Here is a 72,089-nt window from a genome sequence, read left to right as displayed (position 1 = left end):
AGGAGCATGAAGTGATGCAAACCGATCTTGAGCTAAGCTGGATAGATCCCATATTATGTTATTTATAAGATGGAACATTGCCTACTGATCGAGATGGAGCTAAGAAGTTGAAATATCTTGCCCAATATCTCATCTATGATGGAAAGTTGTATAAGAAGTCATATACCCTACCTTTGCTTCGGTGTCTTTGTCCCTCAAAAGTTGAGTACGCTCTATGAAAAGTTCATGAGGGGATCTGCATAATCACTTGGGAGGTAAGGCCTTTGCTCATAAAATACAGCGACAGGGGTACTTTTGGCCGACCATCCAGCAAGATGCTGCCGACCTAGTGAACAGGTGTCACCAATGCCAAAAAACTTCAAACATTCAGCACCGACCTTCTACCCCTTTGGCTCCAATTACAACTCCTTGGCCTTTTGCTCAATGGGGATGGGACATCCTTGGACCCTTTCCAATGGCGACAGCACAGAGAAAATTTCTACTCGTCGTAATTGATTACTTCATCAAGTGGGTAGATACGGAAGCTCTAGTGACTATCACTTCGATAAAGATTTGTGACTTCATATAAAAATTAATCATCTATCAATTCAGCTTGCTACGAGCGATTATCACCAATAATGGATGATAGTTTGATAATCCGAAGTTCAAAAAATTCTATAATTGATTGGACATCAACCACAGGCTGACTTTTGTAGCTCGTCCTCAGAGTAATGGCAAAGCTAAGGTGACGAATAGGATCTTGCTACAGGGATTGAAAGCTCGACTCGGTCAGATAAAGGGATTGTGGGTTGAAGAGCTATATTATGTGCTATGGGAGTATCGAACGACTCAACGTCTTTCAATAAAAAAAACCTCTTTCAAGCTGGCCTTCGACATTGAAACTGTAATACCACTTGAGATCGGCTTGCCAATGCTGTGGATGGAAGAATTTGATGCAGACGATAACTCCTTGGGACTGAGGGTGAATCTAGACTTACTAGAAGAAACATGTGAGCGAACGTGAATCTGGATAGCTAACTATCAATAGAGGTAGCTCGATATTACAACTCTCAGATTAAAAAAAAAATCTTTCTTGGTAGGACAGTTAGTTCTTCATCGAGCTAAGGTTTCTCGTCCAACGAAGCAGTTGAAGCTTACACCAAATTGGGAAGGTTCTTACCGTATTGCTGAAATAGTCTGATTAGGAGTTTACCGACTCAGACAGCTAGATAGAACTCCGATTCCTAAAACTTGAAAAACAGATAATTTACATATCTACCACCCTTGAACTATAATGATTTGCTATTTTTGAATCGAATAATAAATTATTTTTTTATTTTATTGAACTATGTGTTCTTTTGAAAAATACATGCTCTTCGCCCACAGACGAAATGTGGAATGTTTGCCATGCAGATGTCCGAAACATGCAGTCCTCGACTACGGTCGAAGAACGAAATGTATTCTCCATCAACACAAACACATCGTCCTCGGCTATGATCGAAGAACACAACGTGTTCTCCATCAACACAAACACGAAGAATGCAATGTGTTCTCTATCAACACAAATATGCGGTCCTCAGCTGTGATTGAGGAATGGAATGTGTTCTCCATCAATACAAACATACAGTCCTCGACTATGGTCGAGGAATGAAATGTGTTCTCCATCAACACAAACATGTGGTCCTTAACTATGATAGAAGAATGGAACATGTTCACCATCAACACAAATATGCGGTCCTCGACTATGGCCGAGGAATGGAACGTGTTCTCGATCAACACAAATATACAATCCTCGGCTATAGTTGAGGAACAGAACGTGTTCTCTATCAACACAAACATGTGGTCCTCGGCTATGATCGAAGAATGTAACGTGTTCTCTATCAACACAACATGCAGTCCTTGGCTATAATCGAAGAATGCAACATGTTCACCATTAACTTAAATGGAAGGTCCTTGGCTACGATTAAGGAACGGAATGCATTTTTCAACTTAAATCGGGAGAATCACCTACAACTAACAAGTGCTATCCCAAAGAACTTAATGAAGATCGATAATTAATCTCAATAATTAGCCAGGTAAAGAAAATATTTTCATTGAAAAAAAAATTTACAAGTAAAGATTGGTTCATTACAAAATACCTTGATGATAATCGAGGTTACAAAATGGGATCGATCAAAGAAACTTGGATATGCCCGAGCTGGGATATAAAAAAATCAAAGCAAAAACAAAAAACTTAAGACCTGGAGGCAAGTGGATCTTCAACTTCAGCTCGATCAGAAAGAACGATAACAGCTAGAAGTGGGACTGAAACCACCTCCTCGACTCTCCAATCCTCTTGCTTCAGGCTGAAGAGATCTTCAACCTGCAGACCTTCATCTCCGCCCTCACCGGCCTCCTCCTCCTCATCCGACTCCAATAGGTTGAGGTCGAAATCCAAAGCCATCTTCTTGACCTTCTCTTTAAGGTCGACGATGCCTTGTGCATATGAAGCCACTCCGAAGTCTACTTTGACATCGCAGAACTCAGCCGAAGATTTGAAGGCCTCAACCACGATGACCTTAGTGGCCTTCAGCTCATCTTTGTACTTTTTCTTCTCGATCGATAATCAAGCTTCAGATTTGACTCGAGCTTTAGAAAGCTTGAATTCTTGTCGCTTTATTTTCTCCTCCAGTGACTTAGCCTTCTCTTCGGCCTTAAGCTTTGCCAGTTGGGCATCATCTGCCCTTCTGCTAGCTAGATCGATCTTTTCCTCAGCCTCCCTTGAGATGCGTTAAGCTTCACACATCACCTCAGTATAGTAGTCTATATGATGGGCGAGCTAAAAAAATAATTAGGGACAAATATCGAGATCGATAATGATCAAGCAACATGGAGAAGATCGTCGCTTACAGGACTGGGCAACTCGAAAGTTGTTTATGCCCGTCCTGGTGTCTTGAGCCTCGATGCCCGAGGAAGCCCCCACTGGAGCAGAAAATCCGACCTGTAGATCGACCGATCGTGAAGACGTCTTCACAAAAATTTGGGGTCTGCGTGAACTCCTCTGCGATGAAGATGCAAAAGGTCAGGAGGTAGGCTCCCCTGGAGCATTTAATTATAGCGGCACCATTGCCCTTGTTGGTGCTGACGACTCCCTCCTCGGAGTACTGCTCGGCCTCGAGGAGCCCTCAGCCACGGGCTAAGCAAGAATGGCCTTGGTATGGCCGCGCTTTGGAGCTGGGGCCATGCTTGTTTTTTTTTCTCTTCATTGCCCGATGAAGAGCCTCGATGTCCTTGGGGTCTGTTTCTACATGACATACGAAGTTAGTAAAAAATGCAAAAAATGATGAGCTAAAAAAGATAATAAAAAGCAACTCACTCTTTGGGTCGGCTAGACGTAACCTGGCCCTAAACAAAGTATCCTCGGTAAGAAACTCAGTTAGTGAAGGAGAAGTCTGACTGAAGGTCCGCTTTAACACCTCCTCCTCGACGTCAGACAAAATTGGAGCCCTAACTACGGACCTATAGGGGTCAACCCCATGATGTGCAGAAGTCCCAGGGTTGCTCAGTTGAGATGAAGAAAAAATGCGCCTTCTAGTTGTGAACTTAGGAAGGAGCACTTTGGAAGAGATGATGTCCCCATCGAGGAGAAACATACCACCACCCCTTCTCTGTGGGATGCTCCTTTAATGTGAAGGAGGCCCGAAGAAGATAGGAGGTTGGCTCGACCCCGAGGAGAAAGCAATGAGTGAAAAAGCCTATGATTTGGCACCATGAGTTCGTCATGATACTACAGAAACTTATTTTATATAATTTAAGAAATTTCACTATGAGGTAGTGGAAGGGCAACCAAACTTTAACCTTCAGAGCTTCCTTATATAGACCAACCCGGCCTGGATGAGGAAGAGCTATTCTTTCATCCGAAATAGCAACCTCCAGTTTATACTCAGAAGAAATGTGGTGTTTTAATTTGAGGATTTCTAATTCCTCGGAGGTAAGAACAGAATCTATCCTGTATGAATCGAAGTCCGAAATCTCAGGTCTTCCTGAAGGACTAGCTATGTCAGATTCAGGGCCTATATTTCTAGTGTTATCCCCCGAGCTTAATGTCTTAGGGGTAACGCTCCTAACGTTGTCGCCCGAGCTTGATGCCTCAGGCCCGCACTTCTAAAACCATCACCTATGCTTTAGGTATTGGTACAAAAATTAGACTCACTCATGACTAAAAGAAAGAGGGACTGACCTAAAAGTGAAGTGGCCAAGCTAAAAAGGGATGAAGAACAGAGGAAGACCAACTAGCTCGGCTTTATCCGAGCAAGTTTGCAGAATCACCATAGTGCTAGAGTTCTCCTTTGAACAGTAGAAGCAGTGAAAAAAGAAGTTATTGTGGCCCTATTTATAGACCCTCAGAATGGCTCCGATCTATTGATAATTTACCTATCCTGATCGATGTTCGACAAGTGTTGCCTGATGATTGATCGAAGCAAGGCTCCCGTGGATCCGAAGAATCGACGCTCCAGATTCAAAGATGGTTCACCTCAGTCATTCGATTCTTGACGCGTGTCCTCGATGAACAATAATCCTCTCAGCCTTAACCTCGGATTAAGTACTCTCTTTGGTCGACCAATTTGCAGCTTGACCTTGAGAGTGGGGGGCATCTGTTGTAGATCTGCATCTCGACCTCGGCCTAAATAATCTCGTCACCACTGAGCAAGTTATAGCTAAGATACAGGAGATGGCATTTGTTGGATTGAACAGACATGATGATCGCCTAGTGTAATTTATTGGATTAGCAGTAGATCTTGTTCCTCGACCTTATCTCTTTTTTCCTTGATGAACGATGTACTTCAAGCTGATCAACTTTAGATAGCAAGATTTTACATTCTTCGACTTTGGCGACCTACTAGGTCGGCTGTAGCCGAAAAAGACCTACTAGGTCGGTCCTTGCTGAACTATTATATCTGTCTAACAGACTCTTCCAAATCTAGAAAGTCCAGATAAGGTAGAACTCCTTTGTGATCTAATTTCTCATAAAAAAAAAAACTTCTCCTCCGAATCTATCCATCTGATAAATCTGAAAATCATCAGGACTCCGAGTCGAATACATCTCAAACTCTTCTCTTATAAATTAAAGGCTTTAGGACCCTCCAAAGGTATGTAATCAATCGACTTCTAATTCTCTCTTCTTATGATTCTCTATCTCTTGACTTGAGCGTCAGAGCATCTACACTGGAGCCAACCCCCTGGTGTGGACTTGTTTTGCAGGTGGTCGATTGAAGCTTCAGCAACGGATCTACATCGGCCACAGCTACTTCGGTGCCCGACCTTAGGTGGGGAGGTCGGCAGCAATAGAAATAATTCAAGGTATTAGTTGATGAAATATCAAATGTAACAAGATTTTTCTACCTTTTAATTAAAATATTAAATATATTACTAATGAATAAATTTTATAGTTATATTTTGACATTCCTATTTCAGAGCCGAGTTTTTAATATTTTGGTTCTTTCATATTCATTATTTTTGAATTCTTCTCACTTTCCAACTTAGGCCAATATAAAATCAGATCTTTACTCATCTTGGTCTGGAACACTGAGGGGGTATTTGGTTGAGGTAATTAAGGCTTGGAATGAGAATCAGAATGAATGACTCTCATTCTAACTATTTGGTTGGAGAGAGTCCCATTCTAATTCTCATTTTAGAGAGGAATGAGAATGATCCATTTCTTTCGTGATCGAATCCGGACTCATCCCAACAAAGTCAAAATCTCATTCTAGTGGAATGAGATGAAAAAAAATATCTGTCGGCGAAGAAGAGAGGCCCCACAGCACAGGCGAGGCTCCCTTGGAGGTCTCGGATCTCTGCAAGCTCCGACGTGGATGGGGCTGCCTGGGCGGCGGCGGCAATATGGGTGGGAAGGGACAGGACGAGCTTAGAGACAGAGAGGGCAATGGCGAGCAGGGAGGAGAGGGTGTGGGTGGAGTCGGAGAGGAGGGTGGGGGACGGCGACATGGGAGGGGCGAGGGAGGATGAGACGACAAGGGATTTGGAGGGCGGGGAGAGGTGGAGATGGAGGGAGTTGGGAGGGGGAAGGCAATGGGGGAGGCCTAGTAGAGATGGGGCAGAGGTGAGAGGTATGGGTGGGAGGAAGGCAGTGGGATTAGGGTTGGGGTTTCGGAGCGAGACAATGATGGAGGAGACGATGATTGCCATGGCTAGGGTTTGAAGGTCGAGGACGCCTACGGCCAAGAAAGTGAGAGAGAAACAGGGAGCTTCTCCGAGATGGGGTGGGGGATAGTGGATCGATCGAGATTTTATTTAGAATGGAATTGCTTCTAGGGCAAGGGATTAACGAATAAATAAAAATTATATTTAATTTTTATTTAATATCAATTTTTAAAAATTTTAGTTAAGAATAAAAATAAAATTTGAGTTGGCTTCGATTTCTATCTTTGTATGAACCAAACAACAGCAATGGGAATCATCCATTCCGATTTCGATTCCAATCACCAACCAAACACTTCGGATGATTTGGTCATTCTGATTTTGATTCCAATTCATTCCCATTCTGATTTTGATTTTGATTTCAATTGCGAACCAAACACCCCCTGAGATTAGTAAATGACAAAATATCATCTTTTTTAAAACTTTGCATCATTTTTTTAGTAATATATAATTGAACATGATGAGCTCCCATGGTAGTTAGGGGTAAGCAAAAAAATTCAAAAAACTGATTAACCGATCCGAAACTGAAAAATCTGTCCAAAAAATATGGTTAACTGAACCGTCGGTTTCGGTTTGGATTGTTTAAGAAAATTTCAGTTTCGATTCGGGTTCGCTTTTTTCTTTAAAAAAATAATAGTTAACCAAACCGATCATTATATATATATATATATATATAAAACATATGAAAAATATGATTCATATATAATATGTAGTTGAGTTGGTTATTTTTGTTAAGGATAACTGATAGACCCAGGATTCGAATTATAAATTTATATTTTTATTTCTTTATATTTTTTGATTTAAAAACCTAAAAAATCCTTAGCCGCACTTTTTTATTTTTTTTCATTCTTAACCCTAACTTTTTATTCTTCTTTTTTTTGTTCTTCCCCCACCATCGTGCTCTTCTTCTTTTTCTCCGTCCCTCAATGCCAAACTTCTCCATCCTTTACAGCTGAGCTTTTGTTTTTCCCCTACCGCCACCATTCTTCTTCTTCTCCGCTATCACTTTAATTATTTTTTAGTTTTATTTTTTAATATTTTTTTTGATTATGTTATTTTTCAAAATAATATCTATCAAGAAGATTGCTCTTTTCTTTGTTTTATTAAAATTTGACAAACCCATATTTTGTTTTTCAGACGCTCTTCTTCTCCGTTCCTTACTGCCAAAATCTTGATCGAGCTGATCTGTTTTTATATATAGATGAAAAAAATTGATTAACTGATTAATCGATCTGTTTAATACGATTAATCGATCATCGATTAATCGTATTAAATAGATCGGTGACAGTTTATGATTTGAAAAAATCGATGAGTTCGGTTCGGATTAAAAATTTGAAGAATGATTCGGTTAACCGAATCATGCTCACCCTTGACAGTAGTCACATGCATGATAAGGGAAGCTTTCGAGATAACTTAACCGTCATGAGTCAGCAAGGTTCGATTCAAGCTAAACAATCGGATTAGCTCAAGCAATCATTTTGTGGTAGAATCAAATTCCAGGTTAGATAGCAGCCGTGTCTGACCCAGTTTGGCCAGCTGAGGTTCAAATCTTGCAGGTCCCGATCCACACGCACAACCCACCGTGGACAAAATATTATTTTGGTGTTTGCATCAGCTTGACATTGACCGATTTTTTTATGACTTTGACACCATTAGCATCCGTGCAACCGGCTACGTACGGTCAGCTTTGGGCTTATCGGAGCCGTCTTCCCTGCGGAAGTGCTGACCACTACCATGGACCAGACTAAGATCTCACGAGTCATCTGGACCCGGACCGGGTCCTTGACTCGTTCTCTTCCACCGTACCTGGCCTTCGCACGCCTTCGCAACTCCACTTCACATTAGATTTCGGTAGGCTTAATATTGGACGCAACGGGTAGGTTCAAATGGATTAGACACAAACATCTACCAAGTTAAGTGAAATTTTAGTTCATAGCCATTATAATAGAATTGAAGACCTTCTGTTATTTAAATGTAGTTTTGAGTATATATATAGATCATGGATATTTAAATCTTATCTGTTATTCAGCCTTCATCTTATAAGAGGCTAAGAGACATTATATAATGGTAATAGCAGTCATTAATTACTTGATGTTCTACCAGTTTGCTATTTTTTTAAACAATTATGAACTCTAAAATAACAGAAAAATATTGATTTTCCCCACTGTAGATAGTGGTTGTGTAAACAGTACTCTTAGTATTCAGTTATCAGCCATTGTTTCCTGTTAAAATATTAGTTATTACATTATTTATAATTATTTCGTTTCCAACAAAATGCGAAAAGTGGATGCACCAAAAGATAACATCAGTTATTTCTATTATGGAAAGAAGAAAGTGGTCAAAGGGTCCACTTTTGGGTAATATATGATGGAACCCTAAGATGCTTGCTGTTAAATTGCAAGTAGGTCTAGCCTGATCTCTGACTTGGATTGTATCTGAACCACATTTGAAATTTAAAACAAAATAGTCAATTAAATCCTCCGAAATAATGCTATGCTGTGGACAGTCCTCCGTACGTGAGTGTATATGGCGCTGCCTTTGCCTCCTCATATACATTTTAGTCATGAATACATGGACAGCTACCAAAAATGTTTAATCTGCATGCCCTGTTATGGTAGCTAAATTAAATGGAAGCTGGAGAGGAGTAGAATCCCAATTTTCTCCCAAGAAAGGTCAACTGGTCATGTTTGCCCATAAATTCATCCTTCAGCTGTGGTGGATTCACTTGAACCAGGTTAAGAGAAAGTCTTTGTGCACTGCATGCGGTGTAATAAATTTGATGCGGAGCACACTACTCAATTATCTTAAAATATATAGTACACTAAACGAAATGACATACATTTAATATCGTCTAATTTTTTCTCTATAATTTTCAGTGACGAAAATATCCTTTCCTCTATAGAACAAAGAAGAAATAGTATTATTACTTCCTAATGCCTTGTATGATTTTCTCGTGAATATACATGATATCTTAAACTATGTATATATGACTTTCTGTATATTTATGACATCTTGAATAATATATATAGCTTTCTGATACATTGTATGACTTCTTATGAATATATATGACATCCCGAACAATATATATGACTTCTTGTGAATATATATGACGTCCTGAACAACATATATAATTTTTTAATATCTTATATGACTTTTTATGTATATATATAACATTCCAAATAATATATATAATTTTTTATAAAAATATATGATATCCTGAACAATATATATGACTTTCTAACGTTTTATATGACATCAGAAAGTTATATATATTATTCGGGATGTCATATATATTCACAAAAAATCATATATATTATTCGAAATATCATATATATTCATAGAAAGTCATATAAGATGTTAGAAAGTCATATATGCTATTCAGGATGTCATATGTATTCACAGAAAGTCATATATATTATTTGAGATGTCAAATTTACTCACAGAAAGTCATATAAGCTTGAAGGGGGAGAAACGCTTTCTCCACGTAGGATCTTCCAGATTTCATTAAATCTGGGACGGAATAATTTTAAAAATTTATCCTACATATTTTAGATCTAATTCTCTAGATCTAATTTTATTATCTGATATTTAAAATCTAAAATTAAATCTAAAACTATGATAAAAGAAGAAAAATACCTCAAGGGTGATCTGATTACCCTGTAGATGATCTCTGCACAGCCCGAGGTTCTGATGTAGCCACGCAAGCGCCTGACCTCTATCGATATCCACTCAGGCAGGATCTAGAACGTCTTCTCCTCGCGAATCTACGCTCCAAAAATTAGATCTAAATCTGATTAGGAAGTGCTTCAGAACTTCTTCTGAAGTTGGAGCAGCAGCCTGTCGAAGATGTCCTGCAGCCTTCTGCTCCAGGCATCACCATGCCTTAGATCTCTGCCAGATGGTCGTCCAACTTTTTGGACGTGAAGAGGAGAGGAAGGAGAGCAGGGAGGATGTGGAGAAGAAGATAGGGGGTGGCAGCTATTGAGTTTTGTGCATAAAATAATTTCTTCCTCGAAACCCTAGGTGCAGCAGGGTTTATATAGACCCTGTATGCTACGCAGTGCCACATCATTCAACCAATCAAAAAATTTTAATAAATTCTAGAAAAATTTTGATTGGTGGAGTGATGTCATTTGATCACATCAAATAAGAATCTCTATCCTCTCTCCTAAGTTGGCGCCAACAATGGATAAGCTCAAATAAGGTGGCGCCAAAGAGTCCAAGTTTATCAGGACTCTTTGGTTCTTATCCATTTGGGGCACCTACTTAAATCCAATTGGGCTCATGCCATAATTTGATTATGGCACCCAATTCAATTATATTTTGGCATATGGACACTCCACAAAAATTCTTCAATGAGCCCTCTTCAGTTTAAGAATCATATGTCAACTTTTGACAGATGTCCTAAAATGAAATTGGCAGGTGCTAGAAATTAACAGGTGTTGTCTTATATTCATCTCATGAATTAAGACAAACCTTTTCTGAGCTGGACAATCTTCATTTAGACTGAGAGAAATCTTCCTAAGGTTCTCAGGATGAGTCAAATCTCATTTGGCTCAGTAGAGACAGAAAAGATTACACGAGGAGAAAGTTAGGCTCAATCGAGTGCTAGCACGATTTTCTTGAATCTAATCGGATCTTATCCAAATCAATTGGGTTAGCCCAATTGATGACATCCAGACCCTAACCCTTATTTGTGTGACCTAGTTAGGTTCAATTTCGTATGGTAATGAGACATGTCGTGATCTCATCATCGACATCATCGAAACTCCTTTCGATGGACCAGAACTCTTCTGATTCAGATAATTAGAATGATCGATTATCAATATCATTCTAATTGCTTCCAAAATCCATCAGTGATACCTAGCAATATATGGTGGCAACCCATCAGAACTGAAGACGAACCTCTCGGTGTAGCTACCTGCGTGATTGAGTTCCTCTATCATGAGTTTCGACTGAATTAGGGTTAAGGTGAACTCGTCAAACCCAACATCAGTCATATGAAATAATCGATCAATCCGAGTTCGATGTGAAACCCCAATAGAAAATTCTTTTCTATTATTTCACTCTGCCATAGTCATGGGCTTAAGGAATCGATCTTTCAATTATCATAGGACCACTCCTCTCATCTACCGAGGTTGATAGATCCCATCTTGGTGCGACCTAGTTCCTATAATGAATATGCTACAGCCAACATACACCTCAGGGTTCCGAATGGTTAGGAGATCGAGTTATGGTATAGTCAAACTATAACACACTCAAGGTGAACTGTCGATGTACCTCAGATCAAAGAACTAGACACACAACTGCAGCATCGAGCTAGTCATCGACGAGAAGGTAGACTTCCTTATGACTGCTCGAGGTGGTCACGCTCAGTACTCTCGTTCTCAACGAATATCTGTACTCTCACTCCGATGTCTCCACACCATAGACTCAAGACACATCTACCCTAAGGAAGCAATCGTACACCAACCTTCCGAATCGATCACCATCCTCGTGATGATCCTATGGTTAGGAGCTGTTTATGAGTTAGTTATGTAAATTCATACCTTAAATTTTCAACTCTTGAAAATATGAATTTACATTCCCACTAACTCAAATGATGTATCACAGACACAATGTACACAATGTGATAGAAGAATAACCTTTTTATTCATTTATAGTCAAAATTATAAATTTGCCCTTAGATCTGTACAGGAATGTGTCAGCCGATCTGGCATCTAGGGCACACATCTAACAAACTCCCACTTGACCTAATGCCAATTGGCTACATATCTAAGTCCCATCTTCTCAAGATGGGCTTCGATCTTCTGTTGGCCCAATGACTTAGTCAGCGGATCTGCCATATTATCTGTGGAGTCGACTCTCTTGACCTCGACATAACCTTTTTCGAGGTAATCACGGATCAGATGGAATCGCCGCTCGATGTACTTGAACTTCTGGTGAAACCTTGGCTCCTTAGCTAGGGCTATAGCGCCATTATTACCGCAGTAAAGAGGTATGGCATCCAATGACATCACTCCAAGCTTTACAGCAAATTTTTTGTACCAGAATACCTCCTTCGCAGCTTTCGATGCAGCAATATACTCTGCCTCCATGGTGGAATCAGCAATCACCGTCTGCTTGAAACTCTTCCAGCTAACTGCACCGTCATTGCAAATGAACAAACTTCCAGATGTTGACTTTCGATCATCTATATCAGACATAAAGTCTGAGTCTGTATATCCCTGAATCTGGAGTTCTCCATTTTCAAAGACTAGAAACATATCCTTAGTCCTTCTCAAGTACTTAAGGATATATTTCACAGAAGTCCAGTGCTCTTCGTCTGGATTCGACCGATATCTGCTTGTGACACTCATAGCATGGGCTATATCAGGTCGTGTACATAGCATGGCATACATGAGGCTCCCTATTGCTGAAGCATAAGGGATCTTGCTCATGCGTTCAATCTCCTCAGGTGTGCTAGGGCACATCTTCTTGGAGAGATGAATGTCATGTCTAAAAGATAATAAACCTCTTTTGGAGTTTTCCATGCTAAACTTTTTTAGCACCTCCTCTATGTACATCTTCTGTGAAAGTCCGAGCATCCTATTTGGTCTATCTCTATAGACCTTAATACCCAGTATAAAGAATGCCTCTCCTAGATCTTTCATATAGAACTTCTTAGACAACCATACTTTGACTGAGGTCAACATGAGAATGTCATTTCCAATTAGGAGGATGTCATCTACGTACAATACGAGGAAGACAACTGCGCTCCCACTGACCTTTTTGAACACACATGGTTCCTCCTCGTTCTTGATGAAACCAAACATTTTGATGACATCATTGAAATGAGTATTCCAACTTCGAGATGTTTGCTTAAGTCCATAAATGGATCTTTGCAGCTTGCAGATCCTGTGATCATCATCACTGGATGTGAAACCAAGTGGCTGTTCCATATAGATATCTTCCTCAAGATATTCATTTAAGAACACCATTTTTACGTCCATCTGTCATATTTCATAATCGAAATAGACTGCAACAGCAAGTAATGTGCGAATGGATTTTAGCATGGCTACGGACGAGAAGGTATCCTGATAGTCAATGCCTTCGTGCTGACTATAACCTTTCGCTACGAGCCTAGCCTTGAATAACTCCATATTTCCATCTGCACCTATCTTTCTCTTGAAGATCTATTTACACCCAATAGGTACAATATCTTCAGGTGGATCTATCAAGGTTCAGACTTGGTTTAAGTGTATCGAGTCAATTTTTGATCTCATTGCCTCTAACCATTTCTCAGAGTCGATATCTGATACCGCCTCATCATAGGTCTTGGGATCATCACCATGAGCCCTATTTTTCGTGAGGAATATTTTCTCTACTTTCTCTTGTATGGTACCTAAGTACGTTTCAGGAGGACGAAAAATCCTAATCGATCTACGAGGTGAAAGAGATTGTGTTGGGACTGGTTCTAATTGATTAGGTTCCTCAGGTTCTTGAGCTTGTTGCTCTTGTGAGACATTCTTTTTGAGCTTAATTATTTTTTCGATGCCACTATCTTGAATAAACTGTTTTTCAAGAAAAATAGCATTTCGACTCACAATCACATTGTGGTCTTTCGGAATAGAGAAATAGTATCCTAATGACTCTTTAGGATATCCTATGAATCGAGCTTTAAAAGACCTGAACTCTAACTTGTCCGCCTGCTGTCTCTTGACATGAGCTGGACAACCCCAAATTCTGAGATGATTCAGACTTGGCTTCTTACCATGCCATATTTTATATGGTGTGGTAGGAACGATTTTAGAGTAAACTCTATTCAATACATAAATTACTGTCATGAGATAATATCCCCAAAGAAACTCAGGGAGGTCTGTGAAGCTCATCATGGAACGGACCATATTTAATAGGATCCGATTTCTTTGTTCTGAAACTCCGTTGAGTTGAGGTGTTCTAGGTGAAGTTTATTGAGAGACTATACCATTGTCCTTAAGATAGTCTAGGAACTCCCGACTAAGGTATTCACCTCCTTGATCTGATCGAAGAACCTTAATAGGCTTTTCTGTTTATTTTTTTACCTCATGTCTGAATTCTTTGAACCTTTCAAATGCTTCAGACTTGTGTTTCATTAGAAATACATACCCATATCTAGACATATCATTGGTAAAGATAATGAAGTAGATGTAGTTGCCTCTAGCCGGCACATCAAATGGACCGCACACATCCGTATGTACTAGGACAAGTAGATCTGTGGCCCTTTCCCCATGTCCCACAAAACGAAGCTTGGTCATTTTGCCTTGAAGATATAATTCACAAACTGGATATGACTCGAAAGTCAACGGACTCAATAGCTCAGATTTTTTTAATTTGTTAACCCTGTCTTCCGCTATATGATCTAGCCTTAGGTGCCACAGATACCTATCATTTAGACTATCTCTAGGCCTTTTAATTCCTATGGTATTCACATTTTGCTCAATATTAAATACAGATACATCAATATGTAGCTGATAGAGACCGTTAATAAGAAAATCATCTGCAACTTTATTATTTTCATAAAAAATATTATAATAGTCCTTATGAAAGCTAATTACATAGCCTTCTTGTGCTAAACATGAAACAGAAATCAAATTCCTGCTTGCTGTAGGCACATAATAACAATCTCTTAAAACTAAATCTAATCCTAACGGTAATCACAGAGGGTAGGTTTTCACGGCCATAGCAGCAACTCTTACTCTGTTCCCGATGCGTAGGATCATCTCTCCATCCCTCCGCCTCCTGCTCTCCTCAAGACTCTGCATAGAAGTGCACAAATGAGCACTAGAACCAGAGTCAAACATCTAACTGGATGCAGAAGAAATCATAAGGTTAGGTTCTAAAATGAGCATACCTCCAGAAGGACCATCCTTCTTATTCTTTAGGGTGGCCAGGTACTGAGGACAGTTTCGCTTCCTCTTCTTCCCATCCACCTTTTGCTTCTTCGCAGACTTCTTTTTCTTTCCAAAAAACTTTCTCTTGGAAGAAGTCCGCTCCACAGCAAGAACTGAGCCTTTTGAACCCTTCATGGAAAGCTCAGTCGTAACCAGCATGTTCATTAACTCGGTTAAGGTATACTGCATCTTATGCATATGAAAGTTCATGATGAACTGACCGTATGCATCAGACAAGGACTGAAGGATCACATCAATCTGAAAATCTTTGTCTAAGATGATATCAAGCTTCTCAAGCTCCTCAAGATCCTTGATCATTGTCAAACAATGATCTTGGACTGACTGTCCATCACGCATCTTGGCCTTAAAAAGTCTTTGACAGACTTGATACTTGACCGCGCAACTCTGTTCACCAAACAACTCTTGTAGATGAGCCAACATTTGGTGGGTAGTCAAAATATTCTCATGTTGGTGCTGCTAGTCATCAGACATTGCACCCAACATGTAGTACCTTGCTTTGTTATCATCATCCGTCCATTTTTTCAGAGACGCTCTCTGTTCAGCAGTCGGACGTGCTGGTATGGCAGGTGGGTCCTGATCCAAGATATGAGTCAATTTTTTGGAACCCAGAATAATTCTGTAGTTCCTCAACCAGTCTTTGAGATTGGGTCCAGTCAGTCTATGGGTGTCTAGAATTTTGGTCAGGGGATTTGAGGCAGACATATTTTCTGTAGAGAGTCAAAAGTTTCTAGTTAGATTTTAATCAGACTCAATCAATTTGTTTAAGATTTTTATTTTTAAATAAATTAAGCTCCCACTATTTTCTCAGATCCCTACACTCCCTTGGTAGAGATGTGAAAATCTCTATGATCAGTGATTTTTAGTGGGTGGTGCGGTCTCACCAACTGGCTCACCACCTCACCTAACCGTTATTGGTGATGGGTCAACCGATGAGTGGACAACTCTTGTCCAATGATTCTCTAATCATGGTGCATCCAAAACTTGGTCTCTAATTCATGAAGCTCACCGTGTCCGGGATATTGCTCTAATTCTTAGTTAAGTCACACCCACCATTTGCACGAACTAGATTCCTAATTGGGTCCCTCACTGTATCCGAAATATTGAGCTCAACCCATCCTCTAATCCGTAGCATCCAATGCCTAATGGACATGGTTGCGTCTTTCCGGTGCAACTGAGCCACTGTAACCAGCCGAGAACAATCAACCCTGAGAAGGGCCCGCACATCTACAATGGTGGAAGACCTAGACTTAATATTTTCTTAGGAAGATTTATTTAGGTCTCATTAAACTTAACTTGACATAGTCATAATAATTATGACTAACCTAGTGACATGGGTTAGCTCGAATTGTTAGCCACCTTTAATCAGAACTGAGTCGACACATATGGTCAAGTAAGTGAGACCGGTGGAAGGGATATGCCATTAACTCGACAAGAACGCATTCGAGTCAAGTAGCTCCCAATTAAAAACCAGTCGGTCGCATCTGTCCAACTTACCTTAGACACCAAATTGTCGAACCAGAACTAATTGGGTTAGCCTACAATCCAGGCTCTAACCACTGAGCCAAATTAGGTCTTAACTTGATTGAGTCACATCTAAATGTGATTCGACCTTGATCTAGACTTAATCCTATTAGACTGGTCAATTATTAGCTTTCATGATCCCACCTAACCAACTCTTGATTCGGTTTGATCAACTGCTAGACCTAATTGAGCTACCCAAGCCCGAACCCAATTTTATGAAAATGTCTTAGATCTGAAATTCTCAATTTTAGATCTAACTTAATTTTATAAGCTTAATCCATTAATTAAGTTTGGATTGATAAACAAAGCATGTAAAATAAATCCTAGGGTTTCAGGATCTAAGATTTTGCAGAAAAATAAGTTTTGATTTCTGATTAAAGATGAACGCGCGGCACCCCTACACGTCATATGAACACCCTATTGAATGGAAAGAGAGGATCTTAAAACCTTACTTTGTTCTTATGACTGGACGGCCATGAGGAACACCTTAATCAGAAATATAAATTTAATTATAAAACTAGTTAGATCTAAATTAACATATCACATATACAATTTAAGATCTAACTAATACATGCTTTGGATACATCTCATGTATCAAAAATCAATCTAATTAACATACTTTCAGATCTGATACATTACATATAATATCTAAAAAATAAAATTTAAATTGAACTATTCAAAATAAAAACTATTCTAGATAAGTTACTAGAACAATTCTACAACTAGTCTAGGCATGCAACAGATCAATTTTATGAAATAATTAAAATTTTATTTTTTATTTTCTGATCTGATTATAATAATTATAATATCAAAAAAATAAAGAATAAATTATATTTAATTTATATTTTAATCTCATTAAAATATAAAACTTAAGACTATTAATGGATTCAATTAATCCTAGTCTAGTCATGCAACTTATGCATGTTAGATCTTCTTAGATTTAATTTTAAATATTTTAATTTTAGATTCTATCACATCTGATGTGATACCTAAAATTATTTAATATCAGATAAATTAAAATTAAAATTAGATCTAAAATAGATCTGAAATAGAACCAACAATCTGACTCTGATACCACTTGAAGGGGGAGAAACACTTTCTCCGCGTAGGATCTTCCAGATTTCATTAAATCTGGGATAGAATAATTTTAAAAATTTATTCTATATATTTCAAATCTAATTCTTTAGATCTAATTTTATTATCTGATATTTAAAATCTAAAATTAAATCTAAAACTATGATAAAAGAAGAAATACCTCAAGGGTAATCTGATTATCCTGTAGATGATCTCTGCACAGCCCGAGGTTCTGATGTAGCCACGCAAGTGTCTGGCCTCTACCGATATCCACTCGAGTAGGATCTAAAACATATTCTCCTTACAAATCTATGCTCCAAAAATCAGATCTAAATCTGATTAGAAAGTACTTCAGAACTCCTTCTGAAGTTGGAGCAGCAGCCTGTCGAAGATGTCTTGCAGCCTTCTGTTCCAGGCGTCACCACGCCTTAGATTTCTGCCAGATGGACGTCCAACTTTTTGAACATGAAGAAGAGAGGAAGGAGAGCAGGGAGGATGTAGAGAAGAGGGTAGGGGGTGGCAGCTATTGGGTTTTGTGCATAAAACAATTTTTTCCTCGAAACTCTAGGTGCAGCAGGGTTTATATAGACCCTGTATGCTGCGCAGTGCCACATCATTCAACCAATCAAAAAATTCTAATAAAATTTGAAAAAATTTTGATTGGTGGAGTGATATCATCTGATCACATCAGATAAGAACCCCCACTCTCTCTCCTAAGTTGGTGCCAACAATGGATAAGCTCAAATAAGGTGGCGCCAAAGAGTCCAAGTTTATCAGGACTCTTTGGTTCTTATCCATTTGGGGCACCCACTTAAATCCAATTGGGCTCATGCCATAATCTGATTATGACATCCAATTCAATTATGTTTTGGCATGTGGACACTCCATAAAAATCCTCCAATGAGCCCTCTTCAGTTTAAGACCCATATGTCAACTTTTGACAGATGTCCTAAAATGAAATTGGCAGGTGCTAGAAATTAGCAGGTGTTATCTTAAATTCATCTCATGAATTAAGACAAGCCTTTTCTAAGCTGGACAATCTTCATTTAGACTGAGAGAAACCTTTCTAAGGTTCTCAGGATGAGTCAAATCTCATTTGGCTCAGTAGAGATAGAAAAGATTACACGAGGAGAAAGTTAGGCTCAATTGAGTGCTAGCACGATTTTCTTGAATCTAATTGGATCTTATCCAAATCAATTGGATTAGCCCAATTGATGACATCCAGACCCTAACCCTTATTTGTGTGATCTAGTTAGGTTCAATTTCGTATAGTAATGAGACATGTCGTGATCTCACCATCGACATCATCGAAACTCCTTTCGATGGATCAGAACTCTTCTGATTCAGACAATTAGAATGATCGATCATCAATATCATTCTAATTGCTCCCAAAATCCATCAGTGACACCTAGTAGTATATGGTGGCAACCCATCAGAACTGAAGATGAACCTCTCGGTGCAGCTACCTGTGTGATTGAGTTCCTCTATCATGAGTCCCGACTGAATTAGGGTTAAGGTGAACTCGTCAAACCCAACATCAGTCATATGAATCAATCGATCGATCCGAGTCCGATGTAAAATCCTAATGAAAAATTTTTTTCTATTATTTCACTCTGCCATGGCCATGGGCTTAAGGACTCGATCTTTCAATTATCATAGGACTACTCCTCTCATCTACCGAGGTTGATAGATCCCATCTTGGTGCGATCTAGTTCCTACAATGAATATGCTACAGCCAACATACATCTCAGGATTTTGAATGACTAGGAGATCGAGTTATGGTGTAGTCAAACTATAACACACTCAAGGTGAACTGTCGATGCACCTCAGGTCAAAGAACTAGATACATAACTGCAGCATCGAGCTAGTCATCGATGAGAAGGTAGACTTCCTTATGACTGCTCGAGGTGGTCACGCTCAGTACTCTCGTTCTCAATGAATATCTGTACTCTCGCTCTGGTGTCTCCACACCGTAGACTCAAGACATATCTACCCTAAGGAAGCGATCGTACACCAACCTTCTAGATCGATCACCATCCTCGTGATGATCCTATGGTCAGGACCTGTTTATGAGTTAGTTATGTAAATTCATACCTTAAATTTTCAACTCTTGAAAATATGAATTTATATTCCCACTAACTCAAAGGATGTATCACATACAACAATGTACACAATGTGATAGAAGAATAATCCTTTTATTCATTTATAGTCAAAATTACAAATTTGCCCTTAGATCTGTACAAGAATGTATCAGCCGATCTGCCATCTAGCGCACACATCTAACAATAAGATGTTAGAAAGCCATATATATTGTTCATGATGTTATATATATTCACAAAAAAATATATATATTGTTCGAGATATCATATATACTCACAGAAAGTCATATAAGACATTAGGAAGCCATATATATTGTTCAGAATGTCATAAAGATATAAAAAGTCATATATATAGTTCAGAATGTCATATATATTCACGAAAAGTTATATAAGGCATCAAGAAGTAATAATATTATTTCTTCTTTATTCTATGAAGGAAAGAATATTTTTGTCACTAAAAATTAGAAAAAAAAATAAGCTAAGCAATATTAAATGTTCGTTTCATCTAAATACGCTACATGCTCTAATATTATTTAGCGGTATGCTACTATTGCACTACATACGGTGCACAAAGAATTACTTTGAGGTCAAAGTAGGATCCAGAAATGTTAGGATGCGCTCCACAAAAGTACACAGTGACCCTAGTGATGTTTTCTGGTTGGTTAGACTAGGCCATGGCCCAACGGAATGTAAATGAACGAAAATCCAAGGGCCGCTTTTGGGATTCTAGAAAAATATGGATTGAATTTTCTGCATTCAAGCCCATTTGAGCATCATTCATGTTAACTCAACACCCTTCTGGCCCAAATTTCATGGAAAAAGAAAAAAAAAAAATTAGAGAGAGAGAGAGAGAGAGAGATCCTGATGGGCCTTTTTTTCTTCTCGTAGACTAATACGTAGGACCATAGGTCAAGATTTAGGTTAGAACTTTGGCGAGCCTCTTGAAGATGCCGAGCTAAGTAGGCCAACTATTGCTGGAGGGAATACAAAAAAAATAAAATTCAATTTTTTTAATTTTTTAATATTATAATTTTATTTTTTAATTTTATTATTTAAATATTTATTATTTTTAATTTCTGATTGTTGGGTTACTAATTATAAATTTTAATGGATCAGTAAAAGCTCAAACGATCAAATATATTTAATTTTATTTTTATTTTCTGACCATTATGATCCTTATTAAAGACTTTAATGGGTCAATAAAAATTCAAATAGTTATATTGGATGGCTATAAAAAGAATATCTTGAGACCTGTTTTCTACATCCTATCTAAGCCTCTCCCTCTCTTTCTCTGATCTTTTCTCTTCAAATCTTTTCTTTGTGATTATTTTTTTGGATGCTGAAAGAATCTCCATTAATCTCCTCCATGGTCGTGCTCATAGGCGGAAGATCCCCATCGTATCTTGAGTTGATTTTTTCAGATTTTCCTACATGAAAGATGGGAATATATCTTAGGACAGTTTCCAACATATTTGTGGGTTTGATCATTTTTATTTCTCATTATTCTATAAGTTTTTTATAATTTTTTTATAATAAAATTTTGTTAGCTTATTTATTTTTTTAAATCACCTCAAAAATTCTTTAAGCTATGTTCTAACAATTTAAGGCATATTTCCTTGGATTGTGGTTAAGGAGATAATGGGATGCCAGATATTTACTGTTTGGAAATTTTTATTGGTGATCTTTGAATAGAGATGAATAATCAGTATTTATTTATTTTTTAAAAAAAAGGGGCCAACCCACGTTGCTGTCTGCTAGTTTCTGTTGCCATCTAAAGACAGACTGTTGTATGTTGAGAAGTCATAATTGGTTCAAATATTGTCCAAGAATCAACACCGTAGATCTCAGCACATCTGTTGGTGTGTTTGGGAAACAACCATCCAGGTGCATATCAAGCATTCCCTTTCTTAGAGAACATAAATTTCCTTTTTTTTTTTTTTAGCTGTTCCTCATTTTCATATGGCTTAATTTAATGTTTTGATGGTATATGATGAGATAGATTCATGCTATAAATTTATTCTGGAATTTATTTGATGGTAGCTTATTCTATATAAAAAGGGATTGCTGGTTTATGATACCGAAGTTATCTTTAGACAATGTTGTCAGTGTTATGTTCTTGTTTCCTATGCCATTTTGAAATGTCAAAATCATTTCTTTGATTAGGATCTTTCTTCTATCCCAGCTTCTATAGCCCTATCATTTTCTTGTATCTCTTCTGGCTCAACTGAAACTCATCAAAACATTAATTGTTCCCTTGCAGTTCATGTGAAATTAAGTTAGTGCATGAAGTTGATGCCACTGATAATTCACTTTTGAAATCAACAGTGAATCATAAAAAAGCTGATTTGATTTTAGGAGTTAAATGTGGTGCTTTCATTGTTACAAAATTTCTACCTTTCTTCCGTCTATTTACTTCTCTCATGGTATCAAAGCCTGACGGGTAGAGTAATATAATTTTATTTCCATCATAGCCTTTGTTTCACTTCAATTCTACAACACAGTTCTACTGATGCACTTCTTTGAATTGGTTGTCCGAGTGTAATTTTCATGTTGTTCATTTGCTATTGAAGAGTGATCCATCTAATATTGTTCAAGAAAATTTGAATTATTGACCTATTTCTAATCATCTTGCTGTTATGGAGCGGTACTTAAATCCTTTGTTGTTGCGTATGATTTATGGTTAATACATTAACTATTACATGTTTTAGTTCATTATTACCTCAGAAATTGTGAGGGGAGATCCTTTGTATAAGTCTGCTTACAAAAAATTTAAATAAAACTAAGATCCTAGAGTCATCGAAGGGGATAAAGCTTAGCCTATAAAAAAAATTATAGCAATGAAAATCCAACTTCTGTGATAGAAGATCTTTGAAGGAGGTTCAATATGGTAATAGAGAGCACATATGGTTTATTTAATATAGAAGTCATAGACTTCATCCCATCCCCATAATGATTAGTGCTCTTATGAGGTGGTTAGGAAGAATTTATCTTTGAATGAGACTCGAGAGATATTCCTCGAGATGTGATACTATACACATCTCTGGAGGGGCTTACCTGTAGGAGAATATTTGTATATGGCTGCGAATAAGAGATATGAGCTATCTACAGTAACTCTCATAAAAAATTCAAGATACATATGTAAAGTCACTAATGCATAGACTTATGATGGAGAATTCTGTACTATATGTGTGGTACTTGAAGTCTGGATCAAAGAAATATAGTTAAAGACCCGATTCACTATGATTCCTTCAGATGAAAACTATTTATACTATGTGAGGTTAAGCTTTGTAAAGGCACCTTACCCGTTACAAAATATAAGCATTCTGAAATTTATATTTTTTATTTATAAATTTTAAAAAATTTTGAGTTTTGTAGGAGATTGTTGGAGGGAATTCAAAAAAAAAAAAAATCAAAATTTTTCTCTAAGCATTTTAACTTTATCTTTTAATTTCACCATTTAAATATTCATCACTGTAATTTTAATTTTTGACTATTGGGCTATTAATTATAGGCCGTAATGAATTAGTAAAAGCCCAAATAGTCATGTATATTTAATCTCATTTTTATTTTCTGATCATTGAGCTCCTTATGGGATGGCTATAAGAAGACCATTTCGAGATCTGATTTTTACATCCCATCTAAGTCTCTCTCTCTTTCTCTCTTTCATTTATTTTTTTCTCTTCAAATCTTTTTTTTTATGATTATTTTTCTGAATACTATAAGAATCCCTATCAACCTCCTCCATAGTCGTACTCGCAGGCGGAGGAGGCTCTTGATCGTATTTTGGGATGATTTTTTCGAATTTTTCTGTATGAGGGATGGAAATATGTCTTAGGAAAGTGTCCAACATACTTTCGAATTTGATCATTTTTATTTTTTATTATTCTATAAATTTTTTATAATAAAATTTTATTAATTTATTTAATTTTCTAAATTACCTCAAAAATTCTTTAAGCCACGTTCTAATCGATATTCCTACAGGAACGTCTAAAGAGGCCCTAACTAATATTATTAAATAGGCCTTGCAACGCCGCTGCAAGATGTCAGTTGACCGGCCCTCCCAGGGCACCCTAGGTGCTACTAAGTGGGGAATGCTCCTTTGCGAATCATAGGTAGCCACCAAAAGAATTTTATAATTAAGAGGTTGGCAGACATTTTACATGTAACAAAATAGTTGGAAGCTAGTTTCTAGACATTATGGCACATTATTTATGAGGATACGAAGGTGCACCTAGTGGCTTTATCTTTTCTTAAAATTTAACTTTTAGAATAATCATGTAGAATGATATCAGTTGTGAGATTTGAAGATTCGATTGTTGTAAACATATGCAGTGACAAGGATTTGTTTGGAATAGATAAAACCCCGGAACGACTAATGAGGAATCAAAATATACCTCTACTAATAAAAAATGATTTCGGTCACTGTATAGTGTGATTGCAATATATTGGGTGAGATGAAGACATGGATTAAAATCCTAGCACCCTCTTTCAATCACAAATATCTCTTACATGGCACTAGTTCTTCCTTAAAGTTAGATCATACTAGAGCTATATTTCTTCTAGATATTCGATTTCCCTTTTACCCATGTGCTTTAAATCGAGGAGAACATTGCGATCACAGCATGTGGCAACTTAAACCAAATTCTTAATAAGAAATAAACAAGCACAAACTCATCAAATTCATCCAGATACTTAAGAAACATCCTAAATTAACAAAATTATTTTCCACCCCTCTTTTGTCTGCCATTTAACAAAAAGGGATTGTTGACCAATAACTTCTTTGTAGTCACTTGCTTTGATGGTCATTATCTTTTCTCTAGCTTATAGCTATATGTAGGAAACAAGATTTGAGCATGTATAGGACAAGTGTAAGTGTGTAGAAAATAAGCATGTATGCATATATATATATATATATATATATATATTATACCAAATCAATATTATGTGAGTTGGTATTATTTCAATGACATGGTTAATGGCACAATGATCACATGCAGCCTATAATTATTATTGATCATTTTGATGGTCATAATAATCCAAACAACCATTATTATTTGTATAGTAACATCACCTGGAAATATCACAAAAAATAAATATAATGCTTCAAAAAAAGGTTATATTTGCTACTATATCAATTAGTTTTTTGAACTTCAGATCATTTTTATTCATTGTATTGCTAGGGATATCTCAATCTTGTAGGCCTTGTTTGGATGCCAGAATCTATTACTTGTTTGCTCATAGGCAATATAGGAGGGATTCAATATGAAGAGATAAAAGCAAGGCTTTGAGTTTCCCCCGTCATGAATTATGAGTTCTACCTTCAATGTGATTTACCTTATCCCTAAAAATAAGGATTTCGATTTTAACTGTTGCCCTGATTTTCTGTAACCCTTCTTTCAAATACCTTTCTTCAATAAAAAAATGTTGCTTCGATGGTAGTGTATATATGATGAGATTTCCTAGCATCCAAATAGATATCAAAGGCCTGCTAGGTTTTGTGTATTACTTGATAATCTGACCTTGATGGCTAAAAAAAAGGTTTGTGGTGGAGAGACAATGAAATCATGCAACCAGTAGTAATCTATAAACATATCATCTTGAAAAGGAATGACATATCATATACCTTCAAAAAGTGATTTATGGTATTAATTTCAGAGAATTGTGCAATCTGTGGATTTTTTTAGCCATTTCCCTCTTCTCATTAACAGTCTATGCTTTATTTATTGTGGTGATAAATCAAAGCCAAACATGCACTTAAAATTTTGCTAACATATATTGTGAGTTTTACATTATATAAGATAATATTTGACTTTGCAAAAGCTTATCTGATAGTTTCTTGTTTTTCTTTTCACTAAAAAAATGAATTTATTTCTTAAACTAGTAACTATGTATGCCTCGTATACTTTTGAGAGAAGAAAGGGATGAGTCATGGAATCTAATATGTTTGCCGGTCAAATTAGAGAAAAAAGATAGTCAAGGTTTTCATTTTTTTGATGAACAGGGAGGTTATACCACCCTAATTTTATTAGTGGAATAGAATATTTATAGATGCAGGATGAATCAAGCTGAGGAGGCTTGGATTCATGTCCAAACAAAATGAGGTGTAGAGCTGAAAACAGATTTGCAGAGTTCAATTACCGGTTTTCAGGTTACGTTTTCAAGTGCCCAGGTAATAGGTTTTCAGGTGACAGATTTTCAGAGACAGGTTTCAAGTACCACTGCAGATTTGTATTTTGAACATAAGCATAATGCTTTCGGATTATTGAATTATCCCCAGAGTTGTGATGCTGTAGAACGGGGTCTCATCAGCTCGTGGGTGAACCATGGGTCCCAGTACAAAATATCTCATCCCTTCGTGGCACCTAAAAATCCTTTACAAAAAAAGCCTGTTGCTGAATATTTACAGGTCCGAAACTACCCTGTACAACGCTCAGACTGGATATCTTCAGATGCTGCCGAAGCTCCTATGTTACGACCTGTTGCTGAACATTTACAAGGGTATAATGACCTGCACAGCATTCATACCGAACTTGTACAGAAGCTGCCGAAGCTCCTATGCTCTTCCTCCAGCCTTTTAACGCTCGCACTGTGTTGAGTCTTCTACAGAGATTGCAGTTCCTCTTTCATTTGCTGTATCCTTACTTCATCCTCTGTAGTCAGGGTTTTTATAAAAGAGGTTATCGAGAAATAAGAGGATAAACCATGTAATGTATTTTTTCAAAATCTACAGAAGAGGTATCTAGGCATAAAAATTAGCAGATGGGAGAATATTCTTAATATCAAAACTCCCACCAATACTATTTAAAAATGATAATAATTTATGTCCAAAAGCAGTTCAGATCTTTGAATATAATATATTAATACCAACTATCTGACTCTAGATAGATAAATCCCAGCTATTTAAATCCATACCTAACTTAAATTTCTCTCCAAAACTTCCTCTCTATTGTTGATCTCATGAAAGATTTAAAAATCTCCACTTCGAAGGATCTCCCCGTGGCTGCTGACTATGTGATTTCTGTCTAGAGTCATTCTCAACCTTTCAATCTAATGGATCAAATCTCAATCATGTAATTTCACATTGACCTGGACCTTTTTTTTCTTTGGGAAGAAATCAACCTAGACCTTTGAATCTAATGAAACAAACCGGCCATCTAAATCCTTATGTAACTCTAAACTTATCTCTAATAACAGAACAAATCCTAGCCATCTGCATCCTTGTCTAATTCAAATTTCTATCTGAAAACTCTCTCCTTTCCCCAATCTTGTGAAGGATCTAAAATTCTATATGCTGAAGGATCATGGAATAACATAATTTAGATAAATTTTCATAATTTAAATCATCATCAATATTATTTTAAAATTATATTTTCTTATTTGTAGATTATGTTTTCTTTATATACGTGCATTTGCACGTATAGGTTTGCTAGTTTTTATATACATATAGATAGAGCTATACTACCAGTCACAGCCAATTTTTTTGAAGAAAAATCATCCATCTGTTTACACCTAAAAATTAATCAGCGATTAACCAACGATAGTAAATGGTCAAACTATTAGGCCAACCAAGATTTGATTAATTATTTCTATAATTACACTTGAAGGCTCATATTTGGCCACTTATAACTTATACAACAGACCGTATATGGATGGAGAATTTGCATCATAAAAGGAGGAAGGCAGATTCATTTGATGGCTTTAATACATTCATCACGCATCTATAATACCAGGCTGATTGCTTTCTATTTTGTAGAGTATTGGTCTAGCGGCCCCCTTTTAGGATTTTAGTATTCAAAGTCTTTATTAATGGTAAATAATCTTCTAACCATCAATAAATACGATTTCCATTCTGCCCAATAGAGCGAAGGTTAAATATGCTCTTGCACAAACTTTTGCATAGATATCGAGGTTTTCATATATTGGAGGTTCAACTTAGTTTCTCATAGAGTTCAAGAGACCTATAGAGTAGAGGTTAACCTTTCCATGCATGAGTTCAATTGACTCGCGAAATTGGTGCTAGATATTTTTCTATCATCGATAAGGTGGCTTGACTCTTCCACACAAGTAAAGGAATAATCGACCTACTCCTTTTATGTCAGGTTCGAGTGACAGAAATAGAGCAGCGAAAATAAATTCTCTCTCTCTCTCTCATTGTGATTAATTTTCTCCTTTCGTGGCTTATACTCAAATATCCGATCTCATTGATTTATTTCACTCATCTGTGAGTCATTATTATTTTTTATATATTTTTGTACGTGATGCAATTTTTATCCTACAAGGGATTGTGAAAGTCCTCTTGCTGAGGTATGATCGAATCCCGACTAGAATCAAATTCAATAATAACTCTATGTAACCATCAGCACTTGATATCTGTCAAAGTTCAGTTTCTTAGAAAAGACCATCCATCCCACGTTATTCTCCAATCAACAATTTCTTGTTTGCTTAACCAATGAGCACACTTGTTTGCCTCCTTAACCTATATGCAAATGAGATAGTTGAACGAGATACCCTCATACTTCATCAAAGGGAACCAAAGGTGACACATCACCAATGTGTTTTATAGGTCTATGTAAACATCGCCATTCCAGTTGGCCAACGATGTAGCAGCTGCTATTATCATTGGAAACACCGAGCTCCCAAGTTCCTCGACCTTGTGGCGGTTCTTGTGAGTAATTGGGCATTGGACAGAAATGTCCAAGAAGGGAAGGTGATCTCAAACATTATGACAAACACCTTTACAAAAAAAAAAACACGTGCATACCAAACCTACGGTTCCCAGCTGCTTCCGAGAAGGCCGGAGGACCCACCCGCGGAGAAGAAAAAGAATCCAGGTTGAAAAGAAACTCCAAACACACCCGTCTTTTGGTTACCAAAAAAAAAAAAAAAAAAAAAACACACCCGACTTTCTCCACAGATACATTCCCCTCGAGTCTCCATTCGTATTGTGGGTGCATGCATGCAGAGATGGAGGCATCTGAGTGGGAGTGTATTTATCACAGCAGATCTTCGCTTTGTTTGCTCCGATGAAATCGATCGGTCGCAAGGCAAGGAGGCGGTAACTTTTACCGGCGGAATAGTCTTGTTCATAGTTCCTCCCTCGTTGCCCGCTGACCGAAACATCGAGCAACCAAAAGCGACGCCTGCTTTATTTTCTTTCTCTTGTTTTCTTCCCTCCTCGTTTAAAAGCCCGGCTTTTGGATTTAGAGGCGGAGATTAAGAGGAGTGGAGGGATTCCGCATCCAAGAGGCTTTCTCTCTCTCTCTCTTTCTCTCGGATTGGTTTCTCAGATTCTTCAGATTCTTCGGTTACTCAGAGGTAATTCTCCAAGTTTCAACGATTTTGCCCCTTCTTTCTTGGGATTTTTTTTTTTTTTTTTTGATGTGATTTGGTAGGTAGAGGGAGGAGTCTACGTTTCGTGGATTTGTAGGGAGAAAAGACATGGTCTTTTGTTGAACTTGGATCTGATCATGTTGATATATAAAACTTGGACCTGTAGATGTGTTTTCCTAAATTCATAACAATATCAAGAGGAGCGGTTTTATAATTTGATCGCTGTTTCCCATTAGTTATGTGATGGATTGAGGTATTTACAATTTTGATACCTATGTTGCTTGAAATATGGTTTCTTGGGCCTTTTGTGTTTCTTGGGCTTCAATGTAATATTCATATGCGATCATGTGGAGCCCTAAGAACTATAGCTTCAACTATCATACTTTTCTTATGTAGACTTCTCTCTAAAATTTGGAGTTTAAAACTTATACTTCTAATGATTTTTTGTAACATGCCATTTTCTGTTGCTGATCGTGTTTATCTGACAGTGAGATTTTGTATTCCATCGAATGAAGGGGAGGATAGATATAATGAAGAACGAGGTTCTTATAAAGTTTCCACAAATGTTATGTGTCTACGATGGTTCATGAATCCAAATTGACAAAGTATTGCTAAACTCTAATAATGATGGCACTGGAGTAGTTAAACATGCATGAAGTGATAGTGGTAGTTGAAAAGAATATTAAGGGGAAACATGGTGCTAGAGTTGAGTTCATACGATGTAAGCTTAGAGAGTATATCATTGTGTGTCAACATGATGATACTACAAAAAAGAAACATGATGGGGAGCCATGGTTAAATTAGAGTGCTGCCTGAACTCTTTATGTTTGGTCTTTTATTTCACAAATTGGAGAGCAAAAATGGGCCATTCATGGGATTTCCTCCACAAAGTTAAAAAGTTGCAGATAATTCATGACATTCCATGGCAGTTTATGTTACAGAGACATAATGCTGACATCATTCTTGGCACTTGTCTAAAACTTTGTGACAAGAACAGCTTTTTCCAAGCAAGAGGGTTTCTAATTTTTACCGGTCAGTGGACTGATGTTCCATTCATGCAGAAATATACAGATTTATATACATAGATATATAAACAATGGTGTGTATATGAATCTCTTCTAGTTTGTTGCTTCGTGTTAATTTCTTTTGGAGGACAATTCGATGCTTGGATCTTGGGTCATGTGGACTGATACAAAATGTGCTAGAAAGGATTGAGATGGGTCTTTTAGGTGTAATGTTTGAATTTAATTCAAAGGGTTGATAAGAATGGGAAGTGAAAAGCATATTTAAAGCATGGATGTAAATTTTGAGTTAGGATCTTGAAGAAGCTTTTTGTTGTACTGAACATATTGTTTTGAGATAGGATTCAAAGAATTGACTGCTAATGGCTAGTAAATAACTATTTAAATGCTATGATTAGAAACATCAGAATTTTCCATTTCGTTTTTCCTTTGTTTTTTCTCCCCATTCCTGAGATATAAATGGTGTGAGCTATGCATATTGGCTAAGTTGACCTTATGTTTGTTATTTTTTGTCCAGCAGGTTACTTGGTTTTTGGTTTGCTTCATCAAGTTACTTAATTGTTCTGACATTCTAAGAATGGCATTTGCTTCATCAATTAATGGTGTTTGTTTAATCAGCCACCATGGCTTACGATGGAGAGGGGATCTCCCCTTGTTCGGTTCTAATCGTTCAAAATTTAGAAGGTTCCATAGAAGGATCGCAACTGGACACCGGATTAAGGATATTAGAGCTGTTATTTTTAAGCCAGAGGTAGATTTTAAGGATCCAGATTGGAAAATGCACTTCCAGGAGGATTTTGACAGAAGGTTTAATTTGCCACATTTGAGGGATATTCTTGATGTGCAGCCAAGACCAACTACGTTCTCTCTCAAAAGCAGGTGATCTTACCCTACTTAATCTTACATAACTTTTTTTTCCTGAGCAAGCATACGATACCATATTTCACATTTATATATTCATCTTATCATTAATTGGATTTATCAAACTTCCTCCAGGTGCATATTACACCTCTCATATTTGCTGCTGTATTCTGTAGTTATGTAGAAGTCTGTTTTTTGAAATACCTTTTTTCGTATCAATAGAATGACATGATTTGTTGCTACTGACTTTGGCAGAGGTCCCCTGCATGATGGCAATGGCGCACCAGAGGGCGTGTGGAATGGCTATGTGAATGATGATGACAGAGCACTTCTTAAGGTCTCCTCTCATTCATAAATATTTAGATTACTTTTACCAGCATCTATGCTGCTTTGTCTTTTGGATGGGACAGATTCATAAGATCATAGCTCGTGACTAGTTTTAATCATTTTTGCAAGGACTTTGATCTTGATGAAATATAACTATAGAGCTCTATCTAAGCAGATCTCTAAAAATTTCTGATACATGTGGAATTGACAAGAAATGTTAGAGAGACTTTTGGCATGAATAAGTCCAAATTTCTAATACTACCAAGTGATGCTCTTGTACCTCAAACTTTAGGCTTAACAAATAACCCTTCTTCATCTCTGTCAAAATGTTTTATTCAGATATTCATCATTATACAATCAACTAAGCGTATGATAAAAGAACACATTGATATTGACTATTGAATATAGCTATATAAACCATGCCTCTTATCTGGTAATCTGGTGATGGTATGTTAATATCATTGCAGTCTTCTGTAATCATAATATACAGCATACATTGATGTCATGGAATTTGTTTCATAAATTGAAGGCAAAATGAAATGTTGTAGAGCTACTAAGATTTACTTTGTTATGCTGCATTTCTCTCTGCATTAAAATGTTTCACATTTCCATGAATAGCTAAATTGGACATCTATCTAATTCAATTAAATAAAGGAACTAGTGCATTTTATTACCTTTGAAGCAATTTCAGTAACCTCCATTAGTTTTCGGATTCCATGTTTTGCTTAGATCTAATCATTTTCTGAATTTAGATTGCAAAACAATTTTCAGAGCATATAAATGGATTAGGGGAATATTGTCATTCCTGAGTAGTTTGGAGGCTTTGTCAAGTCAGAGAACTGTTTATGATCTAATTAGTTTGGAAAGAAGCAGCACTAATAATGATACAGCTGATTTTGCACCCAAAACAGATATGAAGAATGTGTTGTAGTTTGTGTTACTTGGAAACTAGCATACAGCTTGAAGAATCTGTGTTGGATATGCTTTGGCAAGTTAGATAATCTGACTTTTAAATACTTATTAAAATTTTCAGTTGCAGTATAAATTCTTCAGTTGCCGCATTTAGATATTGGTGGCAACTTGGACTTTTCTAACAATGCATTTTAATCTTCATAGTGTTGTTAAAATTAGGCTTTTCTTTCTTTACATATTAATTAAGGATGTACATTATTAGAAGAACCTTGTGAAATGTTGTTTTGCTTATATGTTCAAGGTAATTTGGCAGTTCGGATGTGAAACTCGTATATTGAAAAGCAAATGATATCTTTGAGGTTTCACCTGGTTCAGGGTTAAGTTGGAATGGAAGCTCCCCAATCTGTTTATTCCACCTTATTCAGCTAAATGGCCATTGTGTAGCTAGGTTAAATTGCTTTTTCTCAAGGGTAATATAGGCATTTCTGAAAACTTGATATGCAATTAATGCTTTGCTTTTTACTTTAATCCACTCACACCACTTAATCCAAGAATAATTTACTCAGTTGAGATGGAATAATTTAACCTTCATTTCTTCTTCCAACATAAACCAGCTAACTTGACGTTTTTTTGGTTCTCGAGCCAAGCACAGCACATATTTTATTTTATGCAATATTAATAAAATAAGTTTCTTTTTTTCTTTTTTGGTGTGTTTGGTGGTGGGGGGGTGGGGTTGGGTTGGGGTTGCATTGCAATGGTAAATGGCTTGGACTGACAAGTGCCATGATTTGGGTTCGAGCTCTGCATAGCCACTTTGTGTAAAAAAAAGGCAAAGGCTAGATATATTCCCAGTCTGTCCCTCCCAGGACCCCAGATTGCTAGGACCATAACTGGTAATGGCCTTTTCTTACTAGTAAAATAAGTTAAAGTTATTTTTTATATGTCCCTGCTTCTAGCTTTTTCCTCTTGTTAAGTCAAATGTTTGGATACATGTCTGGACCCAATTCTTGTTTGTGTTCATACAACATTGCTCATAAGTATGCAGAAGTTCATCTTATTTCTATTTTAACCCCAAACTATGTTGGACCAATAGGCCACTATCTTGATTTTTTTAAAACACAAACAAAACCTGTCAAACAACATCCCAAAATTCTACTCAATAAACGAACCAGGGCAATTATATGTTCCGTCTGAGTGGCTATTGTTTTTTTTTTTCTTGGTGGGGGTGGGGGGAGGTTCCAAGTTCTAACCATTTAAATGATTCTTGTGAATATAGAAAGTAGAAATCTTACTTCTGCTAGTCTTGCTTATGATTGCCGCATAACAAGCCACTACAAGTCCTCATGATAAACTAATAAGATCATTCATGATAATGTATGACCTTTAAGATATAATCCCAGCTCTTCATCAACAAATACATGAGAATGAGTATGCATGTATATCAAATCAACATAATTCTTAGAGGCTAATTGAATAAAAAGGAAAGAAGCATCCTGAACATGCAGGATAGCTACATTCTTGTTTTAGTGATAGCAATTTGCCTCTTTGCAATTCTACTCAGGTATGAGTGGATTGAAGAATATGAGGTATGATAACAGTGTTTCTTAGAATAGAAGGTTAGGCTTCTTCACTGAAGCTGAGACATAAGGAGAAGTGGAAGGGTTGTGACTGATTAATGTCTCCCTTCGATGGGAGAATATTTGCTTACCCTCTTCCTGGAAACTGTGGATGTAGTATATCTAGTGGATCTTTGTGCAGAAATCTTTGTCAACACTTGATGTCCCTAAGGTTGCAGAAGCTTCAATTAACTCTTGATTGATGATGGATAGAAGCAAAGGCAGTGTTTATTGACAGGATGAGAAGATTTTTACATAGATCCTGACTTTATTTGCAGTTTGCCTTTGTTTGGGGGTTTAGCCTCTGTTAGAATTTTCCAGTTTAAATTTCATTCTCCACACAATGAGTTGATGTGGTTTTCTCATTTTTCTTTCAAAAAAGAAAAAAGAGAAAAGAGAGAAAGGGACATAAATATAAGGCATAAGGCTTTTCATCTCCTTAAAAGAATATAATTCTATTATGGAATTATGGCATTTATTTTCTTTTAGTAATCTCATTTTTTCTAATTTATGCAATGAAATGAAAAATTATGGGATGTTTTTTTGTGAAAGAGAGATGGCAAAAACTATAACTCATTTAAGAATCAAGACATTGTCTTTTTCTTTTTTTTTTCCCTATTTCTTGACTGATCCTCTCCACCCCGCCGCCCCCTCGCCTCTCCACCACCATGATCAACTTGTTGAAGGTGGTCCAGAAGCATCATTTTGTCCAAACATAAGACATAACTTCTTGGGACCTATTTTTCTAAGGGAAGCTTTATGGCTATATTTAAACTCACTTGTACATTATCAAGATGAAATGTAAGAACAATATTGAATTTATATGATTAACTACAAGCCAGAGTGAAGGATTAAGAAAGATATATGCTGTTCTCACAAAAAGTTGATGATAGTTGGCACCAAGGTACACTAAATGGTACCGAACCAGATGGTATGAGGTGTACCATACCATACTGGTTTGGTACTAGTATTCGGTATGGGGGCATATGGACACTTAGTACTCCCATGCAGGGCGTGCCGATTCAAGAACATGGTGGCACTAATGCGGGGTCTAGTATCGAGACGACGTACCTTGATTGGTACCATCGCCATAAACAATATACATGCAATAATTCTTTGCAAACTTAAGGCTGAAAGAGCTTCTGATTGCACTTACTTTCCATAGTTTTGCATCTTCCTAGCCTCATATTCATGTACCAGTAATTGGCTGCCACATGAACATGAATGAGGAAAGTACCATTTTTATAACAGTTAAGAGAGCCTACAATTGATTGTCTTAGTTCTTGAACCTTTGTTACTATAAATTATATATATTTATTGCCTTACTCATCATGGAATTGCCCAATAATTTTCAGGTCATAAAGTTTTCTTCACCACATTCTGCTGGAGCAGAGTGCATAGATCCTGACTGCAGCTGGGTGGAGCAATGGTATTCTTCTTCTTCTTCTTACTACTACTACTGCTATTACCACTAGTCTACTGCTATTTTTAGTTCTGAAATATTGGCCATTATCTTGATATTTTCTTTTCCTTAGTTAAGTATGGAAATTTCTAGTTGTTTCTCCCTTTTTTTTTTTTTTTTTGTAATTGCCCTTCCCAGCAATTTGGTAATCCTTTTGCATTCAAATTTTCTGAACCTCCAGATTTTATGGTTTCTCTTTTAGATTATTGAAGCAATCCTTCTCGAAAAAAAAATTGTTGAATGATGAAAAATATTGGAGTTTCATGATAATTTTCAGCCTAGCTTCCTCTCTCTCTCCCCCCCCCCTCTCTCTCTCTATCTATCTATCAATCAATCTCTCTCTGTCTCTTGATTGTAGTTCTTATCTTACTCTAGGGTTCACCGTGCTGGGCCACGTAAGCAAATATACTATGAACCTGAGGAAGTAAAAGCTGGAATTGTTACTTGTGGAGGGCTGTGTCCTGGTCTCAACGATGTCATTAGACAGGTTGGTTGCCCCTTTAGACATCATTCTATTTTTAATTTTCTTCATCAGCATAGTCATGAATACTTTCTGCAAACTTTTTTACTTTAGAAGACCTTTTATGCTCTGATGTCTGTTGATATGATCCTTACTATTATATTTTAGAAAGTGAACATATGACATGAATGTTCATGATTGTTAGACATTTGGGTGGGTCATTGAATTTAAACTGTGAATGTGCTACACCTTCAAATTTCTACATAATAATAATTAGGCAAAATTGTAAAGCTGTAAATTCTTTATGAGCCTTTCAGCATATCAGCTTCTTTGTATATATTATTTCTCCAAATCTTCGATCCAATTTCTTTATATTTTTATCAGCTTCTCAGTTTGCAAATCCTCCTGTTGGGTGTCTTAAGGGATGCCATCTCATAGGATGCAGGCAATTATACAGCTAGTTTGAGTTTTTCCTTTCTTTGTTTCCTCCTCTTTCTTTCTTTCTTTCTTTCTTTTCAGGGGTTCTTCTTTTTTTTTTTTTTTTGGTGGGGGGGGGGGGGTGACTTGGTGCATGCAGTGCACTTTGGACTGGAACTTATCTTATTAATTTTTTTTTTATTTGGCAATATTTTATAGAATGAATTTTTCCTTTTTCTTTCTTCTTGCATGGTGAAAACAATTCAAGTGAGCAGAATTACATTATTTTATTGTGCTTGCAGATAGTGTTCACCCTTGAAAAATATGGTGTTACAAAGATCATTGGAATCCCCTTTGGTTACCGCGGATTTTTTGAGGAGGCCTTACCAGAAATACCGGTGAGAACAATTTCCATTAAGTCCAAGATCCACAGGTGAGCATTTGTATTATCATGTCCATATTTTTATTTCCATTCTAAGACTATTGTTTTTCTCTTAGCTTTCACGTCAAGTGGTTCAAAACATTAATCTTCATGGTGGAAGTTTGTTGGGAGTCTCTCGTGGAGGGCCTGACATCAGTGATATTGTAGATAGCATTCAGGTATAAAGAATTTTACGCCAGTTGATAGGTGATTGCTAGGTTTTTTGTTTTTATAAATTTATTTCCACATGTTATGCTTCTGTAATCATGGTGGAAGACTATGTTATGATTGTTTGAGCATTTCAGGCGAGGGGAATCAATATGATTTTTATACTGGGAGGAAATGGCACACATGCAGGGGCAAATGCAATACATAATGAGGTATCATTGCCTGCTTATTTCACTAAAGATCATATTGAATCACATACCATATTTCTAGCCATTTAAAGCTGTAAAATTGCAAACTACCATGTTGTTTCCTGTCAAAACCACGGTACTAGTTCCACTATAATTTACTTTTGACATGTAAGCTTATCTGTACCCTTGCTGAATGCAGTGTCGCAAGAGAAAAATGAAAGTATCAGTCATTGGTGTGCCAAAAACCATTGACAATGATATATTACTAATGGACAAGACATTTGGTTTTGATACTGCTGTAGAAGAAGCTCAACGAGCAATCAATTCTGCATATATTGAGGTAATCAATTTCTTTATAGATCTCTGGTAGCTCTAGATTACTCAACCAAGCAATTAGAAGAATTTATTCTCCACATGGTATCATCCTTCTCATCTTATCTTGTCAGCTGACCTCTTTTGTTCTTAGGCACACAGTGCATACCATGGCATTGGACTGGTGAAATTGATGGGAAGAAGCAGTGGGTTCATAGCTATGCATGCATCACTTTCTAGTGGTCAGATAGATATCTGTTTAATTCCCGAGGTATGTAGAATTCATGTTTATTTCCTTTCTAGTAATATTAACAGTTTCTGATGAAATAATATCCAAATGAAGGTACCTTTCACTTTAGAGGGACCAAATGGAGTCTTGCAGCACCTTGAGCATTTGATAAAAACTAAAGGGAATGCTGTCATTTGTGTTGCTGAAGGAGCAGGACAGGTAACTGCACGTTTAAGGAAAAAAACAAACATTTTTTATGATTAGGTTTTACTATTATTTTCTCTGTATAAAAATTTAATGAATACTGTAATGATTGTTTAGCCCAGGGATTATAGGAATATGACCATGTTTCTAGGATTTTCAAAAAGTGTTATGACAATTTCAAATTGGTAAGAGAAAATCTATGTATGCTCAGCATTCAGAATTAAATCAAACTTTAGAATCCTGGGTTCCGCAGAATATAACCAGACAAGTTAGAATATAATTTTGTGTTACGTCAAACAATGGTTATGTTACAAGCGAAATTTGATCCTAGTTTTATCCAGGTGCCTGTGCCTGTGCCACTGTGTGTATGCACATGTGTGCACCATGCATCTTGTGTCTCTGCCACTGGAGGGTATGAACCACTGGATCCAAGCTAGGTGATTGTGGGAACCCAGAACAGGTTTTAGCTTCTGGCTTCCCCATTTGATCGAGGGAGCCCAAGACTGCTTAGTGGATTTCTGTGTGGGGCCAGCTTGAGCCCAGGACACTGGGTAACAGGAACCAGATGAATAGCAAACAAGGACAAAAGCAGGAATAGAAACAACACAAATCCTTACCTCATTAATATCCCTAAGGCTTGAGAGATCTTGAGCTTATAACAATCCTCCACAGAAGACTAATTTGTTATCATAATGTTTTGGTGGACAGATTAGTTAAAATGTATCTATTCATTTCTCAGAGTCTAACACGTATTTCTACTTATTTCATTCTTGAAATGCCAGAGTCCAGGATTCATTGTAATGTCTGCATGAAGAAATTTGTTTATTCAGAATCATAGTCGAGTATTATGATTTCATTTCTATCATGATTTACTGAGGCTTTTCTATGATCTTCTGACAAAATGGCCAGAGAATTTCTGTATAATTTCCTCAAGTCAGTTGTATTAAGTATTTCTCTTGATGTCTTTCAGGAATTGCTGGAAAAGTCAAATGCAACAGATGCCTCAGGAAATGTTGTGCTTAGTGATATTGGCGTCCACATTCAACAGCAGGTTCATCCCTCAATGCTATCTCTGTGTTTCTTAAATCTTTCTGGTAAATAAGTAAAATGAGACACAGATTTTGCAGTATCACTAAGAGTTGAGAAACATAACTGGGAGAAGAAAACTAAATGTAATTGCTATTTGGAAAAATCAAAATGTTTGCTAAAGAGAAAGGAGACTAGATGGATGCAGAATAAAATATAAAACAAAAAAGATATTTCCTTAACATCTTATCCATTATGACTGCTAATCAACTGTGGCTGCACTACCTTATAATAAAACTTAAATTTGATAGATATATGACCGATTAAAATTCAAACTTAGAGGTGAAAAATATGGATTAGACATTGGGCTGCAAGTGGGTCATTATGAGGCTTGGTTCTAATTTACCAAGAACTAACCTGAACTGCTGCGGTCCACAGGTTCCAAAATTTAAGCCAGAATCAACTCATTAACTTGATAGATTAGGTAAGGATTCCAGCTTGGATCTAGGTTTATGGGACTACACCGGATTTGTTAATTAACTTGTGTCACTTCTAATTAGGTCCATTCAATGCCACATAAGGCAACATCCATGCTTAACCCTACCAAGGTTTTGATCTCAGTTCAGATCCATACCTGATACATGTGTCCAAATTTCAGTCATGGACTGGGTTTAAATTGGGATACACATATATCTGATTTGGATATACTCTTTAATGGGACAATCCAGCCAACATCAGTTAATGATTTTCCTTTCTTATAGATGTTTGATTAGGAGCAAGAAAATCTTGCAGCCATCCATTCATGAAACATTGTAGATGAAATAGATAAATGAACTAATAAATAACTAAATTTCAAGAGGATTGCATACTTGAAAGTCATAGACTAATGTTTGCAGAAAACAAGGGATTCTTTGTTATCTACAACTGGAGTGCCAGTGGAAGGCTCCCTACTCTTCAGATTTGTCAAACATGTCACGTGGCTACTGAGATAGCTTCTTATGAAAACACCATTAGTTTAATGCAGCAGTTTATTCGTTCAACATCTTTCTCATCAAAATTCCCTACTCTCCAGATTTGTCAAACATGTCAGTGGCTACAGATTTAGCTTCTTATGAAAACTTCGCTAGTCTAATGCTGCAGTCAATTCTTGCTACATTTTTCTCAACAAAATCCATATTGCATGTTACTTGTGATAGAGATGTTTTCCTCTGATCACATTAATAATGTGTTTCTTCTCAAACTGTGGCAATGAAGTTTTCTTTCCATGTGCAATTTTCCATCTGTAATTACTTTATACGCTACAATTTTTTTTTAAAAAAAAAATTGCCTGCATGTTAGTAGCCATGTGTTGATTACACTTGACATTCACCTACAGATTAAAAGGCATTTCAAGGCAATAGGCATTCCAGCAGATGTCAAATACATTGATCCGACTTATATGATCAGAGCATGCCGTGCCAATGCATCTGATGCGATTCTCTGCACTGTACTTGGCCAGAATGCGGTAAGAATCTCACTTCATGCACCTCTATGATGTAGCACTGCTTCTCACAGAAGTGAAGCATGCTTAGATGCATCTAAGCATCTCTGCTTAATTTTAGGCAACACCATCAATACAAGATTGGAAACTGCAATTTGTTAGTTTTTTTATGTCTGATTTGTGATTTACTGAATGCAACTTTTTCTCTTTTATATCTTTTCTTTTTTTTTTTTTTTCGTTTTGAGGTCAGGATTTTGGCCTGAACTTATGCTTAATCTGTTACATCTGATCATCTATATAATAATTTATTGAGATTATTCGTCATCTGTTGCCAGTCAATTTGACTTCATCTCTGAAATTATACTATAATAATTTCTTTTGCTAGTTGCTTCCTTTTTGCATGAATTGGGTTCCACAATCCAGCCTAAAGTTGCATCTAGCTTTTTTTTGGACAAGCAATGGGCTCTAATGTATAGCTTCTGCTATGTGTGTGTGGATGTGTACATATCAACAGTTGCTTTTTGGTTGATGCTCTTAAGAATACCCGAGTTCAAGTTCACTCTCTTGTTTTTGAAACAACTCTCATCCCAGACAGCTCTAGGGAACTTTTGTGTCCCAGCAATGGACTGTGACATAGGCAGTCAGAGTATGCTTTCTCACTCGATGCATATCTCTGGCATTGCATCATTTAGCACTCAAACATCCGTCCATATGCATTCAAGCATGCATGCTGCATATTGTATTGTTTGTTTCAGATTTTTGGTTTCAAACAAATTTTGAAACTATTTGAAGCATCAGGATGCTCGACGATTAAAATTTTTCACATCATTTGAACTCCTAAACAAATTTCAGTCCTATGAAAGTATGCTAGCTATATTTAAGCATTTGTTTTCACAATGCCAAGTTCTATATCTCACATATGCTTGCATGCATTTATGTATGTCGTATCATTTGTTTCACATTTTTGTTTTTAAACAAATTTGGAACTACTTGAAGCATTAGAATGCTTAGTCATTAAAAGTTTCACATCATTCAAAGTCCGGAAAAAAGTCCTAAGAAAGTAGGCTAGCTATATTTAAGCATTTGTTTCCACAATGTCAAATTCTATATCTCATATAGTATCATTCATGACTCAAATAATATATTGTACCATTTTTTTTCACTTTTGACTTTCAACAAATTATGGAACTGTTTTTAGCATTAGCTATCTCTTATATTATGCTCAAAACCATGAGAAAGCTCCACATCATTAAACTCCTAAATGCCTTTTTGGTCATAAAAGTATGCTTAGCTATATGTTGGTGGTTGTTTCCATAGTATCAAATTTGACCATATTCTGTAGACTTTTGGTTGTTCTTTAACTAAGTCTGCAACTACTTAATTACAGAATAAAGTTAGAGCAATGCTAAAGTATGTCAATTATTAATGCATATGATAAAAGCTACATTGTTTCCATTTAAGTGAATAGTTTTTCTAAGAAACATTTACTTGTATGTTCAAGTGCTTGTCCTTTGAGCTTGACTAATTTGCAATGATATCTTATACTGTGTAGGTACATGGTGCATTTGCTGGGTTCAGTGGCATTACAACAGGAATATGCAACACCCATTATGTCTACCTCCCTATTCCAGAAGTCATCACATCTCCTAGGTGTGTTGATCCTAACAGTAGAATGTGGCACCGTTGCCTGACATCAACTGGCCAACCTGACTTCCACTGATTGTATTCGGAGAGATGCTGGCCTGTTATTGCAGGAGGGATGCATCTTAACAGAATTATTCAGGTTGAAGCTCTCATTCAGTGGCACCACTTTTCGATGCATTTAGTATGATGAAAGTTGATTGCCTCAAAATGGAGGAAATGGAAGTATCTAAATAAGAGTCTTATCTATATAGAAGTTTTGTATATTATCAGATTTCTTTTATTTGTTCAGTCAAATGAGAAAAAATAAATTAAAGCCAAATGAAGTTTGGCAAGCCGAAAAAGGCAAAAGCCCGTACATTTATGCAATTTAACAATTGTCTACAGACATATTATCATTCCTGAGATTTGCATTGAATGAAGTTCTAGTTTTTTAATGACTGATTATGCAATATCGTATTAAATAAAGTGCACCAGAGGAATTTGATGTTCATAACCATGATTTGCTCTTGCTTATATAACCATGAATGGAAATATCAGTTATACCACTTACTCTTTTTATGCCTTTCATTCAACTGTTGAGATTGACAGAATCAAGTTAGCGCGATGATAGGTGGAGCTTAATTTCATCCCTACTTTGTAACTTAGAAAAAACAACAGGTGAAATCCAATTTGTGGAGTTCCGGGCCCTCTACCCAGGTGCTCTGAAAGTTCTTTGACTGACTCAAAGCCATGCTTGCTTGCTTTCAGGCCAATTTTCTGCATCCCAGTTAGACCTACTGCAGAACCAAATAAGACATCTTTTTCATCCTTCCCCTAGTACTGTCGGTTTTCGTAAGTATTAGGTTAGAAATGGCAACAGATCGCATATGGGTCAAATCGGCGAATACATGTGATTGAAAATCTCACGCCTATATCAGCTCCGTACCTATCTTAGGTCAGATAAAGTAGATGGTGTGGGTCAGATACTTGTCTTGAGTCAAGATAACACAGATATTTGAAGTTGTGAACAAACAAGATTGAATCGTAATCGTTTAACGATATCACAAATTCAAAATACAATTCCACTAATTAGGGGAACATCCCTATTTTTTCTGAGAAAAAAAACATTCGTGGTGACGGAACAACAACTATAAATATGAAGAACTATGGCCACTTGGCCGCAAATCGTGGTTACAATAACTCTGACACAAGAATGCTTATCCAAACCCGCAATGTTTTTGGGGATGAGAAAAAAAAAAACAAGCCAAGTTGATAGCTTTGCCACAACTCAAGCTTGTTTCGTAGTAGCCAGTGTGCGGAAAACACTGCCGAGTTCTAGAAATGATGCTCTTTTTTACTGCTCGCTTGTTTTATTTTTGCTTCCACCAACCCAGTACTGCTTTACGGCAAACAATATCTTCTCAGACACAAGAGGACCATCCTCGTGATCTGCCATCTTTGTGCTCCATCTCATGCCACTGACCATGCTCTTCACCTTTATCAAGACATCAACGTCATCACGAAATATAATAGCACCTTCTGGACGCAAAATACGGTCCATCTCTAAGAGAATGTCTTCCATTTTACACCTGTTTTGATTTCATGAAGCAATAAATGTAAGTAAGATCTAGTAGTTAATCCAGCAACTAACACGATCTTCAAATGTTATCCAGAATTACATTTCCATCCAAGCCAAATAGTATTCAAGTTTCTTTCCAAATTATATTGTTCACACAGTTAAATTATGTAATGAGGCCGAATCCCCCACATCAACTTACTTGTTCTGGTACATGCTGAAAACACCATTGGCATGAATAAGATCATATGTCCTTGGGTAAGTCGAAAAGGCTTCGCACCTGAACCAAGTAAGAAGCAAAAAGGCATGTGAAAAAAAATGGAAGACAGCACAAATGAAGAAAAATAAGTATCAGCTGCAGTCTAGCAAAATATATTCAGAGCACGAGAAAAGAGAGATCAAGAATGTATGATTTTTGATAGTTTCAGATTTAGAGGAAACTGCAAGGTGATGCAACAGATTTAACATGCACACCTTTCATCATAAAAAGCATCTCAAGCGACAATATAGATGCATGATAGTCACAAGTACGTTCTCCTCATTTGCAAGCCTATTGAAATTGCCACACCCCTTAGATTTCATATGATTAATACACAAGGAACTTCGAACCAGATGAAAAGTTATATATATCAATGGAGAAGATAGAAATTAAACAGATTGCAAGGTTTATTTTGAACAGTAGGAGAAGCTGAACTACAGAATGCTAATATACCCTTCCAATAGGAAGAATTGATATTACTTCAAAAAGAGATTTTAAGGTAAAAGTCAGCAAAGGGGAAATAGGAGGAAAGACCAAAACTATGCTGTGGAAAATACGTTTCCACTGTTTAACACTCAAAAAAGGTCCTAATCTCCAGAAAATGCAACTTCTAAACCCATACTCAGCTAGCAGTGTAAACTAATGAGGTCCTTTCTATTTGTGAAAATGACCTTTTGCCAATTTCTATTTCCTAGTAAATTGTGGAGATGCAAGGGTAATCAAGTTGCAGATGGCAACATTGTACAACAAAATAGTATAAAGGAAGATGGAAGCATAACAAGTCTTGCTTTAGTTCTGAAACCTGGAAATAATGAGAAAAGTTTTTCTAGAGCATGTTCCCAAAAAAAAAAAAAGGGGAAAGAAAGAAAGATTAGATGACAGACAAGTGCAGATATCTAGGTTTCGTGCAAACAAGTTGAAAAAGAACTAAACACCAAAACAATTATCTCCCTGGAGAACTTAAAATTTTAAATAATGAAAAGAGTGCAGAAAGATCTCCACAAGAAGACAAGTGCATACCAGTCATGATATATGCCTATTAACCCTCTTTCATATATGACACCCAAAGTGGATAGCTCCGCAATAGTAGGCACAACATTCATAACCCATAGTTTTGGAGACTCAATTGCTGCAGCAAAACTACCCAAACCTGCATTCATGTCCATAATATTGCGATACCTTCCAATGTCAAGTAACTTATTGACTTTCTTATAAGCTTTAACATGCTTTTGCCACAATTTATTGTCTTTTTGATATGACTCCACAGAGAAACCAGGCACAGAACCACTAGAAATTCTAGGGGGAATAGCATTTAGCCTCTCCGGGAATGGCCTCAGTTCACCTCCAGCAACCTCTTTAGGACTGTTAACCTCAGGATAACGATTTATGCAAGCCTCCATCTTCTTGTACCTAAATCACCAAAATGAGTAAGATATTTTGTACAGTGAAGAAAAGGGAATAAAAAAACAAAAGGAAATACTCTAACACAGCAGCTGATCCACTATTAAAATCTGTGTGTCACTGGGGCAAGCTTAATTATCATACAGAAATTGCCAGCTCAATTATCATACACAGAAAATGCCAGTGGGTTATTGAACATCATTCCCGGTCACAGGTTAAGATAAAACATCATACTAGCTTGCACTTAGGAAAACAAATTTTCTGAGGCCTACTTTTACTAAAGTTTATGGACAGTGTTACATTTCTTTGTGAACCAAGTGAGTAAGAGGGTATATCTGTTCTTGAAAAATTAACATCAAGCTGAAAGTGATACAAGGGAAAAGAAAGAGAGCAAATGGACGAAAATGAGCATTGCCTGCCAATTTTAGTGCTCTTAACATATACAGCATGCACATGCACGCGCACACACAGAGAGAGGAACAGGTGATTTTCACTATAATAAAAATTGTCCTCTCTGAAATAAAAATTGCTCATCTTGTATTTATTTGGGAACCAATAATAGGTAAAACAAGCATAGAACCATACCAGACATCATCTGCATTTGTTGATTTACACATATTTAGACGGGGCTCATCTTGCCTCCCAGGACAGGAATCAGCATTTATTCTCTTTCGCCATATGGCAATTTCACCCTTTTCTGAAATTTTTTCCCAGCAAAGAAATTCAGCAATTTCTTCAATCTTTTTTTGTTCCTCCTCAAGATCCTCCTTTGTTTGTTGCCATGCCTTGTAGTTACTCTTCCAGTTAATTGGAGGGCCAGAAAGAACCCAGTAACCACCAGGGCGAAGAACCCGATCCACCTCCATCATGTACATTCCATCTGAAAAAGAGAATATCAGCATTACATGAACAATAAATACCAAAATCTATGCATATTTGTTAAAAATATGGAACTCCTACGCACTAACTGAAAAATAAGAAGTGTCCACTTAGAAAGTATCCCTTACCATTTGATCCCCATGGGATCAAGCACCTTGAACAGTGAGCCATATCAAAGGCTCTAGCTGGGTAGGGGAGCCTTATAGATCCAAGAACACCAATAACTGCAGGCACACCTCTTTCCAGTGCAAATTGCACCTGTGCCTCATGTGAGTCCCTTGGTGCAAATGACATGGCTAAGACATTCCTCTTCAATAGATAAGCACCCCAGCTTGCCACCTAAAAGTAATCAATGGAAACAACATAATCACAAAAAAAAAGAAAAAAAAAAGTGATAGCTCTGAATCACCATAAACATTGTTCCACATAACATAAGCATAACATAAAGAATGGGTTGGAGATGAGTTCAGATTCTAAATTAATATTTCACATACCCCACAACCAGTGTCCAATGCAGTTCTGACCACCCCATTAGCGATTGGAATAACTGATGCAAGTTGGTCAATATATTTATCTGCCCCTTGAGGGAACTGTGTTCCTCCACCAGGGAATCTAAACACATTGCCCTCATATTGCACCCAGTTCTGAACAGCCTTCTCCACCGTCAGACTCTTGTAAGGCACATTGGCATAGGGAACATAGTCACGGCTCTTAGGCCATGGGAATGGAGCCACATATCCCTTGGGTGCTGGTATAAGACAGTAAAGCTTTTCCTGCTCAGGGGGGCAATGCCTCTCTCTATAAATCATGTTGTCTCTAGGAAAGGTCATTGCACGCCTTTGATCCTGGCAAGGAGTGTAATCAGTATAATGGTCATCACATGGCTCAAAAGTTTTTACTTCTGAATCATCACCATTAGGAACGCCTCCTCCACTGTGATGGGTCTCAAAATTAAGATTGGATGGGATGGCGCATTCGGTTTGCTCAGTTATCTGAGCTGCTATCCTATCCCCCTTCCCGAAACCACTCCTCTGCCAAACACCCAAGACATAGAAGAAGCAACACAGACCGACCACTATAATTATAGACATGGTGCTCCGAGTCCTGCCATCAGTTGCATTCCCCTTCAAAGCCATAGTGTACCTGAAAGAGTTCTAGTGCAGCTTTAGCATACAATGCAAATTCCACTTAAAAATCAAAATCTGAGGTTTTAATCACCCCAAAAAACAGAAAAAAAAAATGTAAACAAGGAAAAAAATGGGAGCAAAGTACACCCAAGGACACACTAATTTCAACAAAAAAAAGTTAAAAAAGTGGAAATTTATTTTCATCATGAAAGAAATAGCAATTGAACAATGAAAGAATTCAAGATCGTGATTGAGAGAGAAACAATTTGTGAGAATGATCAAGAACTGGAACTCAAACTAGTCTCATAAATCTTAGAGTTTTTATTTACACATAATAATTGATGCAAAAATTTAGGATATCCTATTAAGTAAATAAGCATTGCCCAATATAACTGCATTAATCAAAAAAACTCTCTGCATAATTTACGTAAGAAAAAGGAAAGCAAGCTCGAGCTCATCAACAAGATAAATCTAAAAAGCGCTCCTTTTACAGTGAAATTTCTAAATTAAGTAAAGTTAGTTAGCAATCCCATCATTTCTCCAGCCCAAGAAAATTAGTCAAAAACATCAAAAATATCGTCTTTTGAACCCCGCCTCAGTCTCAACACAACTTCAACGAACTAGGCACTTCAAGATCCGAATAATAAGGCTTCCATCAAATTTAAGAAACCCCCCCAAAAAAAAGAATAAAAAACACAAAAGGACTATCTCTTCTTAAAAAGGATGTTCGTATTTTCTCCATCTCTGTTCAATGGAAGGATCTATTTCTTTTCTCCACTTGGAACTTTACTGTTGTTTATGGCCCAACTGATCTGAACTCTAAATCTGATTTCTGGAAAGAGCTTTTTGAGGTTCGAAAATCTTTCTCTGGCCCCTGGGTTGTAGGTGGTGATTTTAATGCCACTTACAAATTATTTGAAAGGAATGGTAATCCCCAGCCTTGTTGTGTCACATTGGCCTTCTCTAGGTTAATCAGATCTCTTCATTTAATTGATCCTCCTTTGAAAGGGCAGACTTTCACATCGAGCAATCACAGAGACCCTCCTATCCTGGCGAAGCTCGACCGTTTTCTCTACTCCACTGAGTGGGATACCCTATGCTCTAAATCAATTCAAGTTGCGCCCCCTAACTCCTGTTCAGATCATTCTCCTATTCAGCTCACCTATCTGGATTGTCCAATAAAAAAGAAAATTTTTAGATTTGAGTGTAGTAGGCTTGCTCTTGATTCTCTTAACGAGGTGGTTTCTAATGCTTGGAGATCCTCTATATCTACCAATGACGCAGCCGCCTCTCTGGTAATTAAGCTGCGAAATACAAGAAAAGCACACAAAGCTTGGAGTGTTGAGGTAAGACGTAACACCTCTAAAGAGAAAGATGAACTTCTTGGAAAGATCGAAGACCTAGATAGATTGGAGGAAGCTACTTGTCTTTCTGCTGAAGATTTTCAACTTCGTTTGACCTGCAAAGAAAAATTGCACCAAATCTATAAAAATGAGGAGATCTATTAGAAGCAATGAGCAAAAATTAGATGGCTTAAAGAAGGAGATAGCAATACCCAATTTTTTCATAAGATTGCCAATCATCATAAGAAGAACAATTGGATCACCCACATCTCCTGGAATGGGCAATCTCTTTACGACCATGATCAAATGATGAAAGCTTTTTCTGATTATTTCAAAGATCTATTTGGTAAAACAACTAATTGTGGTCTAGACATGGATTGGAATGAACTTTACTCATCTTCTTTTAATCTTGAATCCCTTGATCGTCCCTTCTCAAAGGAGATCAAAGATGCAATCTTCAGCTTTGAGGTGGACAAAAGCCCAGGTCCCGATGGCTTCTCTTTTGGCTTCTTTCAATACTTTTGGGATATTGTCTATCAAGATTTCTTTAACTTATTTCAATAGTGGTACGATTCCAATCTAAATCTTTCTCAGCTCAACTATGCTTTCCTGGCACTCATACCAAAAAAGGAATCGGCCTCCTCCCCGACTAACTATAGGCCAATTAGTCTTATTCACTGTTGTATCAAAGTGATCTCAAAAGTTCTAGCAGAAAGATTGAAACCTTTCATAAATTATCTTGTTGATATGGCTCAGACAGCTTATATAAAAGGTGGATCCGTATTAGATAATATTCTTTATGCTAATGTAATCATCCATCTTTCCAAAAAGGATAGGAAGCTTGGGCTTATATGCAACTTGGACTTCTCAAAAGCTTTTGACAAAATTGATCTAAAGTATCTGATGAAGATGCTGAATGGCAGAGGTTTTCGGATGGATAAAAAATATTCTTTTCTCTTCCAAAGTGGCTATCCTCTTCAATGGTGATCATGGTTCATGGATTTCTTGTAAAAGAGGAATTCGCCAAGGAGACCCCATGTCCCCATACCTCTTCATCTTGGCTGCTGACCTTCTATGCAAACTTCTCAACAAGGCAGCCAGAAGTAAGATCTTTGATGGTCTTGGCGATGGTATATAATTGGTGGATCTAAAATACTACAATATGCTGATGGTACTTTGATTTTTGCTAAAGCCAAAAGAGAAAATATATCTATCTTGAAAATCATTTTATACTCTTTTAAGCTATTCACAGGTCTTGCCATTGACTATTAAAAAGCTCTGTAGCGGTCATTGGCTCACATGATGAGTCCAATATTGACTTCTCTTCTTGGCTTAACTGCCGCAAATCTCATCTGCCTTTTAAATATTTGGGGTTACCTCTTAATGAAGGACGTCTCAAGAAGACTGACTACCTCTCATTCAAAGATTTGATTCTAAGCTTAGTTACTGAAAAAGTAAATTTCTTTCTATGAGTGCGAGACTCGCTTTGATAAACTCTGTCTTATCCTCTCTTCCAGTCTGCTTTATGTCTCTCTATAAATTGCCTGCATGGGTCATAAAAAAACTGAATAAAATTCGAAGAGCTTTTCTTTGGAAATGTTCTGAATCAGTCAATGCAATATCATATAAGGTTTCTTGGCAAAGGTTTACCTTCCTAAAGAAGAAGGTGGGCTGGGCATCAAAAATCTTTGCTCCTTCAATCAATCTCTCCTTGCAAAATGGGGTTGGCGATTCATTAAAGAAGATCCTGGTTGGTGAAGAAAAATTATTTCTGATGCTTATCTTAAGAGGGTCAAACTTACGGAAAATTGGAAGCCTAACAAACTCTGTTCTAGGCTGTGGTGAGATGTGGTCAACTCCTTACCACCGGTTTGGAATAGAGTCAAATTTGAGATAGGAAATGGCTTGACAATATCCTTTTGGCATGATAGTTGGCTTGGTTTCGTCCCTAAAAAAAATTTATTTCCTAATCTTTATGCTCACTGCTATGGTAAAAAAGAAAATGTGGCATCTTTCTACAATTCAAGACATGGAACTTGGGGCATTCGAACTGTTTCTTTGACTCCCTCTGTTTTGCAGGAGAAATCCAACTTACCGTCAATTCTCTCTGCTGTGCAGCTGAATGCGAATCAAGATAAGATTATCTAGCAATTAGAATCTTCTGATAATTTTTCTTTATGTTCCTTATATAACTTCCTTAGCTACAGAGGTGTTAGATGGTCCATGGCCAAGAAGATCTGGAAAAGCTCTAAACCACAAAAGATTAAATGCTTCCTATGGCTGGCATTCTCTAATAAACTAAATACCAGAGAACTTAATCAGAAAAAAATGGACAAAAATGTTGGTGGCTGTGTTCTGTAAAATGATGCAGTTGAATTTTTAGATCATTTATTCATCAATTGCTCTTTTGTTTCCAAAATCTGATTTTGGACCTGTGATAGATTAAAAGCTCCTCCTGTACCGTCTACCTTATCACAACTTTGCTCTAATTGGTGTAAACAACATTTCAAATCCTTCAATCCAATCTTCATGCTGATGGCAGCTATGATCTCAAGTTGTTGGGAGGAAAGAAATTTCAGAATTTTTCTAAGGAAAAGTTCAATGGAAGAGACTATATTTAGAAAGGTGATTCATCGGTTTCAAGAATGGACCATTTTTTGCAAATCCACTGAACTCTCTAGTGTAGTTTCTCTAGCCAGAAATTTTCTGAAAGAAAAATTACCTGATGCTAATCTCTGAAGTTCAGGATGATTAACCTCCTTTGGTTTATTTTATACTATACTACATACTCCCTTCTCTGCTCAGGTTATGCTGCTGGTACTGGGCTCTTGCTCTAATTCTGTCCCATATGCTATCCTTGGTATTGGGTGGACTTCTCATGTCAGACTCCATTATCTATAATTTGATCCAACCTCTTGGCTCTTTATCCATTGTATTAATGTGGCTGGGATGGGACACAATGATGGAGAGTGCAGTACTGTGATTTTCATGAGATCTAACTTGCTGCAACTTTTTGAACAGATACTACTCGCTGAGTCTCCCCTTTTTGGTCTTTGGTATTTACTCTTCAGACTTCATACTTCACTAAAACGATTAACAAGTCTCCTTTGAAATTTTTCTATTGTAAAGTCTGTAGATGTTATCTTTTGGCGAAGCAAGAACCTCAACATTGTAAGTTCTATCTGTAATTTTCTTAATTTTCTCTATGAATAAAATTGGTGAGTAGTGGATTATTTCCACTATTCTCCACACATTTCTCAAAAACACAAAAATCTACTTATTTTCGACTCTCCAGTTCCCTGGCTCAAAAAAGAACCAAGATCTATGCGCAAATAATGAAATTTCTTCTAAAAACGTCAGAGAGTCCTGGGAAATAACAAGCTCCAGGCTTGTAATCTCAGAAACCAGCAAATCCAAGCTGAATATTATCGAAAAAATTATAAAAATCTCAGGAAGAGAAGCAAATAAAAATTTAGAGGTGGAAAAGCGAAAAACTCGCACCGATACCGAAAGCAGCTCAAGAAACGGATCTGAGATCCACCAAGAGCTCTACCAGAATCTCCTCTCCCCCATCTCGAAGAGAACAAACTCTAGATTTCGAGCGGCGAACACTGGATTTGATCTCTTCTCTTCATCTTCTTCGTTATCGTCGTCGTTTGGATTTAATATCGGCTTTCCCCCGACAGCGGGACTCCTTTTCTACTCTCTTGAATTATTCGACGCGTCTCGCCGCAGCGGGGAAGGTGTAATCTTTACATAGTCATAGTACGCATGTAATGTTCTATGCGAACATAAATTACGCAGCGTATGCGCGCGTCAAGAGATAGCGTCCTCCACCGACTTCGGTGGACATACCGCCAGAAAGATGTTTGTGCATAAAATAATCCGAGTCCCGTCACCGCTTGAGGGCCAGAGTAAGTGACCAGGGAGAGATCTTTGTGTGGAAAGTAATCTGAGTCCCGTCACCGCTCGAGGGCACGAGTAAGTGAAGCGAGGGCGTCGATCGTCTGTTGTATCCCGTACATTATTCGTCTCTTTTTAATGACGTGGCGCAATGAGAACAGCTCGAATTAGCAGGGCCCCAGGATAACGCAGCACAGAATGTCGAGAAGAATGCTGAATGCTGTTGCAGATGAGACAGCTGGATCGCCCCAGCGACTGAGCTCGCCTAAACCGGGGAACAGCGCCACTTGGATCTATGATCTTTTTTCGTCGCTAATAAATGATCTAGGCTGCCGTCCATTGGGGGATCAAGTGGTCGCTTTTGAAACAGGAAAAAGATGCAGTTGTCCAGTATCCGTCTGACACGTAAGCTTGCAAATGACCCTTTTTAGGCATCGATGCAAATGGGTTGGTAACCACCTGCAACTGAGTCCAATTAGTGATAATTTATTTTCTTTACGAGAATATTCAAATGTTTTTGTGGGATTGGCGGACTCGCGGGTGCATCTGTCGGTAGGTTGATCAGCTGTGTCATCTAGCGTAGCAGACAGCGTGAGAGCCAAAGAAATATGTGATGCGTGGGATCTGTGGGTTTCCTGTCGCACGTGTCAGGTGTGCTGCTTTTGAATGTGAGGTGGAGTGTGCGGAGCTGTGCGGCTGATTTATTGGGGTGGGGGAACGAGCAATGAGGTAGTGAAAGCAGTGAGTGGCGCTCGCACTCACAAATGGTAGATGGCTGGGTGGCTGGGACCCATTGAGCAATTTAGGTGGTGAGGCATCAATAGGTGCTGTGATTGAAACTGGACCGTGGGAACTGGGATCCAAGTTGGACCAGCTTTTGGATTTGGTGTTGGCAACCTATCGGACGAAAAAAAGCGCGATGCACTGATCAAACATCAAACGAGATGTGAACGTACAAGACTTGCAGCATATTATCATGATTGTAACCATGTAAACAAATGCTCGCAATCAGATATCATGTAGGCAGTACCAATATCCTTAATATTTTTTATGATTTTTTTTATACATCCAATATTTTACCACTATTTTATATAAAAATCTATGTTACCGCTATTTACAAATCAAATTAGATAAAGTCCATCTGTAATACAGAAAGAATTAATCTTTCTGGAATATATATTGATTGATTTATAAATAGTGATAAGATAGATCTTTATATTTAATATTAGCAACTAAGTGGTTAGCACGATTCTATATAGAAATAAGGTGTTTCTGATGATTTCTACGGTACGGTACCGATCAAGTTCATGGCTGAGACGATCAACTCCATTTGTCTCCACACATTTATAACTTCTTTCCTCGGATAAATATTTTCTTCTTGTAGGAAATATCAATGGAATTGGATCAATTGAAAGTGATGTACTTATCAAATCACATAGTTGATTGAAATGTTCCCTTCTCCCGTATTCAACATATGTTCGACACTAGTGCTTCTATAAAACGAACACTGGAAGAGATAAAAGTATTAATTTATTTAATAAATACTTCAACAAAATTGTGGTTGTTGCTACTTCATTCAATTATTGTTTTATCAACAGCCGACTAGTTTTACAATTTTTATAGCTGCATTTCTAACCCCTGTGATTTCTTTTATTCTTTAAAAACCCGAGTAGCCAGATAAAGTTACAAAAATTGTATACAGAATATTTTTCTACAGATAAGTACATTTAAAAAACAAAGCATACGCAATTTTAATAAAATATGATAGGAAGTTTCTCCCTCATTTTTTCCTCACAAAAAGTTTAAAAAATTATACTTGTTGTAGAGAATGATGGTTCTCATTCTACACATATATAATATATATGGAAACAGATTTTATATGTTCATTTCACACATCAAATGTAACATTTACAATATTTAACTCAACAAAAAGGAGATAAAACATGTTTATCAAAGTATAAGATGACCAATTGATGCATCATATATGCATCCTTCTTGCCTGAAAATAAAGAAAGAGAAAAATATGCATCATCTATTGGCCAAAAAAAAAAAAGGAATTAGTTTCCATTAATACATTTATTTCTTGTAAGTTTATAGATCTTGGAAAAAAACATATATAAATGTGCAAAATGAATTTTGTGGGATTTGCTAATGTTTGCGAGACACCTATGGCCAACATGCTGGGGAAGGGGGTCAAAGGGCATAGAGTTTGTTGGGTGAGCGATACAGATATGCTTTAGTTTCTCAAAACACAATGCTCCATATGGTAGCTCGAGAAGTATATATTCAGATTTGAGTCTTTTCTCAAATGGTAATTAAGAAAAATGTGGTAGAAGAAAGTGACTATTCTAATTGATCTCCATCTAGAGATGACAATCGAGCCGAATACAAGTTGGGTCGATGCCGATTGAATTAAAAAATCATCAATCCGAATATGATTTATTTATTAAATGAATTAAAAATTCAAATCTAAAATTGTTCTGTTTGTTAAATAAGTATCCCATCTAAATCCACTGTTTATTAAATGGATTAAGTTAGGTTAAACAGATTAAACAAATTAAATAGATTTTTAATAGGTTAAATACTATAAACAGATTGAGTTAGTTAAATATATTTTAAATAGATTAAATAGATTTTAAATAGATTAAATGGATGAGACAGATTAAAATAAGTTATCTAACTTAATCTGATCTAACTGTTAAACATACATATTAAATATGTTAAATAGGTCAGATATTTGAATTCTAAATTTGATCCAAATATTAAACAGATGAAATGGATCAATCTCTATTGATGATTCAAATCTATTTAGCTTCCATTCAAATTTGTTTATGGCAAGTCGAATATAGATCCGATTGACAGGTGAGATCATATTTTGCTAGCCTTATCTCCATCAATCTACCGTATGCAAGGAAGACAAGCGTTAAATAAATTTTTTTCATTTGAAGTTAATGTTTTCAGGTGTTTGGTTGAGAGAAATTAGGGGAATCAATCACCTAATTGGGGCAGTCTCAGGATTCCAAAATGAAATGAGAATAGCTTAATCCTTTTAAAATCCAATCGACTCTCCCATGGATTAGAATTTCTTTGCCGACTCTGATGGCAAATGAAACATCCCTTTGGAGGACAAAATATTTGAAGAGTACTTATCATCTCCTCACACAAATGAAACGTGTTTCTGGCACTACGTGCATGTGTTTTTTTTTTTTTTCTTTGGTAGTAACGTGTTTCCTCACACTTGTGTTTCTTATCAGTTCTTCACGACAGTTATTTCAGTTTTTCATGGCTGGAGGAGTCTCCGGTGGACTCATTCTTCCTGTTGGCTGCACTCCTAGGCAACAAAGGAAACCTTCCTTCCATGAACTCAGCCATTCATACCAACCTGAGACACCCATTCCTCCACCTTCTCCACCAAAACTCCTCCCTCTTATCCACCCACCACCTCCTCCAACTCCACTCCCACCTCATCACCACCGGCCTCATCGCCGACCAATCCATCCTCCTCAAACTCTTCCATCTCTGCGCCTCCAAATCATCTCTTCTTGATCACGCCACCCTCCTGTTCTACACCATCAAGCAACCCGATGCCGCTGCTTGGCGTGCCATGATTCGCCGCCACGCGTCTGGAGACAACCCACACCAATCCCTTCATCTCTTTAGAAATTTGCAATGGAGTGGGAATGGCAAAATGCCATCCTTTACTCCGGACCCCTTCACCTTTGCGTCGGCCGTAAAGGCTTGCAGTAGGCTGATGGCGATAAGAGAAGGGAAGTCTATTCATTGCCAAGTTCTTAGACGTGCGTTGGAATCCAACCTTAATGTCCAGAACACCCTGATCCATTTCTACTCGAGTTCAGCCAACTCGATTGGCAGTGCTTGCCATCTATTTGATGGAATTCCCTGCCGAACCACCGTTACGATCAACTGCATGCTTTCTGGGCTCCTAAAAAACAGATTTTTTTCTGTGGGGTTGAGCTTATTCAATAAGATACTGGATGGTTGTCTCGGTGAAGAACTGAGTCCTAATGATGTTACTTTGGTGATTTTGATCAGTGGATGTTCTGAGTACGGAAACCTGAGTATTGGGAGGTCTCTTCATGCTATTTGCTGCAAATCTTTTGGGTGTTCAATGATTTCGGTGGGCAATGCTCTTATTTATATGTATGCCTCATTTGGGTGTATCAAGGATGCTGAGGATCTATTCCATGAAATGCCTGAAAGAGATTTGGTTTCTTGGAATAGTTTGATTGCTGGTTATAGGAAGAACGATGATGCTGATAAAGCTATATCCTTGTTCGAAGAAATGAGAAGCCTAGGTGTTGATTGCGACAGAGTGACTCTGGTGAGCTTGATTTCTGCTTGTGCTCAGAGCAAAAATCTTGAAATAGGGGATTGGATCCATGCCAATCTGAGAAGAAGAGCAAACAATATTCCCATTCCTATAGCAACAACTTTGATCAACATGTACTCTAAATGTGGGAAGATAGAGATTGCAAGAAAAATTTTCGATGAGATGCCCACCAGAAATATTGTCTCTTGGAATTCAATTATTTTGGGTTATGTTGAAAATGGGCTTTCTAATGAAGCTTGGAGTCTCTTTGAGAGGATTCAAGTGGAACAGCTGATCCCGGATGAAGTCACAATGCTGGGTGTAATTTTGGCTTGCCAAAACTTGAAGGCGTTTGACCATGGTGATCGGATTCTTTCTTACATTCAGCAAAGTGGTCTTGCTGGGAGCACTGTGCTGTGCAATGCGCTTATAGACATGTATGCAAAATTTGGGTGCATGGATAGAGCCAAGAGAATATTTAGTATGATGCCCAAGAGAGATGTTATCTCATGGACTTCTGTGATTGTTGGATATGCCATCAATGGTAGAGGAAGGGAAGCTCTGGAAGTCTTTCATCAGATGCTTGATGCAAGGGCTGAACCAAATAGCATCACATTCATAGGAGTTTTATCAGCCTGTGACCATACTGGTTTGGTTGATGATGGTATAAATATGTATAGAATCATGTGCCGGGATTATAGCTTAAAGCCTGAGATTGAGCACTGTGGTTGCATGGTTGATATGTTTGCCCGTGCAGGGTTGCTGAAGGAGGCGGATGATTTTGTCAGGAACATGCCTATTGAACCCAATGCAGTTATTTGGAGGATGCTTGTAGGTGCTTGCAGAGTACATGGGGAAGTTGGTCTTGGAGCGAGTTTAGTTGATAGGGTGATAGGGCTGAAGAAGTTTTGTGATCCTGAAGATTATGTCATATCTTCCAATACTTTTGCTGAATCAGGAAGGTGGGATGATGTATTGCTGGCAAGAAGGCTCATTGGAACTCAAGCATTTCTTAGAATGCCAGGAATAAGTTCAGTAACTGGAGTAACAGAATGATTCTAAGAATTGTCTCTTGTTTGATTCTAGCTCTTTTGTTCTACATGTTCTCACTACTAAAATCTTTGACTCCAACTTGACTCAAGAAGAAGAATATAGTGAGTTAGGAGCTTGTATTTGGAGAATTGAGAGCAGACATTTCTTATTCCAATTATGCAAGGAGAGAAATGGTGAAGTTTGTTCAAATCTGCTACCAGTATGGAGGCACTATTCTAGTTTTTGCAGCCAGCTGCAACATTGGATTTGCAGCAAAGGTTAACAGAGCTGCAGTCTACTAGAGCTCTGAAAATATCCTGGTCGGGAATCTGATGCTTTGTGATTATCAAGTCGTGATGGCTCTTATGAGGAAGATTGTAGCAGTGAAGATGAACTATTTAAGGGAGCAGATGCATAGATTGAAGGAGAAATAGCTGTTTGTCCAATGGGGTTGTTCCTGGCAAAGTGAAAGAAATATCATGAGGTTAACAAAGTAGCAGTTTCATTGAGTGAAGTCAAATTCCATAACCTTGGTGATGATAATGGCGATATAGCTGTACCTTGGTAGCTCTATTTTAATCTTGAAAGAATCCAGACCATTTTGTCTTCCAAAGCTTAGTTAAATTCCTTGAAGGAGGAACAATCTGGAATTCTGGACTAGATGTCAGTACATTAGATTCAAGATGTCTTATAGCAGCTATGACCATTGTGATATTTTGTTGCTAAATGAGCACCTACTATATACCACAAAAAAAAAAGAAAAAGAAGTAATTAAAAAAAAAACCTGTATATTCCCTTTGCAGAGAAAATAAGCATAATATCTAGGCTTTGAAGCCCAATCGATTTTGATGTCAAAAAGCGGCAGTCTTTGCTGCCATGGTGTCCAAAAGCATCTAGATTTGTCTATTGTAAGTAATGGATAATCAAGAAAAAGCAGGGGTTTGACATCAGCTAGCCTTCTATATATCCATTTGTAATCCTGAAGTTTTGAGTTTATTACGTTTTGAATCTTGTTCCATTGAAATGTCTTGTAATATGACATTGTAAAATAGCATCATTAATTTTATCACATATTGTCGATGGTGCATCATAATTATTGGAAAGCAATATTGACACATCATGTTCTACTTTATCAGATCATTTCAATTAATTGCACCCAGTATTATTTCTGTAGCTGCAAATGGTGCATTGGAGTTTAGCAGGTCTATCAACTTGATATAATTAAATAGCAGTATATCATATGATCATGTGCAAACATTTCTGTAGAGGGATGAGTGACAAATAAGCACTAGATATTAGGTTTAGTATTGGAATAAGGGCATGGTTTTATCTCATACATGACCTGAAGGGGCTGGGAAGAATTAAACTTGCAAACAATGGGTACAGCTACAGAACCTGAAACTGATATTTCTATGGACTTTAATATTAACTTCACTTGAGAAGGTTTAATGAATTCTAGATGTTAAATTTATAATGCTATCAAATGTTATGTCTTAAATTAATCAGCGTATTACTGGAAAGATTAAATTAAAGCTTCTGGGAGAAAATATATGAACCCTAACACCAAACGGAGACAAACTCTCTGAAAGGACCAGAAAGAATATAGCCATCGAGATCTGCCTACAAGTATATATCTTACTGTTAATTTCAATATTTAGTTTAATATTTTAAATAAATTTAAAGAGAACTTGTAAATACTAGTTCAAGAGGTAAGCAGGGAAGTACTGGAGTTTCCTCGTGATGCTTGAATGATTCATCTGAGTAACCTCTTACCTCTCAAGACTAGTTTAGCCAAATTAACCAAGCTTTTACTCATTCCTCCTAAAATTGTGTAACCACAATTTTGAACTAGCCGCCTAAGACAGACCCTGCAAGCCTTGCTTAAGGAGCAAGAGGCACCCTCTATAACCCTCTGCTATAAAGAAATACTAGTTAAACGCCTCCACTTTAAGAAGCTTGTCTTCGAGAAGAGGGCCACATCATTAAGACTTCCTCATTTCCCTTTAATTTATCTCTTTTATTCTGTTACTTCTCTGAAATAACTATTTTGATACTTCCTCTTCTTTTACAAAAATCACAATCCTGCGGGCCTCTCTTACTTTAAATTCTTAAAACAAGAGAATCTATCTTGAGTCCCAGACCTTAGAAAAAGGTACATAGATCTCTGTATGTAATAATCACATGCATAATTGCTACAGAACTGCAAAAGACTACTTGGCTAATCTACGAGAGAGCTGAATACTTATAACAATAGCTGTACAGATATGTACATATGTACAAACTGCGGAGGGGAAATGTGGTTTACTGAGAGAGACTAGTCAAGCTATAGGCTCTTATGTCATCACATGAATATGAAATAATACCTACTATTTCAGTTACTAGATAAAGAAATAATTTACTACCTCAATTTATTTCTTGTTGATGTGCATCAATGCATGCAACAAAGAGGATTACACCCTCTTGTTTGTGTCTGCTTTGGACAAATTTGCAAAAAGGGGTAATCTAGAGGTTGGATGAAGCCCACCCAGATCCAAATAACCAACCAACAAAACAAATTATTCTCTTCAAATAATGAACGATACATGAAATGCTAGACTGGCTAATAACAAAACTCCAAGCAGAAGGCAGCCATGGTATGTTAAATGGTATTGCGGATAAGGGCTCGGCCCATCACGTGAGGTATTATCTGCTCTGACCACTGAGCTTCACGGTTTTACTCTTTAAAAGGTGCCTCACACGGAAAATATTTTTTCCTCCTTATAAGCACGAGTCTTCTTTAACTCACAACCAATGTAGGACTATTGGTACCCTCCATATTATTAGAATCACAACAGAGCCCCCCAGTCAAGAGGGACTCCGATGTGTACAGTCCGAAGAGTCTCACGGTTGGCCAAGGCGGACCTCAGTCCCAAAGAACTGAAGCAGACTTCGACTCTTACCTGACGCACCATTGATGCGGACAAGGGCTCGATCCGTCACGTAAGGTATTGTCCGCTCTGGCCCATGGGCCTCACGATTTTATGCTTTAAAAATCCTCCTTATAAGCATGAGGACCCCTTGACTCACAATCTATGTGGGACTATTGGTACCCTCCATGTTATTAGAATCACAACAAATGGCAACTCTCATATATGATATGCAGTAATGATCAAGAAAAGCATGGCCTCCTTTTAGTTTCAGGTGCTCTGTTTTCCAACCTGGATTATATCTACCTCTTGGTTGTTAGCTGTTTTGCTCTGATATTTATGCATTGAGATCCATTTTCTTTTGTTCTGCATAACCGTTTGGAGGACATTAGGGTTCTGTGAGGCCTGCTCGGTGCATACTTTTATTGATCTGTGTCAAGGGTGTGTAATATCTGATCTAGACATGGCTGGTTGCTGTCTTGATCTTCCATTTCAGTGGTTTAGGATGGTCCTATACCTTCTGTTTTCTCTCTCACATGATGACAGCATTGTATCATTGTTATCGAAAGAACTTGATGACAACATCATATATCCCTTTAACTGGACTAATTTGATGAAATACTTCTGCTTAATTGTACAGAATATTTTCAGTACAGCAGCGAGGTATGCATTATAGGTTAGCAGGTCTATTGAGAACTATAAATTATAGTGGTTTACCATTGCATTTTTCAGTTCATGATCATCAATACTTTACTCAAACACAGTGGGATTAACTTTTGGATGAGGGACAATTATATTTCATGTTTGATTTGAAGGGCCTAGTATAACTTGGACGTATTGCCTGGGCACAGCTAAAGCACTTGAACTAATGTTCTTACTGACTTTTATATTAGCTTATTTTTAGAAGGTATCATGAAAATTAGACAATAGATTAATGCCACTGAATGTCGTGCCTGAATAATTCAAAGTTGGCGACTGGGAAAACATACGTAAAAGCTAAACATCAAAAGGAAATCTAGACTCTGTAATGGCAAAAACATTTTATGTTTCTCTCATTTGTTTCCCCATCCCATATTATACCTCATATAAACAAGATCCTAGTTCAGGTAGAACCTTTAAATGCCAGGTTAATTGCTAAGCAGGAAATAGTGGATTTTATTTTCTCCTCCTATCTGACAAAGCAGTGGATATTCTTTATTTCCTTTTACATCTTAAGCTTTCTATTAGTCCCATAAAACAGAAGTCTAATAAGTTCTACATGTTTGTGATTTTATTCTTTTTCTGTTCAATTTTTTAGGATAATTCGCTTTTCTCATGATCTATCCATGCTTGCATACGATGTACCGCTTTATGCACATGTTATGTTATGGTGGCAACGGAGGTTTCCATTGCTTAGAGGGGAAGGAACCATCACACTATGAGCTTCATAATGGCCCTTCGAATGTTGCAACAACTCGATGGCTAGTTTAGCTGGATGAACCATGCTTTGTTTATCTGGATTAACCAAGCCTTTAGTTGTTGCTTCTTTTCCTTAAATTCCGTTGTGACAATGCTAAACTAGTGGCCTTAGAGAATGCAACCGTTTCTCAAAGGAGCAAGAGGCACCCAGTCCAACCCTCTGCTTTGGAGAAATATTAGTAAAATGCCACCCACTTTAAGAATCTTGCCTCCAAAGAAGGCCGCATGGTTAAAATTCCCTCGTTACTCTTTAGTTTCTTCTCTCTTTATTTCCTTTTTTTTAATAGCAACTTCTTTTCTTTCTTTTACTTACCTTACTTTACAGCAATCACAGTCTTGTGGGCACCTCTTATTCGAAAACCATAATATAAGAGAATCTATCTTGAGTACAAACCTTGTAAAAAGGAATCCAGATCTCTTTATGTAATTATCACATGCATAATCGCATCAGAACTACAAAAGATTACTTGACTATTCTAAGAGAGCCACTTACTTGTGCCAACATTTGTCGAAATTTGGGTAGATGCATAAATCTAAGTTGATAAGATTACTGTTTTGCTGGATAACTTCAAATCAAACTTAGTAGTGTACAAGCCAACCCCTTCAAGAGAGGTCGTGGGAGAACCGCTTTAGAGAGCAACGGCTACTGCTGCTCTTTTGCTTTAACACCAAAGGCAAAGGATAGCCCAAATATAGCCAACCTATTTGTAGCAAAATCTTGAGATGGGTTGCTTGGCTTGGACCCTGACCAGCGCATCATCTTGATCTCTAATAAAACCCCATCCCTAAGATTTTGATAAAGTGGCAAAGCTTATGCTTTGAGGAATCCTCCAAGTTGCAAGTGGTTATATGTACCAATGGATATATAAAAGTAGCAAGTAAAAGAGAAGATGGTGTGCATAGGAAAACGCAAAAACTAAAGAGGAGGAGGATTAAAATTGGTGCAGATTAGAGAAGCTAATTGTGGGCTCTCTTTAAATCTTTGAACCAAGTCTGGAGGCTTAGAAAATTTTAAGGGAAAGGGAGTTTGGTTGCAAGAATAGCTAACAAAAGCACAAAGAAGCCTATTCTTGCACGAAAAACCAAGTGCTGCTGTTATTGGTTGCATGGGTAGGTGTGCTTTCACAGCGGAGTTCAAAGTAGAGGAAGATTTCGGAAGAGCAAAAAGAAAAAGTCATAGCTATCCAAGTAATGGCTTCCAATTACTTTATTCATTCCTGTGAGAACCTTCTAAAACAGCCTTAGATGTGTTTTGGTTGCTGGCATATGATTTTAAGTGAATCTCAGCTTCTGTGAGTGTTTTGGGCCCCTGGGAAAGCTTTATGCTTTTAGACCCAAAATCCAAACAGGGATATATCTACGCAGATTGGACATCAGAAGTGAAGAGGATCAGAGCCTATTACCATCTCTGTCTTCAAGTAAAGGAGACATGGCTTTTCTCGCTCATAGGCTCTTTGCTCTCCTAATTTGTGTTGGTCTCTTGGCTATGGAACCAAGGATGGTCCATGGCCTTGGAAGAACAGACCTTGTCCACAGGCTGAGTCCAGAGCAGGGGCTAGCAGCAAAGAAGGCACACATCCTCAAGAACATTGGTGTTGCAAACTTGAACACCAAGAAGAGATCAGCGTCAGGATCTTCGTCATTCCACTCTACCCAAATGAACAAGAGACGAGTTCGAAGAGGGTCCGATCCAATCCACAACAGGAGCTGAATTCTAGTGTATCCCTGTTGTATTGCAGAGCTGCAATGGAGGAAGAAGCATGAACAAGGAAGTGTCCATGTGTTGGTGGAGAAACTACAAGGTTTTATTGATCTAAGATTCCTTTTGTTTTCTGTCTCCTCATCTGGTTCTGAAACAGAGCAATTTGTACAGAGGTGATATAGAAAAGATGCCGTTCGCTAGTCTCTGTTCTATTATTAAGATAGTATTAGAAGGTGATGGAGGATAATGTTGGATATCAGAAGTTATGAAATCAATATAGATTGTTTCATTTCAAAAGGGAGGAGGATTGCTATGTGGTAGATTTTCCCTTTTTTTTTTTTTTTTGAAAATTATAGTGAAATAGAGGAATTCGTTCATGTTCCCTTATATCACTTAAGAGAGAGTGTTTGTGTACTGCATGCCGTACAATAAAAATGAAGTGGAGCATACCATCCAATCACCTTGGACCATATAGCCATTACTTTCCAACATATATTTAATAGCATATTTAATGCTTGTACTTTTATTTTTTTATTTAAAATTTTAAATGATAAAAATGCCCCTTTTGTTCTGAACAAATACCCCTCGGTTAATTTTCAAAAACCCGCCTAAAATCGCGTCAAAGAGTTAACCATGGTTAACTTCATTTGCATCCAAACGCTGTATAGATTTTAGAATCTTGAAAAGCCACATGTGTTCTTTTCATTGGTTGGCATAGGGTACAGTTGTTAGGCTTGTTCCAACTAATAATTTCTTTTTCCCATTAGTAGTCGGACTCTTCTAGCTCTATTATAATAGGGTGAGATGAACAAATGGTATTGGATTTTTTTTTAAAATATTCTTTTTTAAAAACTTATTTTCGAATTTATTCGAACCCAACTAATTTCCAAAACTACATTAGTTGTAGTGATGTGACAGTGACATGGTAAAATCTCACGTTGAAGATGCAATTTCGGACTTGAAATCGCATTTCAAGTTGAGATGGCACCCCATAGGCAAAATAAAATAAAAAATAATATCGCATATAGAAAATGCGATTTCAGGTGAAATCGCACTTTCAACATGCGATTTCTCCTGCCTTTTTTTTTCTTCTCTCGTGCATCGCACGGCCAGCTTTCCTTCTTTTTTTTGCTCGCTCTGCTCTATCGAGAAGCACAGACGAAGGGGCGTGGGTGGTCATCGATGCTCCCATGTAGCAGTGGGGGCTTAGGTTCACCGGAGCCGGGGGAGGGAAGGGGAGGGAACAGTGGCGGTGCGGGGCCGTGGAGGGTGTGGGGGGCAATCGCACAGGGTGCGGGAGGTATGGGAGGTGCCTGGGGTCGAGAAGGGGAGGGGAGCGGGGTTGGTGGAGCTAGAGCTGGGGGACTCGGATTCATCGAGGTTGGGAGAGGAGAGGGGAGGAGGTTGGGTGGTTGCGCGGAGCCGGATGCGGCGGGGACGGTGGGTGCGGTGCAGATGATGGCGGGGCGAGGTAGGGCCATGACCTGGGCCTCATGAGATGGCTGCGGATCGTTGGGGGCGCAGGGGGGTGGAAGGAAGAGAAGGGAAGGGGAAAAATGAAAAAAAAAGAAAATATTTTGATGAGGGAAGAAAAAAAAGAAAAAAATATTATTATTTTATTATTAATAATAATTTAAATAATAATAAAATATTATTATTTTTTATTAATAGTAATAAAATATTATTATTTTTGATTTTTAATAAAATAATAATAAAATGTTATTATTATTTTTGATTATTTTTGCTCAAAAAATTTGAATTTTTAAAATATTTTTTTAATAATTTAAAAATACTATTTGTATAATAACATATTATTTTTAAAAAATTTATTTCAAAAAATAAAAAATATTATTTTCAAACAATAACAAAAGTATTATTTTTTAATAATAATAATGTAATATTTTAAAAAATTAAAAAATAATACTTTAAAAAATAAAAATAGAGGAGGGAGAAGAGATAATAATAATAATAAAATATTATTTAAAAAAAATAAAATATTATAAAAAAAGATAATGTGTAAGCAGAGAATCCATGAGATTTTTTCTCTCTCGATAGGAGGGATGGTGGGAGGGGCACCGTGGGTGAGCAAGAGGGCGAGCGGCGAAATCGAGTGAGCGAGGGAGCGCTAACAGTTGGCACGAGCGCAAACGAAGGATGGAGGGTGCGCGGGCGGAAGATAGAAGGGCATGGGTTCATCGAGACCAAGAGAAGCAAAAGGAAGGAAAAAATTATTATCTTATTAATAATAATAACTTAAATAATAATAAATTATTATTTTATTAATAATAAAATATTTTTATTTTTGATTAATAATAAAATATTATTATTTGATTAATAATAAAATATTATTTAGTAATAATAATAAAATACTACTATTTTATTAATAAAATAATTTATTATTAATAAAAAATAATAATATTTTATTATTAATAAAATAATAATATTTTATTATTATTCAAATTATTATTAATAATAAACTAATAATTTTTTTCCTTTCCTCTTCAAAATATTTTTTTTTCATTTTCTCCCTTCCTTCCCTTCCACCCCCCCCTCATGCCCCAGATGATCTGCAGCTGCGTCGTGAGGCCCAGGCCACGGCCCCACCCCATCCCACTATTATCTGTGCTGCACCCGCCATCTTTGCTGCACCCGACTTCGTGCGACCACCAAACCCCTCCCCTTCCCAGCCACAGGAACTTCCTACACCTCCCGTACCATGTGCGACCGCTCCTCTCACCCTTCGCGGCCCAGCACCACTATTGTCCCCTCCCTTTCCCTCCCTCAACCTCGGTGAATCCGAGCCCCTGTGGCTCCTTGCGACCACCGATGACTGCCCGTGCCCCTTCGTCTGCACTCTTCGGTAGAGCAGAGCGAAAAAAAAAGGAAGGCAGGCTGGCCACGCGATGCGTGGAAGAAGGAAAAAAAAATAGAAGAAATCGTATGTTGAAGATGTGATTTCACCTGCAATCACCTCTCCCTCATGCGATTTTATTTTTTATTTTATTTTATCTATAGGGTGTTGCATGCGATTTCAAGTCCTAAATCGCATCTTCAATATGTGATTTCATCACGTCAGTGCCAACTCACCACAATTAGGGTAGTTTTGGAAATAAGTTGGATTCGAAGGTAGATTGAAAAATAAGTTAAAAAAAATATTCAAAAAAAAATCCAGCCACATGATTGCAGGCCTCCTCTCTTCTCCTTTGTCGGACGACCAACCCTCTCCATGCGATCCGCATTGCTGGACGGAGTATTTCGATCTCGACTGTAGGCCTCCTCTCTTCTCCTTTGCCGGACGACCAACCCTCTCTACCCAATCCACAGTACTGGATGGAGTATTTCGATCTCGGTATGCTTCCTCCTCCTCTCTCTCTCTGTGACTACGGCTAGGATTTGGGTTTCTCAAGATTCATGATTACTAATGTAATAACCTGTCCTAAACAAAAAGAATCTGGAAGAAGACTCCTAACGGGAGTCTTCTTCTTCCTTTCCTTGCTCGATTAGGAGAGGGTCTCCTAGGGCAAATAAGAACCATAGGAAGAGCCCTATAAAACCCTTCCTTCTTCCTCCATAGCCAGCTACGACGAGCACCAATTTTTTCCTCTTCTTTCTCTCAGATATTTTCTGTTGAAGCCACCGACGCCCTCTTTGTGTTTGCCTCAAATCCTCACCAGAGATCTCACCGAAGATAAGGTAATCTCCGACCCTCCTTTCTCTCTTCCTTTCCCTCCTTCTCATGCCATTGCGCACAATCGTCAGCCGTCGGACTCACCGAAAATGTCACCAAAAAGCAAAGCTCTATTTTCCTCTATTTTAACCGACACTTTTTCTCATCTTTACGGCCGCTGGCGCCACCACCCACGATGCCGCACTCCTAGACCATAATCCTTAGCCTCCCTACGATCCTCCATAGTGAGATCATGACCGTCGGTGAACGGTCAATGACCAAAAATGAAGAAAAAACCCCAGGTGCCCTATTTTTCTACTCCCCTTTCTTGATTTCTCATGGGCGATCCTCACCGCCGGTTGTCTCTTGCCCCACCGCTGTCGGTCACCACTGTCGGATCTTCGATCGTGCCGTCACACCTCATCGGAGCACGAGCCACGAAGCCCCCCTCGTGTCCCTCCTCTGTTCGGCCAGGGAAAGAAAGAAGAAAAGAAAAGAAAGAAGGGAAAAGAAAGAAGAAAAGAAGAAGAGAAGAAAAAAAAAGAAAAAAAATAAAAAAAATAAAAAGAGCGAGGATTTTTCTTCTCTCTCTAGGATCTTTCTATTCTCTCTCTTTCTCTCTCTAACTACATCACAGGCCCTAGGACAAACTTGAGATGAAAATAAGATGACTTGGAACCACTTCAAAATTCGTGCAGTAGGTTGGATCCCAGCTCGGCCCTTATTCAAAATTTATAGCATCTGATTATAGTTAATCTATATTGAGTCATCTTAATATGACCTCTAATGATCTTAATTATGATTGCCTCTTCTGAAAGATATGAAGATTCTCTCTTTACTTTTCTCTCTAGAATTTTATCTCTCTTCATGATTTTCTCTTTCTAAAAAATCTTATGGACTAGTGGAGGGTCCAGATACTTAGATAAATTTCAATTTTAGTTGATCCTAGGAGATGTCCTGGATTTATGTTATTAAGATTGTTTATCCATAATTTTTATATATTATGATTTTTATGTTTAATCCTGATCATGTAGAGATGTAATTGTTGTACAAGAAGATATCGAACAAAATAACTTGATTTCGGATTCGTAGATTGAGAAGCTCATCAATTTTTATATTTAGATCAGTCACCAGTAAAGATAAAAATCTTTATATATGATCATCATTATATATACTACTTTTATTGTCAGATTTGTATTTTTAGTTTTATATCGTTGGATTTGTGTTAATGGATTATCATGTTGAGATACTATTATTTCTTGTATGATTTTTTAATGTACATATATTGTGTGTTAATATGTATGTATGCCAGTGATTGATGATATGATTATATGGATATGACATATCTATTTTGATCACACTATAAATCAAAATTAATTTGGTGAAATCAACATATAATAATTAAATAAAAAAATATGGTTTGGACTAGCCTCGTCATGTAGAATAGTCCATCAGGATCTTATGTCTGGGACAGCCTGCCAGGAGCTTATGTTTGGGATAGTCTTTATGGGCTTATATGTGGATCAGCCGATCAGGAGCTTATGCTTGGGACAGCCCGTCAGGAGTTTATACCTGGGACAGCTAGCCAGGAGCTCATGCCTGGGATAGCCTTGATGGGCTTATGAGTAGAAATTTAATTGGATGGAGATTGAGGCATAGTCTTGGTTAGTTCAGAGCCAAAAAGAAAAAGATTAAAGATCATGTGATTATGAAAAAAAAATAGAGGACAAGACATGAAACTAATACTGAATAAAAGTGTTTCATCTATTAATATATGATGATGCATCTCTTTTGATAACACAGATAATTTATGAATGTTTATATTATTCTGGATATTAAACATGAGATTTTATATTTTATTACTTATTCTTATTTTCAGATTATATTATTATATTGATGTGATATGAGAATTTTTACTGGACTGTAAAGCTCACACCCCTCTATTTCTCTTTTTCTTCTCAGAGAAGAAGGATACTCATGATTGGCTATGGTTTGGATTTGCAGATGAGCAGATGAATAGATTGAGTGTTATTGATATCCAGTCGGATGATAGAAAGAATTAAATTTATAATTGTATAAATTTTGCTCGTTGTTATGAAAATAGATCATTATTATTTATAGATATTGAGATATTGAAATAAATTATTTTTAATCTTGCATATTCTTTAAGATTTGCTCTAAGGAGTATGTGGCCATCACATATCTGACCCAGATGTTGGGTTCGAGGCATGATAGAATGGTATCAGAGCTTAGATTTAAGATCATTAGGGATTAAGAAGCGATATCAAAATTTTATGTATGATTAATAGGGCATGACAGAATGGTATCAGAACTTAGGTTATGATTATTTGGAGACTATAATATAAGTGATTAGGATATGATCTCCAGAAACTGTGAGTTAATAGATATTGAGCATAAGGTTATGATTATTAAGGATTGTGATTGAGGTGATTGATGGGATTTAGATTTCAATGGATAATTGATATCTTGGGATATAAATTGAGAGATTGACAAATTTATGATCTTATTGTTTTGAAAGTTATATAGCAAACCCTAAAAATTCGATGGATTTAGATCAGAGTGCGCAGCGGAAGCATGATAATTTAAATCATTTAAATTTGATTGAAAGATTGGTTCTAACTCGAAGGGTGTTAAGAAAGAGGATTGAAATTCTGAGTGAAGAGGGTTATTTAAGAGCTTTAGGATAAGATAAGAGTTTGTGCCCTTAAGGTTTCGAGTTTACAACATACTAATTTCAAGGACGAAATTATTTTAAGAGAGAGAATGTAATAACCCATCTCCAAAAAAAAAATCTGGAAGAAGACTCCTAATGGGAGTCTTCTTCTTCCTCCCCTTGCTCGATTAGAAGAGGGTCTCCTAGGGCTCAATAAGAACCCTAGGAAGAGCCCCATAAAATCCTTCCTTCCTCCTCTATAGTCGGCCATGACGAGCACTAATTTCTCCCTCTTCCTTCTCTCAGATTTTTTCCATTGAAGCCACCGATGTCTTCTTTGTGTTTGCCTCAAATCTTCATCGGAGATCTCACTGGAGACATAGGTAAGCCTCGGCCCTCCTTTCTCCATTCTTTTCCCTCCTTCTCATGCCATTGCACATGGCCGTCGGACTCACCAAAAATGCCACCAAAAAGCAAAGCTCTATTTTTTCCTTAACCTAGTCTTTTTCTCATCTTTCCGCACCCCTGGACCATAACCCTTAGCCTCCCCACGATCCTCCATAGTGAGATCACGACCGCCGACGAACGGTCAACAACCAAAAATGAAGAAAAAACCCCAGGTGCCTTCTTTTTCTGGGCCCCTTTCTTGATTTCTCACGGGCGATCCTCGCTGCCGGCTGTCTCTTGCCCCACCGCTGTCGATTGCCATTGTTGGACCTCCGACCGTGCTGTCGCACCTCATCGGAGCACGAGCCACCAAGCCCCCCTCGTGTCCCTCCTTTGTTCAGCCAGGGAAAGAAAGAAGAAAAGAAAAGAAAGAAGAGAAAAGAAAGAAGAAAAGAAGAAGAGAAGAAAAAGAAAAAGAAGAAAAAGAAAAATAAAAAAAAGAAAATAATTTTTTTTCTCTCTCTTTCTCTCTCTCTCTTTCTACTCTCTCTTTTTTTCTCTCTAACTACATCACGGACCCTAGGATAAACTTGAGATGAAAATAAGATGACTTGGAGTCACTTCAAAATTCATGCAGTAGGTTAGATCCCAGTCTGGCCCTTATAAAAATTTATAGTATCTGATCATAATTAATCCATATTGAGTCATCTTGATATGATCTCTGATGATCTCGATCATGATTGCCTCGTTTGAAGGATACGAAGATTCTATCTCTACTTTCTCTCTCTAAAATTTTATCTCTCTTCATGATTTTCTTTTTCTAAAAAATCTTATAGACTAGTGGAGGGTCCAGATACTTAAACAAATTTTAATTTTGGTTGATCCTAGAAGAGGTCCTGGATTTATGTTATTAAGATTGTTTATCTGTAATTTCTCTATATTATGATTTTTATATTTAACCCTGATCATGTAGAGATGTAATTGTTGCACAAGAAGATATCGAGCAAAAATCTTGATTTCGGATTCATAGATTGAGGAGCTCATCAATTTCTGTATTTAAATCAATCATCGATAAAGATAAGAATCTCTATATATGATCACCATTATATATACTATTTTTATTGTTAGATTTGTATTTTTGATTTTATATTGTTGGATTTGTGTTGATAGATTATCACGTTGAGACACTATTGTTTCTCGTATGATTTTTTAATATACATATATTGTGTGTTAATATGTATGTATGTCAGTGATTGATGATATGATTATATGGATATGATATATCTATTTTGATCACACTGTAAATTAAAATTAATTTGATAAAATTAATATATAATAATTAAATAAAAAAGATATGATTTGGACTAGCCTTGTCATGTAGAACAGTCCGTCAGGAGCTTATGTCTGAAACAGTTTGCCAGGAGCTTATGTCTGGGATAGCCTCCACGGGCTTATATGTGAATCAGTCGGTCAGGAGCTCATGTTTGGGATAGTGCATCAGGAGCTTATACGTGGGACAGCCCCCATGAGCTTTCATACATGGGACAGCCAGCCAGGACCTCATGTCTGGGACAGCCTTGATG

The 72,089-nt window shown here is 37.3% G+C and overlaps 3 protein-coding genes across 6 annotated transcripts; 2 read left to right on the top strand and 1 right to left on the bottom strand.

The window, feature by feature from the left end:
- The first annotated feature begins 28,764 nt into the window (after window positions 1–28,764).
- On the top strand, window positions 28,765–42,317 carry LOC105041727 (ATP-dependent 6-phosphofructokinase 5, chloroplastic). Of its 2 annotated transcripts, none has more exons than XM_010918735.4 (14): window positions 28,765–29,119; window positions 30,677–31,035; window positions 31,273–31,354; window positions 35,228–35,301; window positions 35,710–35,821; window positions 36,514–36,609; window positions 36,710–36,811; window positions 36,938–37,012; window positions 37,188–37,328; window positions 37,455–37,571; window positions 37,644–37,748; window positions 38,704–38,784; window positions 40,135–40,263; window positions 41,792–42,317. In XM_010918735.4, exons 2-14 carry the CDS (start codon window positions 30,734–30,736, stop codon window positions 41,957–41,959), a joined length of 1,584 nt encoding a protein of 527 aa, XP_010917037.1. In that variant the 5' UTR covers window positions 28,765–29,119; window positions 30,677–30,733; the 3' UTR covers window positions 41,960–42,317. The 2 variants fall into 2 exon arrangements, with proteins under 2 accessions (XP_010917037.1, XP_073110146.1); XM_073254045.1 differs by having other exon boundaries at window positions 28,989–29,119; window positions 30,674–31,035; window positions 41,792–42,148.
- A 559-nt stretch (window positions 42,318–42,876) lies between these two features.
- LOC105041728 (probable methyltransferase PMT2) lies at window positions 42,877–52,180 on the bottom strand. Of its 3 annotated transcripts, none has more exons than XM_010918736.4 (8): window positions 51,949–52,173; window positions 48,465–48,563; window positions 46,472–47,120; window positions 46,106–46,316; window positions 45,684–45,978; window positions 44,718–45,107; window positions 43,641–43,718; window positions 42,877–43,451 (listed from the first exon to the last, which is right to left on the bottom strand). In XM_010918736.4, the coding sequence occupies exons 3-8, from the start codon at window positions 47,111–47,113 to the stop codon at window positions 43,217–43,219; spliced, it is 1,851 nt and encodes a 616-aa protein (XP_010917038.1). In that variant the 5' UTR covers window positions 47,114–47,120; window positions 48,465–48,563; window positions 51,949–52,173; the 3' UTR covers window positions 42,877–43,216. The 3 variants fall into 3 exon arrangements, with proteins under 3 accessions (XP_010917038.1, XP_073110145.1, XP_073110144.1); XM_073254044.1 differs by having other exon boundaries at window positions 42,994–43,451; window positions 46,472–47,131; XM_073254043.1 differs by lacking the exon at window positions 48,465–48,563 and having other exon boundaries at window positions 42,994–43,451; window positions 51,949–52,180.
- Window positions 52,181–55,553: 3,373 nt separating this feature from the next.
- On the top strand, window positions 55,554–58,736 carry LOC105041791 (pentatricopeptide repeat-containing protein At1g06140, mitochondrial-like). The gene is given in 2 exon segments (XM_010918818.3): window positions 55,554–55,700; window positions 55,702–58,736. Coding segments are annotated over 2 exon segments (2,103 nt in total). The 5' UTR covers window positions 55,554–55,632; the 3' UTR covers window positions 57,737–58,736.
- The last annotated feature ends 13,353 nt before the right edge of the window (window positions 58,737–72,089 follow it).

This window comes from Elaeis guineensis, chromosome 3, assembly GCF_000442705.2.
Source record: "Elaeis guineensis isolate ETL-2024a chromosome 3, EG11, whole genome shotgun sequence".
NCBI lineage: Eukaryota > Viridiplantae > Streptophyta > Magnoliopsida > Arecales > Arecaceae > Elaeis > Elaeis guineensis.
Note: the sequence above shows the minus strand (reverse complement) of the source record. Positions and strands in the feature narration are given on the sequence as shown.

What these genes read in the sequence shown, in the direction of transcription:
- LOC105041727 (XM_010918735.4), top strand. Translation starts at nt 30,734, where the DNA reads ATGGCATTTGCTTCATCAATTAATGGTGTTTGTTTAATCAGCCACCAT. An exon ending in ACGTTCTCTCTCAAAAGCAG is followed by an intron (nt 31,036 to 31,272) that starts GTGATCTTACCC and finishes TGACTTTGGCAG; the next exon opens with AGGTCCCCTGCATGATGGCA. An exon ending in TGCAGCTGGGTGGAGCAATG is followed by an intron (nt 35,302 to 35,709) that starts GTATTCTTCTTC and finishes ATCTTACTCTAG; the next exon opens with GGTTCACCGTGCTGGGCCAC.
- LOC105041728 (XM_073254043.1), bottom strand. Translation starts at nt 47,113, where the DNA reads ATGGCTTTGAAGGGGAATGCAACTGATGGCAGGACTCGGAGCACCATG. An exon ending in ATAGGCATATATCATGACTG is followed by an intron (nt 43,719 to 44,717) that starts GTATGCACTTGT and finishes TACTTGGTTCAG; the next exon opens with GTGCGAAGCCTTTTCGACTT. An exon ending in TTCAGCATGTACCAGAACAA is followed by an intron (nt 43,452 to 43,640) that starts GTAAGTTGATGT and finishes AAATCAAAACAG; the next exon opens with GTGTAAAATGGAAGACATTC.